General features: G+C 40.3%; 1 pseudogene; it reads right to left on the bottom strand.

The window, feature by feature from the left end:
- Positions 1–753: 753 nt before the first annotated feature.
- On the bottom strand, positions 754–43,022 carry LOC101598421 (annotated as a pseudogene).
- Positions 43,023–60,948: the final 17,926 nt, after the last annotated feature.

The raw sequence follows: 60,948 nt of genomic DNA, 5'->3' as shown, positions 1-60,948 counted from the left end.
CGTGCTATTGTATTCTTATTGCTATTTTCATTCTCTCATATCTCATACATCATATGATATTTGATTTTTTTTGTTTGCTTTTTTGAGATAGGGTCTCACTGTAGCTCAGGCTGACCTGGAATTCACTATATAGTCTCAGTATGACCTCAAACTCATGGCAATCCTCCTACCTCTGCCTCCTGAGTGCTGGGATTAAAGGCATGTGCCCCCATGCCCAGCTGATATTGATTTTTATGGTCAATATTCATTTATATTCACTCATATTTTTATAATTTTTATTGCTTTTATTTCTACCAACCTTCTGCCCTTCTAGGATCACTTTCCATAGCTTGAAGAATACTGCAAAGTATATGATCACCCACTGCTGCTTACTCTGTTGATCCCAAAGTCTTCTTCAGGTAACACCAGCATTTATGGGGAGTTTTGTCTCTTCAAGCATCATTGTATCTAGGCAGGCTAATGATGGAGGAGAACATCCCCCTTTCCAGATGGAAGTTGCCCTAGGGTCCAGATTTGGTTCCATTCTGTAGTTCTGTTGAGCTTTGAGGATGCTTCTTCTATGGCTTAGAGCATAAACAGGCAGCTGGGTGTGGACAGTGATGATTTTGGGGATCTATGAATGGGCACCTGGTATGGAGAGTGATGGTCTTGGTATTTATGAATGGGAAGCTGGGTGTGGAGTGTGATGATCTTGGGACCTATGAATGGGCACTGGGTGTGGAGGATGATGGTCTTGGGATTTATGAATGGACACTAGGTGTGGAGAGTGATGATCTTGGGATTTGTGAATAGGCACTGGGTATAGAGGGTGATGGTCTTGGGATCTGTGAGTGGGCACTGGGTATGGAGGGTGATGGTCTTGGGATCTGTGAATGGGCACTGGGTGTGGAGGGTGATGGTCTTGCGATCTATGAATGGGCACTGGGTGTGGAGGGTGATGATCTTGGGATTTGTAAATAGGCACTGAGTATAGAGGGTGATGGTCTTGGGATCTATGAATGGGCACTGGGTGTGGAGGGTGATGGTCTTGGGATCTATGAATGGGCACTGGATGTGGAGGCTGATGATCTTGCGATCTGTGAGTGGGCACTTGGTATAGAGGGTGATGGTCTTGGGATCTGTGAATGGGAAGCTGGGCATGGAGGGTGATGGTCTGGGGTCTATGAATGGGCTGCTGGGTGTGGAGAGTGATAGTCTTGGTGATCTGTGAATGTGCAGCTGAGCATAGATAGTTATGGACTTTGGATATACTTCAACCTGTTTTCAGGAGAGCCCTGTGTCTGTTTAGTGGTTGCTCTCCTAATGTTGTATAGCACAGGGCTGAGGAGAGCAGTTCTATGCATGAGAACCATATGTAACTTGAGCCCATGATGAGTGGTCCAGAGACTCCAGAAGGCTTGAAAAAAGATTCCTAACATTTTTATTTATTTTTTATTATTTTTTATTTTTTTTTATTTTTGGTTTTTTGAGGTAGGGTCTCACTCTGGCTCAGGCTGACCTGGAATTCACTATGTAGTCTCAGGGTGGCCTTGAACTCACGGCGATCCTCCTACCTCTGCCTCCCTAGTGCTGGGATTAAAGGCGTGCGCCACCACGCCCGGCGATTCCTAACATTTTTATAGTGAAGAAATTTCTGGGATTATAGGCACAGAATTTTTTTTATTACAATCCAGATTAATTCTGGAGCTGTTGGTTGGACATAGATTATTTAAAATTGGCTACATTGCAAGTCATAGCAAAAATGGGCTTTCTTAATATCTGTATATGAGGACTATTTTGCCTCCAGAACTGAAAAATGTACTGTGTATTGGTCACTGCTTCTAGACATGTACAGTGTGGTGTATTTTTTTTTCCAGAAATTTCATCATTATCAAGAGCTTACACTTTGTGTGGGACAAGGCTTGCCCCTTTTTTGAGCTTTTGTGAGTGTGTGTACATTCCACATGCAGACTGCTAATTAATCTCCTGGATGAGGATGTAATCCATGTAATGTCACACTTCTGATCTTACAGAGAACTTGGTGTAGTTAAGATCTGACATGCCAGGCTGAGGGGATGGCTTAGTGTTAAAGGAGCTTGCTTGAAAAGCCTGCCTGCTCAGGCTTGAGTCCCTAGTACCCATGTAAAGCCAAATGAAAAAAACAGAGTAACATATGCTTCTGGTGGTCATTTGTAATTGTAGGAGGGCTTGGTGTACACACACACACACACACACACACACACACACACACACATGCAAATAAACAACATTTTTAAAGGTCTTACATGCAAACAGGCCATGCTTAGCTACATACTGAGTTCCAGGCTAGCCTGGGCTACATGAAACCCTGCCTCAAAAACAATAAATAAATAAACAAATTGGCCTTCACTTCTACTCTGTTGTCCTGCTCCAGCACTAGATGTCAGCAAATAAGAAAAATATCCCAGTTTGGTGTGGTGGCACGTGCCTTTAATCTCAGCACTCAGGACACAGAAGTAGGAGGATATCTGTGAGTTTGAGGCCAGCCTGAGTGAATTCCAGGTTAGCCTGGGCTAGAGTGAGACCCTAGCCTCAAAAAACAAAAAAAAAAACAACAACAACAAAAAAAAAACCCACCTGTTGTATTTACCTTATTGTTGCTAGGATAAACGCCAGACCAAAAATAGCCAATGGGAGGAAAATTTTCACTTTGCCTTACAGGTTTTAGGGGAAGCCCTGTGATGACAGAGGAAAGGATGACATGAGCAGAGTAGGCTGGGCGTCACCTCTGCCAGAGCAGGTAGAATACTGCAACATGAGAGTGAGCTGAACACTGCCAAGGGGAAGCTGCTCATAGCACCCATATGCCCACCCCCAACATTCCTCCTTCAGCAAGTCCCCGATTCCCAAATTGCCACCAGCCAGGAATCTAGCATTCAGAACACATGAGTTTATTGGAGGGGGGATATCTGGTTTAAACCAGTACAGGCAAAGAATGATTGGCAGGCAAAGACTGATCATTCATACTGCTAAAGATGGCATTGCAGGGCTGGAGAGATGGCTTAGTGGTTAAGCACTTGCCTGTGAAGCCTAAGGACCCCAGTTCGAGGCTCGGTTCCCCAGGTCCCACGTTAGCCAGATGCACAAGGGGGCGCACGCGTCTGGAGTTCGTTTGCAGTGGCTGAAAGCCCTGGCGCGCCCATTCTCTCTCTCTCCCTCTATCTGTCTTTCTCTCTGTGTCTGTCACTCTCAAATAAATAAAAAATGAACAAAAAATATTAAAAAAAAAAGATGGCATTGCAAAGAAAGATTGAACCAATCCAAGATTACAAGCGGCAAATATCAAATCCTGTAGCTCTATATCCATTTGAGACCCACAATGAAGTATGTGTGGTTCCAGTTTTGCCCCTCCAGCTGTACTTTCCAGAGTCTTGGGAAGAATCCATCCTGATCCAGCAGCTGTCTTTGGCAGCTGTTTTTTCTTTTTGGCATATAAAAAATCCTGGGGTCTCCACTATGGGTTTTACATTCAGGGACTCCACAATATCCCTGCCTTACAGCACCCAGTGGCCATCTTCAAAAGAATCATGTTGCAAATCAAAATGGCTTCCTCTTTTCTGAATTTGTTATACTTTTAAAGCCAGCACCAGGGGGCTTTACTACCAAATTGTTGATCCAATGGAGAATAAAGCTGATTTGAAGAACAGTAAAATGCCTTTAGCGTTTTACCTTTAGGCTCCTACTTTCAAAAGAATCAGCATTCTTCCTGCTATCCCAGTGAAGAACAGCTGGCCCAATCTCAGTGGTGGTAATCTCAATTTCAGCTAAAGCAGGCTGCTGTCTTCTGGCCCAAACTTTCATTTATTTCTGTACCATATCTTTTGTTCACAACAGTCCATGTGTTCTAAATTTAACCCTGCTCAATTTCTTAAGACACAGACAGAATGTGCTAGCTTCTCACATAAACTGCCTCTAGCCCAGTCCCAACAAAGTTATCTTCCCCTAATAAACCAATCCTCACAGTCCACAGTTCTTACTGCATTCAGGTCTTTCAACTCTGATCAGAGTGGTCCATCGAACTGTGTTTACAGCTCTGCAAGTCTTCTCTAGGCCAAGATTTCATATCCTTCCTCCCACAAACCAATTCCAAAAGGCCAAAAACTTCACAGTCAGAACTAGGAGTAACCTCACTTCAAGTACCAATTTTCTGTTGTAGTTACCGTTGTATTGCTTGAATAAAGCACCTGACCAAAAGCAGCTGATGGAAGGAAAGTTTATATTTTGGCTTACAGTCTCAAAGGGAAGCTTCGTGATGTCAGGGGAAAACATGGCATGAGCAGAGTCTGGACATCATGATCTTCTACAAGAAGGCAAGACCCAAATCAACTGTAAGCATCTATATGGCACCCCAATGGAGTGAATGCCTGTTTGAGACAAACCTTCTGCCTCAAGTCTCCTAAATACTAGGATTATTTGTATGCTCTCATGTCAAGTGCTCCTTAATCTTTTTTTACAAAATTATTTATTTATTTATTTATTCATTCATTTGACAGAGAAAGGGGGTGGGAGAGAATGGGCACACCAGGGCCTCCAGCCACTGCAAACATGCACCTCTTTGTGCATCTGGCTAAAGTGGGTCCCGGAGAATTGAACCTGGGTCCTTTGGCTTTGCAGGCAAACATCTTAACCGCAAAGCCATCCCTTAAGCCCCTCTTTAATCTTTTTGTGAATGAATTCTTTTAGTACAGGTTGGAGTTGGGCCAAACTGCTGATTCAAAAAAAGATGTTTATATCTCCTATTGTCTAGATTCTGTCTCCCCTCCCCCTTCCTCTCTACCTGTTCCTCTTTTCTTTCTTCCTTCTTCCCTTCCTCTCCCTCTCTCTCTTTACTGTTAGAATCAAGAAATCTATTTCTTCTGGATACCTCCTCCCTATAGGTGTACCCAGGACCAGATAGTCCCTATCTACTATTAAGGAAATGGACTAAACCTTTCTGACCTAGGGCTATAGCCCTCAATGGGTATGTGACAATCCAAACCTTATTTCCCTGAAGAAGTTTCTGAAGGTATTCCAAAGACTAATAAGTGGCTATAACATCCAAACCAAGACAATAATGTTCGTGTTTTCATGGCCCCTCCATCTTAATTGCAGTTTTTCCCCCTCCTCACCCTGAAAGCCCTTAAAATCTCTCTCCTTATTCCTGGTTCAGAAGCTTCTTTCCTTTTTGATTCTGACTCTGCCAGTCTCTTGTGGCATTAAACAAACTTTAAGCCCAAGAAACTGTCTATCTTGACCCTCTGTTTTGAACTCCAAGCCTGACAGTGATTGGATATTTCAAGATTGGGGTTCAGTCTTCTAACCCGGTCATGTTTAGGAATTGCATTCTCCAGAGAGCCTCAGATCAGCATCATCAAGCTAAGGGACCTCGATCATGACAATGTGTGTGGGTGTTTTCTTCCTAAGTGGTGTTCAAGGACCACAGGCTGAGAGGATCAAATTTGCTCCAGTTTATAAGCTAGGCCTAAATTTCAGTTTCCTGGAGAGGCAGGCAAGATTTCTGTGAAAACTATGAACAAAGGGCTATTAATCACCAGTGACCCTGATATGTGGCTGGGGAAGATAGCTTCCCAGGGGCCTGAGCCAGTTCCTGCAATGCCTCTAAAATAATAATGGTTATCCCATTTCTCTGGTGCTGTTTGTTACCCACCATTGTGGTTAACATTCACAATGAGCTGTTGATCAGAAAGACCTGCAAGGTTTCCCAAAAGAAGACAGATTTCTGTCAGATCACTTGATGACCCACCAAAGATCAGTGCTAAGACCATACTGCCAAAGACACCATATGTTGTTGGTATGGAACATGGAGTGACCTGGATGGAATCTGGAAGAATCAGTCCCCAAACAGTTAACTTGTCTAGTGCCAGAAGGTGCTACATGAGCAACTGGGGAAAAACCAACATCTGTCCAAGCAACTCATGGTCTAAGCTACTCAGCATCAAACAATCTGATGTGATGCTCACCCAAGTGCAATAGTGGCACAAGCCATAGTGGGTAACCAGCTGCTCTTGATTTGGCTAACTGATCCACTCAATGGAATGGAACCCATAGCTGGAGCTGGGAAACAAGTCAGAACCATATCCAAAAAATGAGCCCACTCTCCATTATCAAGTTCCCACCAATCGTGGGCTACAAAAGGGTCTCCACCTAGTATATTCTCTCTAAAATAATAATGGTTATCCCTTTTCTCTGGTGCTGACTTCACTCTCCATTGGAGAATTTGCTTCTCTCTTTCAGATGGATGCATATTCTGAGAAGAAAATCATCCCATCACACCTCACCAGGGCCCCAGCTGAAACCACAAGTAATTGGGGAAATAAGCAAGAGTGCTGCTTTTTGGTGAACCTGGTACTAGCACAAGGGTGAAGAAGATAGACACAGAGAACACTCAACTCCTACCAAACCAGATATCCAGAGATACAGAAGCTCCCAAGACCTCATCACTGAAGTAGACTTGAAATGAACCCAACATGGCTCAGGGAAATTCATGGAAGAGGGGGTGGAAAGATCATTAGAGTCACATGTTGGGACATTATGCACAGAGACATTCCCTCTTACCCATAACTGATGGCTAACCACACAATGCACAACCCACATTACCCAAAAAGGAGGGTCCCTGTAGAGGTGGGAAGACAGGGAGGAGGCTAACGATGGTAGCAACATGGCTGTATACATAACTAATAAAAAAGCACTCGTACACAGCCATGGTGGGAAACCAACTGCTCTTGATTCAGCTAACTGATCCCCTCAGTGGCACGGGACCCAAAGCTGGAGCTGGGAAACAAGTCAGAATCATATCCAAACATAAGCCTGCTCTCCATCATCAAACTACCACCAATCATGGGCTACAAGAGGGCCTACACCAACTAAATTCTCTATAAAAAAAAGTAAGGGTTATCTCATTTGTCTGGTGCTAAGTTACTCTCTGTTGGAGAATGTGCTTTTCTTTTTCAGATAGTTGTAGATCCTAATGACAGAGCTACCCCATCATATCTCAAAAGGACCTCTGCTGCTGAAACTAAGAAAAATTGACAAAACAAGCAAGGGTACTGTTTTCTTGGTGTACTGGGTACCAGTACAAGGTTGAAGGAGATCAACACAGAGAAAAATCAACTCCTACCAAATCAGATATCCAGAGACCCAGAGGCCCCCAACACCTCATCACTAAAGCAGACCAGAAATGAACCCAACATGGCTCAGGGAAATTTTGCGGAAGAGGGGCTGGAAAGAATGTCAGAGCCACATGTTGGGTCATGATATGCAGAGACATTTGTCCTACCCATAACTGTGGGATAACTCCAAAATGCATGACCCATATAGCTCAACAAGGAGGGGCCAAGGGGAGGGGGCAGGTCATCGATGAGCCTAATAATGGTACCAACTTGACTGTATTCACTGAGTACAAAACTAATTAATTAAAAACAAAGCACTGGTGAGCTATTTACTCTGCATTCTATATTATGTCCATTCCTTTCCTCTTTATCTGTCTCTCTCTGACTTGAGTGTCTTTCATGAACTCCTGTCTTCTACATGGTGTACTTTATTAGGTACAGTGCCTGCTAATATACTAGCAGGCAAAAGGCATGAACCTTCTCCAGAGCTTCACATAGCCTAACAAGATTCTGAGAAATTTGTGCTGAGACACATGAATGGGGACCATTTTATCAAGGGTCTCAATTCTGTATTCCTATGCCTAGTACTGAATAGCAACATTTCTGACCTAGGTCACTAAATCTATAACAGGCACTGGCTAGGCCTTGCTGCATGCCACACTCTAGAACACAGCTCAGTGTACAAGTGCATCAGCAAGGCTACATGCAGTATTTTGTACCCATGGTGTATGGAAAAAGCTAAAGCAGATATAGGCCCAGGGGTCAGCTCAATGTCTATATAAATATGCTCATTGAACTAACTTTTGTGATTAGTCTGTTAATACAGGTTAGATACCCACTCACCTCAAATTAGATTTTGGTGTCAAGACTGCTAATGCCAAACACACACACACACACACACACACACACACACACACACACACACACACGGAAAGATTAATTGTATGAGTTATGTAAATAATGAAACTTTTTGATACAAGCAGGGCTTTCTTTTTTTTTCATAACTTCCATAATTATAGACACTAACCATGGTAATTTTTTCTTCATAACTCCACTCTCCATCATATCCCCTTGTCAGGCACTGCCAGGCACAGGCTGTAGCCTTCAGGAGAGGGGCCTGAACTTCCAGGCATGGCTAAGAACCCCAGGCTACAGGAGGCCACACTCCCTCTCCAAGCCCAGCACACATGAACCTAGGCTCTGCCAATAGCCCTGTAACCTTTGGCCAGCTGCCTAGGAAAGTCCTTATCAGGCTTCACACAGCCCATCCTCCTGAGATCCTAGATCACCTGATTTCCCCCCCCTACCCCATTGCCTATGTGCCGGAATGAATGTCCCCATATGCTAATTAGGCATCAGAAATGAACTTGGTACATCCAATCCCCTTAGCACCCTTCCCCCCACCTTCAGATGCTTATAAACCTATTTCACTGACAATAAACAGAGAGCTGTTCACTTTTTCCCAGGAGTGTTTCTCTGGTCACATGCTCACCATCTCCCGGTTGCCTGGATGCCTTGTGTGAGGGGGGACCGTGGCTGCCCCCAGAGCAAGAATCCAGGGATCCACATCCCCTCTCCCTCTCAATCTACGTCTTATTTTGGTGTCATCATCTTTTGCTCCTATTGTGAGGGTTGTATGTAGGTAGTGTCAGGCACTGTGAGGTCATGGATATGCAGGCATTTTATATCTGGAAGATTGCATTGTAAGGAGTCCCACCCTTTTAGCTTTTACATTTTTTCTGCAACCTCTTCTGCAATGCAACCTGAACCTTGGAAGGTGTAATAGAGATGTTTCAGTACCGATCACTCCTCTGTCACTTCTTCTCAGCACTATGGTGCATTTTGAGTCATCTCAGAGGTCTCACAGAAGTTTCTCTAACCAAAAGTGAGAGTAACATTAATATATGGGTATGAACATTAAAAGAAGTGCTTACCAGGCAGTTTAGTGAGCATAATATATACATTTAGCCATACACAAAGCAGACATTACTCCCTTAGGGCTCATGACTTCCCCTGTCATAGATTTTAAGTATCAGGCATGTATCCCCTCCTGTGAAGCAGTCCAATTAGAGAGCAGCTGGTTTCTTACATAGCCGACATGGCACTATTGTACCTGTTGGGTTCATTTAGCCTGGCTGGCCAAATTTAAGGCTTGCAATGTTCGCAGTTGTTTATCTCTACTGGTGACTCCTCTCTCTCCCATGGAGCTGCATGCAATGTAATTTGTTCCAGATTCTGTCAACTGGTCTACACAGAAGAGGTTTTCAGCTCAGTTCCAGCAGAATCTTTCAGCAACCTTGCAATCCAAGCATGTGGAGTCTTCAGCAACAAGGTCTTACCATCTATTTCTGGTGGGAAACCAGGATCCTCAGCAATGGCCTATAATGTTTGGGGGGCATTAGGGACCTCACTGGCTACCAACTCTCACTGGAAGATATCCTATTCCTGGCACTGAAAATTTTCTAGTAATAATCAATGGCTTTTGGATATGACATTGTCCAAAAAAGTAGGTTTCAATATCACTTACTCATACCCTCTTAGATTTTAACTAACCCTCCCTCCACCTTTCCTTTACTAAATCTTCTCCTGACCTCACTTAGGCCTTTCCACACCCAGTAATGTGTTCTGCTACTTACACATATACAATATCATTCCCTGAATTCCCCACCTCTCCTCCCTTCCTTATATTCCCTTTCTAGCTTACTGGCCTCTGCTACTGAGTTTTATTCCAACTCACATACAAGTCCAAATATTTATAGCTAGGATCCACATATGAGAGAGAACATGCCATGCTTGGCTTTCTGGGCCTGTGTTACCTCACTAAGTATAATACTTTCCAGGTCCTTGCATTTCCCTGCAAATTTCATAATCTCATTTTTTTGTTGCCATTGAATAGAACTCCATTGTATAAATGTACTACATCTTCATTATCCACTCATCAGTAGAGGGACATCTAGGCTGGTTCCATTTCCTAGCTATTGTAAGTAGAGCAGCAATAAACATGATTGTGCAAGTATCTCTAAAGTAGTGTGATGAGTCCTTAGGTTATATACCTAGGAGAGGTAAAGCTGGGTTATATGGTAAACCTATTTTTAACTGTCTCAGAAACTCCACACTGATTTACAGTGGTTGTACCAGATTACATTCCCATCAACAGTATAGAAGTGTTCTTCTTTTTCCATATCATTGCCAGCATTTATTGTCATTTTTTTTCCTTGATGATAGCCATTCTGACAGGAGTGAAATGAAATCTCAAAGAAGTTTTAATTTGTATTTCCCTGATGGCTATGGATGTAGAAATGTTTAAAGACATTTATGTGCCATCTGTATTTCTCCTTTTGAGAACTCTCTATTTAGTTCATAGCCCATTTTTTAGTTGGGCTGTTTGATTTCTTTCTATTTAGTTTTTTGAGTTCTTTGTATATCCTGGATATTAATCCTCTGTCAGATGTATAGCTTGCAAAGATTTTATGATATTCTGTAGGTTGCCTATCTCCTCTATTCATAGTGTCCTTTACTATACAAAGCTTTGTAATTTCATAAGATCCCAAGGGTTGATTAGTGGTTTTATTTCCTGAGCAATTGGGATTACATTCAGAAAATCATTGCCTATGCCAGTATGTTGAAGGGTTTTCCCTACTGTTTAGCACTTTCAGAGTTTGCAGTCTGATAATGAAGTGTTTGATCTCTTTGTACTTAATTCTTGTGCAGAGAGAGATAAGTATCTATTTTCATCCTTCTACATATAGATATCCAGTTTTCACAGCACCATTTGTTGAAGAGGCTGTCTTTACTTCGATGACTATTCTTGGCATTTTTTTGAATATCATGTGGCTGTAGATGCCTGGACTTACATCTGGGTTCTCTGTTCTGTTCCAATGGTCTATGCATCTGTTTTTGTGCCAGTACCATGCTGTTTTTGTTACTATGTCTCTGTAATATAGGTTAAAATTAAAATAGCACCAGCCATATTTTTGTTGCTCAAAATTGTTTTAGATATTTAAAGTTTTTTTGTGCTTCTAAGTGAATTTTAAGATTTTTTTTTCTATGAAGAATGCTATTGAAATTTTGATGTGGATTGCATTAGATGTATACATTGCTTTTGGCAAGATTGATATTTTCACAATAATGATGCTTCCAATTCAAGAACATGGGATGTCTTTACATTTCCTTGTGTCTTCTGCAATTTATGTCTTGAGTGTTTAAAAGTTTTCATTGTCTACATTTTTCAATTCCTTGTTTAGGTTTATTCCAAGGTATTTTTTAAAGGCAATTGTGAATGGGAGTGATTCCACGATTTCATCCTCAGTATGTTTGTTGTTAGTATATAGGAAGGCTACTGATTTTTATGTATTTATTTTGTATCCTGCTACATTGCTAAAAGTGTTTATTCACTTTAACAGTTTGTTGGTAGAGTCTTAGGGTCCTTTATGTATAGAATCATATCACCTGCAAATAATGATAGTTGATCTTTTCCTTTACAATCTATATCCCTTTTATGATTGTCTCTTGACTTATTGCTATAGCTAAGACTTCTGGTACTATATTAAATAAAAGTGAGGACAGTGGACACCCTTGTCTTGTTCCTGATTTTAGTGAAAAAGTTTCAAGATTTACTCATTTAGTATTATGTTGGCTGTAGGGTTGTCATAAATAGCCTTTATTATGTTGAGATATGTTCCTTCTATTCCCAAGTTCTATAGGACTTTTATTACGAAGTGATGTTGGATTTTGTCAAATATCTTTTCTGCAGCTACTGAAATTATCATCTGATTTTCGTCCTTTAGTCCAGTTATATAGTGTATTATATTACATAGTGTATTACATATTGATTTTCATATGTTGAAACCTCCCTGCATCTCTGGGTTAAAGCCTACTCTGTTGGGGTGAATGATCTTTTTGATATGTTCTTGTATTCTGTTTTACAATATCTTGTTGAGAATTTTTGCATCTATGTTTATGAGGGAGATTTTCTTTCTTTTTTTGTTTTTGTTCTGTCTTTGTCTGGTTTTGGTATCAGGGTGATGATGCTGGTTTCACAAAAGGAGTTTGGTAGAATTCCTTCTTTTTCAACTTTATGGGAAAGTTTGAGAAGCATTGGTGATAGTTCTTATGTGAAGGTCTGGTAAAATTGACTAGTGAATCCATCTGGGCCTTGACTATTTTTAGTTCAAAGATTTTATTTTATTTTATTGTTTTGGTTTTCTGAGGTAGGGTGTCACTCTAGCTCAGGCTGATCTGGAATTCACTGTGTAGTCTCAGGTGTCCTCAAACTCACAATAATCCTCCTACCTTTGCCTCCCAAATGCTGGGATTAAAAGCATGCACCACCATTCCTGGCAGTTGGGAGACTGTATGTATATATGTATACACACACACACACACACACACACACACACACAAACACACATATGTATGACTGTTTGGATCTCTGTACTTGTTATAGATCTATTTACATGTTTAGTCTCATCTTGATTTAATTTTGGTAGGTCATATGAATCAAAGAAATCATCCATTTCTTTCAGATTTTCAAACTTAGTGGCATACATGTTCTTAAAGTATGTCCCTATGGTTTTCTGAATTTGTTTGTCATCTTTTGTAATGGTGCCTTTCTTATCTCTAATTTTATTAATTTGTGTCTCTTTTCTCTTTCTTCTGGTCAGATTTGCTAAGCATTTATCAATCCTGTTTATCCTTTACAAGGAGCCAACTATTTTTTCATTGATTCTTTATATTGTTTTTTGGGGTTTCCATTCCATTAATTTCTGCCCTAATCTTTATTTCTTCCTTTTTAATGAATTTTGGTTTGCCTTGTTCTTTTTTCCATGTTCTTAAGGTGAAGCATTAAGTTATTTATTTGCAATCTTTCTAATTTTTTAACATAGGCATGTAAAGCTATAAATTTCCCTCTTAGAACTGCCTTCATTGTGTACCAAAGGTTTGGTATGTTGTGTTCTCATTATCATTTGACTCCATGAATTTTTAAATTTCCTTCTTGACTATTTCATTGACTCATTCATCACAGAAGTGTATTGTTTAGTTTCCATGATTTTGTGTATACTGTATAGCCTGTCTTGCTATCAATTTGTAGTTTAATCCCATTGTGATCAGATAGAGTACAAAGAATTATTTCAGTTTTCCTGTATTTGTTAAAATTTACTTTTTGTCCTAATATATGGTCTGTTTTAGAGAATTACCATGTGCTGCTGAAAAGAACATGCATTCTTCAGTATTTGGATGAAATATTCTATAGATACCTGTTAGGTCCATTTGTTCTGTGACCTCATTTAATCCATATACTTTTCTGTTTATTTTTTGCCAGGATGACCTTTCAAGTGATGAGAGTGGAGTGTTGAAGTCACCTACTACAATTATATTTTGTGTTATCTGTGACCTTAATTCTAATAGTGTTTGTTTGATGAAATTGAAAGCCTCCATATTAGGTGCTTATATGTTTAGGATTGAAATGTCTTCCTGTTGGAGTGTTCCTTTAATAATATAAAGTGGGGCTGGAGAGTTGGCTTAGCAGTTAAGTGCTTGCCTTTGAAGCGTGAGAACCCTGGTTTGAGGCTCGGTTCCCCAGGACCCACATTAGCCAGATGCACAAGAGGGTGCACGCATCTGGAGTTCGTTTGCAGTGGCTGGAGGCCCTGGTGCACCCATTCTCTCTCTCTCTCTCTATCTGCCTCTTTCTCTGTCTGTTGCTCTCAAATAAATTAAAAAAAAATAAAAATAAAAAAAAATAATATAAAGTGACCTTCTTTATCTTTCCTAAGTAATGTTGGATTGAAGTCTATCCTGTTAGCTACACCTGCTTGTTTCTTATACCCATTTGCTTGAAACATTGTTTTCCAGCCTTTCACCCTAAGATAGTGTATGTCTTCTATGTAAAGATTGATTTCTTGGAGGCAATAAATAGAAGGATTTTACTTTTTCACCCAGTCCAAGCAGGGTTTTCTTATCTCTCACATTTCCATGATCCTTGCATCCCAGTAACTTTTTTGGTTGTTTGCCCTAAGTGATCAAGTTGCTGAGTGTGACTTGCATGCCACCTAGAAATGGAGACCCTAAGAATCTATTTCTCTAGTCAGGGAGCTGTACGTGATGGGAAGGCAAACACATGTTCATTCTGCATGTGCAGTCACTGGGGATGATGGCAAAGGGCCAATACCACATCCATGTTGTGGTTCTGTACCCATATATTCAACTGTTGGATCAGAGCTCTGTATGTCAGTGACTGGTTGAAGTGTGTCCTCTATATCTTACAGGACAGGACTGTTATCTGTGAGAATACCATCCCTGACTTGGTACCTCAGCTTGCTTTTAATAAAATGTTCCACCATGTGCATTGGATGAGTGTAAGCTATACAAGTTAGCTGAGGAAACCAAGAGGAAAGTTGTTAATTGGATATCACAAGGACCTGCATATTGGTCCTGTGAAGATATTGTTAAGTGTAGCACTTTCTAGAATTTGAAGGGCCTTGCCCTACCTGGCACCCCAAATTATTTTTGTTTATAAGGATAGGTATTATGAGATAAATCATAAGCTGAAACCAAGTAACATGAATGCCAAATTAGTTGGACTTACTTTTCAGAAGAAAGGAAAAACTGATTTAATTTGAAGCCTTCCCCCATATCCTCTTTCAAAAAGTCCTCATGGTTGGGATTTGTCATAAGTACACAGACCAGAACACCTGATCATTTATATAAATCTGAAGGAGCCTATGGATTTTTTAAAGAGTTCACTATGTAGCTGTTTCACTAAAAAAAAGCTCCACAATGCTATTTTCTCAACTTTCGAATAACTAATACATGCTTAACACAGCATCTGTTATGGTGGAAAAACTCCTCACACCCCTTGTGCTCCTTGCTGAGCATTATGGTGGCTGAGAGGTTGCACAAAGGGCAGAAAAGACAGCAATGCAAAGGTTGAGTAGAATGTGAAGTGCCCAGAAGAAACAGTTGGATGCATTTGGAATTGTATGACCAAAAATCACTCCACCTTCCATTCTTCTTGATGGTCTGAGAATTTCTGATTATCTTGAAGAACTAACTTTATTTTTTAAAAATTCTTACATCATTCAGTGCTCCCAATCTACCATTTAAGTACTAATCAGATCCGACCTTGCTTAACTTCCAAGAGCAGAAGAAATTGAGCATGTATGGAGTGGTATGACCGAAGACTAATTTCACTTTTTTTTTTTTTTGGTTTTTCGAGGTAGGGTCTCACTCTAGCTCAGGCTGACCTGGAATTTACTCTGTATTCTCAGGGTGGCCTTGAACTCAAGGTGATCCTCCTACCTCTGCCTCCCGAGTGCTGGGATTAAAGGCATGCGCCACCACACCCGGCTTCACTTCCTTTTTTAAAATTTATTTATTTATTTAAAGATTTTTATTTATTTATTTGATTATTTGAGAGTGACAGAGAGAGAAAGAGGCAGATAGAGAGTGAGAGAGAGAATGGCGCGCCAGGGCTTCCAGCCACTGCAAAGGAACTCCAGACGCAAGCACCCCCTTGTGCATCTGGCTAATGTGGGACCTGGGGAACCGAGCCTCGAACCGGGATCCATAGGCTTCACAGGCAAGCACTTAACTGCTATGACATCTCTCCAGCCCTAAAATTTTTTTATTTTTTGTTTTTGGTTTTTCGAGGTAGGGTCTCACTCTGGTCCAGGCTGACTGGGAATTAACTCTGTAGTCTCAGGGTGGCCTTGAACTCACGGCGATCCTCCTACCCCTGCCTCCCGAGTGCTGGTATTAAAGGCGTGTGCCACCATGCCAGGCAACTATTTTTTTTTTTTTTTTTTTGAGGTAGGGCCTCACTGTATCCCAGGCTGACCTGAAATTCACTATGTAGTTTCAGGGTGGCCTTGAACTCACTGTGATCCTCCTACCTCTGCCTCTGGAGTTCTGGGATTAAAAGCATGTATTGCCATGCCTGGCTCTAATAATTTCACTTTTGGGGGGGGATGGGGATGGCGTTGGGAGGGTTCAAGGCAAGGTCTTCCTCTAGCCCAGGTTGACCGGGAATTGGTGGCTTTGAACTTTGGCAATCTTCCTACCTCTACCTCCCCAGTGAAGGGATTAAAGGCGTGCACCACCATGCCCTGCTGTAATTTCACTTTTTGATTTATATATTGACCATTGATATGAGGTACAATGTGAAGCTTTGATTCATAAATACTCTAGATAATGAGCAGCTTAGGGTAATTAGCATATTTATCACCTTAAGCGTTTGTCATTTCCTTAGGGAGTACATTCAAAACCTTAGCTCAGCCGGGCGTGGTGGTGCACGCCTTTAATCCCAGCACTCGGGAGGCAGAGGTAGGAGGATCGCCAAGAGTTCAAGGCCATCCTGAGACTACATAGTGAATTCCAGGTCAGCCTGAGCCAGAGTGAGACCCTACCTCAAAAAAAAAAAAACAAAAAAAAAACAAAAAACAAAACAAAACAAAAAAACCTCAGCTCTTTTGACGTACCCAGTATGTTATTAACTACATTTACCATGTTGTGCCACGGAACCTCAGATTTAATTCCTCCTGTTTAACTATAACCTTAGACCTGTTGACTATCTTTTTCCTATCTCCTTTCCCCCTACTCCCTATTCTCTAGTAGCCACTATTCTACCTTCAACTTCTGCGCGATGAACTATTAAATGTATATGAACCGATGGTTAGATTGAAAGTAAGATACAGACACACAACAGAATACTACTCAACCTTGAAAGCATGAAATTCGGTCATTTGTGACAATATGGATGAACTTGAAATAATTATGCTAAGTGAAATAAGTCAGGCACAGAAAGTCAAAAAGCACATGATAACTGGGCATGGTGGCCCATGCCCTTAGTCCCAGTACTTGGGAGGCAGAGGTAGAAGGATTGCCATGATTTCAAGGGCAGCCTGAGATTACATAGGGAATTCCAGGTTGCCTAGAGTGAGACCCTTTCTCAAAAAACCAAACCAACCAAACAACAACAACAACAACAACAACAAAAAACCCATGATCAGACTTCTGGCCAAGATGGCAACAGCCTAACTGTGCCGCACATCCCTGGGGAAGAAAGGCAAGGCATTAAGGTTTCACTGGGTCTTTTAGGGGAGAGAAATATCTAATAGGTTGTTGGTGGGAGGGCACAGAGGGGGGAAAAAAAGGGAATCCTGAGTCCCTCAATCATGGGTAGCCCACCAGTCCCCCAATCCCCCCAAGTAGCCACCATACTCACAGCCCTAGCTTCAGGATATCCCTGCACTTAAGGTAAGAAAGGGAACCCAGCCCAACATAGTTCTACTTGCCTCACTGTACAGGGGTTATCGCCATGCTACTGCTGCCCACACGTGACCTTGGGCAGGCTCCGCCCAAAGGCCTGCTGGAGCTCAGGCTCCAGTGGTCCATTTGCCCACCACACATGCACCCTTGATCCCGGCTTGTGCAAGCTTAGCCTGCTCTGCCCATTTGCCCATTTACTGCTCCAGCTGCTGCCTGTTCACACGTGAGCTCAGGCCCATTCCACCTGCCCATGTGAGCTCAGGCTCACTCTGCCTGTCCTCCTGCGCCAGCTCAGGTGCAAGTCCCTGCTTGTCTGCCACACCAGCTGACCACCAGTGTCTTGTTGCAGTGAGCTCAGACTGCCTCTGTGTCCCAGTGTTCTGTCACACACAAATTTAGGCTGCTTTGGTGCTTGGTGGTTTAGTGCCCTCCAAGCATGAGCACGGGCAGCTTTGGTGCATCACCATGTGAGAGCTGAGGCAACTTTGGCACCCTTGCCACACAGGAGCTCAGGCTGCTTTGGCATTGTGCCAAGTGAGAGCTCAGACTGCTTCAGCATCAGGCTTAAGGCTGCTTCAACTTCCCACTGTGCCTGAGTTCAGGCTGATCCACCCACCCACATGTTAGCTCAAGACTATTCAGCCCATCAGCTTACCTGCCAGCTAGCCCAGGCTAGCTCCCCCAAGAGACATCATGTCCCCTGCCCATTGAGACCACAGTCCTAATCTCTCTGCCCATATACTGTGATGGGCAGACCATAGCACAAAAGGAATGACATGAAAAATCAAATGCAAGTACAACCAGTTAGATCACCCAGTCCTACAATGAACATCTCTAATCAAAACATAGAAGAGACATTAGGATCAGAACACCAAAATGAAGTTATGAGCAATGCAACCCTGACCAAGCTATTGGTAGAACTTGCAGAAAAACAACAAAGGACCGATAACTGTGTTGATGCTGCTATCACTAGACTAGACCTAATAGACAAGAAAATGAAAGGAATTCAAAGACAGTTAAGAGAAATGAAGGAGAGTGAAAAAAAAGAAGACCTCAAAAATCAGCTGGCAATGCTAAATGAAGACAAAAAGAAATGCAAGGATGAATTCCAAGAAGCATCAAAAAAATCAGAAAATCATGTGAAAAGGGAGCTTGACAGAGGGATAGAAACTATACATAGAAAAGTAGTAGAAAATGCAAACCCAGTTGAACAAGTACAAAACCCTCTAGAAGCTCTCAAGAATAGAGTCAGCCATGTGGAGGATAGAAACTCTGACCTGGAAAATAAGATGGAAGAAACAGTTCGAGAGTCCAAAAGTTTCAATAAGTTCAAAAATTTCTGTGAACAGAACATGAGGAAACTGTGGAATACCCTTAAAATCCTAATATCCGGATCATTGGAATACCAGAAGGAGAAGAAATTCAGACCAAAGGCATGGAGAACATATTTAACAAAAGAATCAAAGAAAACTTTTCCAATCTCTCAAAAGAAAGTCCCATCAAGATAAAAGAACTTAACAGAACTCCAAACAGATTGGACCAAAGGAGAAACTCTCCAAGACATATATTGTCATCAAGACACTAATCATTGGCACCAAAGAGAAAATCCTAAAAGTAGCTAGGCAAAACCAGCACATCACTTTTAAAGGTAACCCCATCAGAATTACTTCAGACTTCTTTTTTTCCTTTTTATTTTATGTTATTTTAATTTTTATTAGCAATTTCCATGATTATAAAAAAAATCCCACAGTAATTCCCTCTCCCCCCCCCCACACATTCCCCTTTGAAATTCCATTCTTCATCGTATTACCTCCCCATCTCAATCATTGTACTTACCTATATACAATATCAGCTTATTAAGTACCCTCCTCCCTTCCTTTTTCTTCCCTTTATGTCTCTTTTTTAACTTTCTGGCATCTGCTACTAAGTGTTTTCATTCTCACGCAGTAGCCCAATCATCTGTAGCTAGGATCCATATATGAGAGAGAACATGTGGTGCTTGGCTTTCTGGGCCTGGGTTACATCACTTAGCATAATCCTTTCCAGGTCCATCCATTTTTCTGCAAATTTCATTACTGCATTTTTCTTTACCGCTGAGTAGAACTCCATTGTATAAATGTGCCACATCTTCATTATCCACTCATCAGTTGAGGGACATCTAGGCTGGTTCCATTTCCCAGCTATTATAAATTGAGAAGCAATAAACATGGTTGAGCATGTACTTGTAAGGAAATGAGATGAGTCCTTCGGATATATGCCTAGGAGTGCTATCACTGGATCATATGGTAGATCAATCTTTAGCTGTTTTAGGAACCTCCAAACTGATTTCCACAATGGTTGGACCAGATTGCATTCCCACCAGCAGTGTAGAAGGGTTCCTCTTTTTCCACATCCCCGCCAACATTTATGATCATTTGTTTTCATGATGGTGGCCAATCTGACAGGAGTGAGATGGAATCTCAATGTAGTTTTAATCTGCATTTCCCTGATGGCTAGTGATGAACATTTTTTTAGATGCTTATATGCCATTCGTATTTCTTCCTTTGAGAATGCTCTATTTAGCTCCCTAGCCCATTTTTGATTGGCTTGTTTGATTCCTTATTATTTAAGTTTTTGAGTTCTTTGTATATCCTAGATATTAATCCTCTATCAGATATGTAGCTGGCGAAGACTTTTCCCATTCTGTAGGTTGCCTCTTTGCTTTTTTCACTGTGTCCTTTGCAGTGCAAAATGTTTGTAATTTCATGAGGTCCCAGTGATTAATCTGTGGTTTTATTGCCTGAGCAATTGGGGTTGTATTGAGAAAGTCTTTGCCAAGACCAATATGTTGGAAGGTTTTCCCTACTTTTTCCTCTAGCAGTTTCAGAGTTTCACGTCTGATGTTAAGGTCTTTAATCCATTTGGACTTAATTCTTGTGCATGGTGAGAGAAGAATCTATTTTCATCCCTCTGCAGATATATATCCAGTTTTCCCAACACCATTTGCTGAAGAGGCTGTCTTTTCTCCAATGAGTATTTTGGGCATTTTTATCGAATATCAGGTGGCTATAGCTACTTGGGCTTACATCAGAGTCCTCTATTCTGCTCCACTGATCTACATGTCTGTTTTTGTGCCAGTACCATGCTGTTTTTGTTTCTATGGCTCTGTAGTATAGGTTAAAATCAGGTATGGTGATACCACCAGCCTTATTTTTGTTGCCCAGTATTATTTTAGATATTCAAGGTTTTTGGTGATTCCAAATTAATTTTTGAATTGTTTTTTCTATTTCCATGAAGAATGCTTTTGGAATTTTGATAGGGATTACATTAAATGTGTAGATTGCTTTTGGTAAGATTGCCATTTTCACAATATTGATTCTTCCAATCCAGGAACAGGGGATTTTTCTCCACTTACTAGTGTCTTCTGCAATTTCTCACTTGAGTGTTTTAAAGTTCTCATTGTAGAGATTCTTTACTTCCTTGGTTAGGTTTATTCCAAGGTACTTTTTTTTTTTTATGCAATTGTGAATGGGAGCGATTCTCTGATTTCGTCCTCTGTGTGTTTGTTGTTAGCATATATGAAGGCTACTTATTTCTGTGTATTTATTTTGTATCCTGATACATGGCTGTAGGTTTTGATCAGCTCTAACAGTTTGTTAGTACAGTTTTTAGGGTCCTTTATGTATAGAATCATGTCATCTGCAAATAATGATAACTTGATTTCTTCCTTTCCAATTTGTATCCCTTTTATGTGTGTCTCTTGCCTTATTGCTATGGCTAAGACTTCCAAAACTATATTAAATAACAGTGGGGACAGTGGACACCCTTGTCTTGTTCCTGATTTTAGTGGAAAAGCTTCCAGTTTTTCCCTATTTAGTAATATGTTGGCTGTAGGCTTGTCATAAATAGCTTTTATTATATTGATATATGTTCCTTCTGTTCCCAGTCTCTGTAGGACTTTTATCATGAAGGGATGTTGGATTTTGTCAAATGCTTTCTCTGCGTCTAATGAGATGATCATGTGATTTTTGTCCTTCAACCTGTTTATATAATGTATTACATTTATAGATTTGTGTATATTGAACCATCCCTGCATCTCTTTGATAAAGCCTACTTGGTCAGGGTGAATGATCTTTTTGATATACTCTTGTATTCTGTTTGCCAATATTTTGTTGAGAATTTTTGCATCTATGTTCATGAGGGAGATTGGTCTGTAATTTTCTTTTTTTGTTCTATTTTTGCCTGGTTTTGGTATCAGGGTGATGCTGGCCTCATAGAAGGAGTTTGGTAGAATTCCTTCTTTTTCTATTTCCTGGAAAAGCTTAAGAAGCAATGGTGTTATTTTTTCCTTAAATGTCTGGTAAAATTCATCAGTGAATCCATCTGGGCCTGAGCTTTTTTTAGTTGGGAGATTATTGATAACTGTTCAGATCTCCATGTTTGTTATAGGTCTATTTAAGTGATTAATCTCATTTTGATTTAATTTAGGTAGGTCATATAAATCAAGGAAATCATCCATTTCTTTCAGATTTTCATACTTTGAGAAATATATGCTTGTATAGTATGTCCCTATGATTTTTTGAATTTCTCTGGAATCTGTTGTAATGTTACCTTTTACAAATGATTTTATTAATTCGTGTCTCTTCTCTCTTTCTTTTGGTCAGATTTGCTAAGGGTTTATCAATCTTGTTTATCCTTTCAAAGAACCAACTGTTTGTTTCAATAATTCTTTGGATTGTTTTTTTGTTTGTTTGTTTATATTTCATTAATTTCTGCCCTAATCTTTATTATTTCTTCCTGCCTACTGATTTTTGGTTTGCCTTGTTCTTCTTTTTCCAAGGCTTTAAGGTGAAGCATTAGGTCGTTTACTTGCGACCTTTCTAATTTCTTAATATAGGCACCTAAGGCTATAAATTTACCTCTTAGAACTGCCTTCATTGTGTCCCAGAAATCTTGATATGTTGTGTTCTCATTATCGTTTGACTCTATAAATTTTTTAGTTCCTTCTTGATTTCTTCATTTACCCATTCATCATTTAGTAGTTTATTGTTTAGTCTCCATGATTTTGTGTATGCTCTATAGCCTTTTTCCTACTGATTTGTAGTTTAATTCCATTGTGGTCAGATAGAATGCAAGGAATTATTTCAATTTTCCCGAATTTGTTAAGATTTGCTTTGTGTCCTAATATATGGTCTATTTTAGAGAATGTTCCATGTGCTGCTGAAAAGAATGTATATTCTGCAGCCTTTGGATGAAATGTCCTGTATATATCTGTTGGGTCCATTCCTTCTATGACCTCATTTAGTCCAGATGCCTCTCTGTTTATTTTTTCCCAGTGTGACCTGTCAATTGATGAGAGTGTGGTGTTAAAGTCAACCACCACCACTGTGTTTGGTGTTATCTGTTACCTTAGTTCTAATAGTGTTTGTTTGATGAATTTGGGAGCTTCCATGTTAGGTGCATATATGTTTAGGATTGTAATGTCCTCCTGTTGGAGTGTGCCCTTAATCAATATAAAGTGACCTTCCTTATCTTTATTGACTAACGTTGGATTGAAGTCTACCTTGTCAGATATTAGGATAGCAACCCCTGCTTGTTTTCTATACCCATTTGCTTGAAACACCGTCTTCCAACCTTGCACCCTTTGTAGAAAGGTGAGTTTCTTGGAGTGAACAAATTGTAAGATCCTGTTTTTTAACCCAGTCCGCAAACCCATGTCTTTTCGTTGGGGCATTGAGGCCGTTACTTCAGACTTCTTAATGGAAACCCTGAAAGCCAGAAGGGCGTGGAATGAAACACTGCAAAGTCTAAGAACCTTTGGCTTCCAGCCCAAACTACTCTACCCAGCAAAATTATCCCTTATAATAGGTGGTGAAAGAAAAACTTTCCATGACAAAATTCAGCTTTCCAATTATGTGAACACAAAACCATACCTACAGAGAGTATTTCAGGAAATTCTCCACAGAGAAGAATCAAATACTCAAACTCAAATGCCTACAAGAAGCATATCACAATAACCAAACTCAGAGAAGGCACAATAGACTTCAAAGTCCATGAAAACACCAAACTACATATACCATTACAATATGGCAGGGAGCAAATCAAATCTCAGTCATTACTCTAAATAGCGATGGCCTTAGTTCACCCATCAAGAGACATAAGCTAACAGGATGGATCAAAAAATTAGACCCCTCAATCTATTGTCTTCAAGAAATCAATCTCACCACTAAAGACAGACACCTGTACAGGGTGAAAAACAATATTCCAAGCAAGCAGGAATATTAAACAAGCAGGTGTAGCTATATTAATATTGTATAAAATAGACTTCAAACCAAAAATAATCAAAAAAGACAAAGAAATCCACTTCCTACTTATCAAGGGAATGATCCATCAAGAGGATATTACAATCATAAAATTGTATGAACCAAACACGTGGGCACCACAGTTCATAAAGCAAAACCTACTAGACAATAAAACAGAAATAGCCACCAACACCATCATAGTTGAAGACTTCAATGCACCATTATCAGTAATAGACAGATCACCAAACAGAAACTCAACAGGGAAGTAAGAGAGTCAAAAAAACCATAGGTCACTTAGATCTAATGGACATCTACAGAACTTTACATCCCGAATCCACAGACTACGCGTTCTTCTCAGCAGCCCATGGAACATTCTCTAAAATAGACCATATACTGGGTCACAAAGCCTGCCTCCATATATTTAGGAAGATTGACATAATTCCCTGCATGATATCAGATCACAATGCTATATTGCTGGAAATCAACCACAAGAGACCCACCAAGAATCCCATCAGTGCCTGGAAACTGAACAACACACTTTTAAACAATAAATGGATAGTTGACAAAATAAAGGAAACTGCAAATTTCTTGAAATGAATGGTGATGAGAACACATCATACTGAAACTTATGGAACACAATGAAAGCAGTCTTCAGGGGAAAATTCATAGCACTAAATGCCTTCATAACAAAGACAGAGAGATCTCAAATCAATAACCTAACCATCCACTTAAAGGCACTGGAAAAGCAAGAAAAATCCAACCCAAAAATCTCCAGAAGAAAAGAATTAATATCAGAGAATAAATTAATGAATTGGAAACTATGAAAACATTTAAGCAAATTGACAAAACAGAGCTGGTTCTTTGACAAATAAACAAGATTGATAAACCCCTGGCCAATTTGATCACACAAAGAAAAGAGATGCTTCAAATTAAAAAATCAAAATGAAAAAGGAGAGATCACAACAGACATAAGTGAAATTGGGAGAATCATCAGGACTTATTTCAAAAACCTCTATTCCACATACTGGATAATGTGGTGGAGAAAGATAAATTCCTGCACACATACCATCTATCAAAGCTAAACTCAGAGCAGAATAATCTCCTAAACAAACCTATCACACTCATGGAGATTGAAAAAGTAATATAAAATTCTCCCCCAAAAGTAGAGTCCAGGACCAGATGGCTTCTCTGCTGAATTCTATCAAACCTTCATGGAAGAACTCAAATCAATCTTGCTCAAATTGTGCCATACAATTGGAGAACAGGGTAAGCTACCCAACTCCTTTTATGAAGCTAGTATTGCCATATTTCCAAAACCAGGCAGAGATGCCACAAGAAAAGAAAACTACCAGCCTATTTCCCTCATGAACTTAGATGCAAAGATCCTGAACAAAATTCTCACAAATCGAATCCAAAAACACATCAAAAGCATTGTCCACCTTGATCAAGTGGGATTCATTATAGGAACACAGGGGTGGTTCAACATACAGAAATCTTTCAATTTAGTACACCATATAAACAAGGTTAAACACTTAAGCCACATGGTCATTTCAATACATGCAGAAAAGACCTTTGACAAAATACAACATCACTTCATGATCAAAACATTGGAGAAAATTGGCATGGTTGGTTCATATCTTAACATGATAAAGGCGAGATACAAAGCTCCTATGGCCCAAATATTACTTAATGGAGAGAGACTGGAGGAATTCCCATTGAGATCAGGAACAAGACAGGGTTGTCCACACTCACCTCTGCTCTTCAATACAGTACTGGAAGTCCTAGCTCAAGCAATAAGACAGGAGAAAGAAATAAAAGGATACATTTTGGAAAGGAAGAAGTTAAGTTAGCTCTATTCACTGATGACATGATTATATATGTAATAGACCTAGGAGACTCCATCCCAAAACACTTGAAGGTGATTCATCCCTATGGCAAAGTAGCAGGATACAAAGTCAATGCACAAAAATCAGTAGCCTTTCTATATGCAAATGACAAAGATAAAGAGAAAGAAATAAGGGACACAGTCTCATTTTCAATAGCAAAAAACAAAATAATACAAAACAATAACCTTGGAATAATGTTAACCAAGGAAGTGAAAGATCTATATAACAAAAACCTAAAACATAAAAAAGAAATTGAGGAGTACTTGAGAAAATGGAAAGACATCCCATGCTTCTGGATAGGCAAAATTAACATTGTGAAGATGGCAATCTTACCAAAGGCAATATACAGATTTAATGCAACTCCAATTAAAATCCCTACAGTGTTCTTCACAGAGATAGAAAAAATGATCTCAAATTTCACATGGAAAGGCAGAAGGCCTCGCATATCCAAACATATCCTCAGCAAAAGAAATATCTCTGGTGGCATCACCATACCTGATCTAAAGCTATATTACAGAGCCATAGTAATAAAAACAGCATGGTACAGGCATAAAAACAGGAGTATAGACCAATGGAATAGACTTGAGGACCTGGACTTTGGGTCAAGAAACTTTAGCTACTTGATACTTGACAAAGGCCCTAACAATATAGGCTGGAAAAAAGGGCAGCATCTTCAACAAATGGTGCTGGACAAACTGGATAACCATATGCAGGAAATTGAAACTTGATCCACACATCTTGCCATGCACAACACTCAAGTCCAAATGGATCAAAGACCTAAATATAAGACCAGAAACTCAGCTATTACTGGAAGAAAATGTAGGAGGAACTTTCCATGATATAGGAATGGAAAAAGACTTCCTGAATCCAGTAGCACTGGATCTTAAACAATCACTCAACCAATGGGATCACATGAAACTGAAGTGTTTCTTCATAGACAAACATATAATAAGCAAAGCCAATAGATTACCAATGGAATGGGAGAGAATATTTGCTGACTATCCAACTGACAAAGGCCTATTCTCTAGAATCTACAAAGAACTCAAAAACCTAAATAATAAGTAAAACAACCCACTCTCAAGATGGGACAGAGAGCTGGACAGGTATTTCACAGAAGAAGAAATACAAAAGACAAACACACACCTAAGGAAATGTTCATCATCTCTAATAATCAGGGAAATGCAAATTAAAACAACTATGAGATTCCACCTTACCCCAGTAAGGATAGCAAACATCAAAAAATCAAATGAAAGTAAATGCTGGTGAGAATGTGGAGAATTAGGAACCCTCATCCACTGTTGGTGGGAATGTAAGATGGTACAACCACTTTGGAAAGCAATATGGAAACTCCTGTAAAAGTTGACCACAGAGTTACCGACAGACCCAGTTATTCCTTTACTGGGCATCTACCCTAAAACCTTCAAACCACAGGCAAGAGAGATTTGCTCAACCATGTTTATAGCAGCTCAATTCCTAATAGGTAAGAGCTGGAATCAACCCAGATGTCCATCACCAGAAGAATGGATAACTAAGATGTGGTATATATACAAAATGGAATTCTACACAGCAGTAAGAAAAAATGACAGAATGAAATTTGAGGAAAAATGGTTGAACATGGAACAGATCATTCTCAGTGAACTTACCCAATCACAGAAAGATAATTGCTGCATAGTCTCACTTATGTACAGTACCTATCCTGAATCTCCCAAAGATGCTGACGTACCCAGCAAGCATCTCAAGGATTAGACAATAGGGTGGGTGTGAAGGGAGGGGATGGCAAAGGAGGGGGTGGGAGACACAAACCTAGACCCAAACAGCAATGGTACTATAAAATTCTACATCCTATAAGTCAGACCAAATGGTTGAACCTCCACCAAGCCCTTAGAGGGAATACCTGAGGAACAAGGCACTGGAGAGGATACGATGAAGACTGACCTTAATCTTCTACAGCCCTTCTCTCTCTTTCTCCCTCCTCCTCCTCCTCCTCCTCCTCCTCCTCCTCCTCCTCCTCCTCCTCCTCCTCCTCCTTCTTCTCTCTCTCTCTCTCTCTCTCTCTCTCTCTCTCTCTCTCTCTCTCTTCTCTCTAACTCTTTTATATCAGTTATCTTTTTCTTTCTTCTCTTAGTGGGTACTGACCTGTAACTCCCAGTACCAGCATTTGAGCTTTTGATCAGAGAGACCTACAAGGTTTCCTAAAAGAAAAACAGGTTTCTGTCAGAGAACTTGATGATCCACCAAAGGTTAGTGGTAAGACTCTACTGCTGAAGAAACCATATGCGGTTGATAAGTAAAATGGAATGACATGGCTGGAAGCTGGAAGAGAGTCAGTCCCAGACAGTTAGCACATCTTAGTGCCAGAAGGTGCTACATGGGCGACTGGGGGAAAATGACCAATATCTTTCCAAGTGACTTATGGCCTAACCTGCTTAGCAGCAAATAACCTGTTGTGATGCTCACATAAGTGCAACAGTGGCACACAGCCATGGTGGGATACTAACTGCTCTTGATTTGGCTAACTGATCCCCTCAGTGCAACGGGACCCATAGCTGGAGCTGGGAAACAAGTCAGAACCATATCTGAACATGAGCCTGCTCTCCATTATCAAGCTACCACCAAGCGTGGGCTACACCTATTAAGTTCTATATAAAAAAATAAGGGTTATCCCATTTGTCTGGTGCTAACTTACTCTCCATTGGAAAATCTGCTTCTCTCTTTCAGATATATGTAGATCCTAATGACAGAGCCACCCCATCATACCTCAAAAGAGCCCTGGATGACACTAAGAATAATTGGCAAAACAAGCAAGGGTACTGTTTTCTTGGTGAACAGGGTACCAGCACAAGGGTGAAGGAGATCAACACAGAGAAAAATCAACTCCTACCAAATCAGATATCCAGAGACCCAGAGGCCCCCAACACCTCATCACTGAAGCAGACCAAAACTGAACACAACATGGCTCAGGGAAATTTTGTGGAAGAGGGGGCAGAAAGAATGTCAGAGCCACATGTTGGGTCAGGATATGCAGAGATATTTGTCCTACCCATAACTGTGGGTTAACTCCACAATGCATGACCTATATAGCTCAACAAGGAGGGGCCAAGCGGAGGGGGTAGGATATGGATGAGCCTCATAATGGTACCCACTTGACTGCATTCACTGAGTACAAAACTAATTCATAATTTTTTTTTAAAAACCTCATGATCTCACTCATGGACATGAGAACATGAGAGTTACAAAAGGAAATTGAGGTATAGGGCATTTAGGAGATTTTGAGGCCCAGAATTTTTTTGTTTATTTTTATTTATTTATTTGAGAGTGACAGACAGAGAGAAAGAGGCAGAGAGATAGAGAGAGAGAATGAGCACGCCAGGGCCACCAGCCACTGCAATAGAACTCCAGATGCATGCGCCCCCCTTGTGCATTTGGCTAACGTGGGTCCTGGGGAATCAAGCCTTGAACCAGTGTCCTTAGGCTTCACAGGCAAGTGCTTAACCACTAAGCCACCTCTCCAGCCCAGAATTTTTTTTTAAAAAAATTTTAATGTATTTGAGAGAGGCAGAAAGAAAGAGAGTGAGAAGGAACACTAGGATCACTGTAAACTAACTCCAGATGCATGTGCCACTTTTTGTATCTGGCTTTACTAAGGAATCAAACCCAGGCCATTAGGCATTTGGGCTTTGCAAACAAGAGTCTTTAATGGCTCTCCAGTCAGAAATTCATTTTTTTAATTAAAGATTTATTTATTTATTTTGATTCATTTATTACACACACAGAGAGAGACACACACACACAGAGAGAATGTGCACACTAAGGCCTCCAACCACTGCAAAAGAACTCCAGACACATGTGCCACCATGTGCATCTGGCTTACATGGGACCTGGAGAATCAAATCTGGGTACTTAGGCTTTGCAGGCCTGCACCTTAATTACTAAGCCATCTCTCCAGCCCCAGAAATTTTTTCAAAAGTTTTAAAACTTCTTATTGACAACCTCCATTCATATACACAATGAAAACTTATCCTAAGAACTTCTTATTACTCTCCTTTGTCCCCCCCATACATCCTCCACTGAACTTTTTCTTTCCAACTAGTCCCTCTTATGTTTTGTTGTGAATTTTTTTTTTTTGCCCTCATATTATGCAGCTGTTTTGTAGGGTGGCATCAGTTACTGTGAGGTCATGAATGCAATGACCACTTTGTGTCTAGAAGGTAGCATTCCAAAACACTCCTCCTCTTCCGTTGACTCTCACATTCTTTCCACTACCTTTTCCAAAATAGTCCTTGAGCCTTTGAGGGTGTTATAAAGCTATCTCACTTAGTGCTGAATGCTCCACGGTTCCTTCTTAGCCCTTTGATAAGTTTTGAGACTCCCCAGTAGTGACAGCCATCTGAATGTGGCTGCAAACAAAAGTCAGAGTAGCATAAATATATACACATAAAAATAAGAATCTAGAGGCCAGCCGGGCGTGGTGGCGCACGCCTTTAATCCCAGCACTCGGGAGGCAGAGGTAGGAGGATCGCCATGAGTTCGAGGCCACCCTGAGACTCCATAGTGAATTCCAGGTCAGCCTGGGCTAGAGTGAGACCCTACCTCGAAAAATCAAAAAAAAAAAAAAAAAAAAAAAGAATCTAGAGGCCAATTTGGTGGGCATACTATATCCACTTATTCAAACAATGGTAGTAACTTCCTCCTAGTGCTTATGACCTTCCTAGACATAGCCTTAAAATTATTTTTCAGACATCACCTTTTTAAAAAAAATTATTATGTTTTAAAAAATATTTTTAGAGAGACTGAGTGAGAGAGACAAAGAGAGAGAGAATTGGCATGACAGGGCCTCAGCCACGGCAATCAAACTCCAGATGCTTGCAACACCTAGTGAGTATATGTGACCTTGCATTTGCTTCACCATTGTGTGTCTGGGTCATGTGTGATCTGGACAGTAAAACATTGGTCCTTAGGCTTTTTTAGGCAAGTGCATTAACTGCTAAGCCATCTCTTCAGCCCTTATTTATTTTTTTTTAATGACACAGAAAGAGAGAGAGAGAGAGAGAGAGAGAGAGAGAGAGAGAGTGTGTGTGTGTGTGTGTGTGTGTATGAGAGAGTGAGATTGAGAGCTAGAGAGCTAGAGAGAGAAAGCCAGGACCTCCAGCCATTGCAGTTGAACTTCAGACATGTGTGCCACCTTGTGTGCATGTGCAACCTTATGCATGCGTCACTTTGTGCTTTTGGCTTACAGGGGGATCTTGGAAGTCAAACATAGTTCCTTAGCCTTCTCAGGCAAGTGCCTTAACCACTAGGCAATCTGTCCAGTCCCCAGATACTTTATTCATTTGAAAAAGAGGAAAAAGCAGAGAGAGAAATAGAATGGCATACTAGGGCCTCTAACCACTGCAAACAAACTCCAGATGCATATGCCACTTTGTGCATTTGGTTTGATGTGGGTATTGGGGAATTGAACCTGGGTTGTTAGGCTTTGTAGGCCAATGCCTTAATTGCTGAGCCATCTCTCCAGCTCCTACAAATAGTAGTTTCAAATGTAAAGATTTTTTTAATTTTTAGGTTTTTATATACAGGATCTTATTTTGTAGTTCAAGCTGGCCTTAAAATCCTGCTACGTCCACCTCTTCAGTGCTGGGATTACTGGCATGGGTCATGTGTCTAGCTAAAAATGAGTTAAAACTGGTCCAATTAGCTACTTGTTTTTTTTTTTTTTTTTTAGGTAGGGTCTCACTCTAGCCCAAGCTGACCTGGAATTCACTAAGGAGTCTCAGGGTGGCCTTGAACTCACGGCAATCCTCCTACCTCTGCCTCCCGAGTGCTGGGATTAAAGGCGTGTGCCACCACGCCTGCTTGCTATTTGTTATTTTTATTCCTGTTTAGGTATTAGGAATTGTTTGAAAATATTCTAAAATTTTATGTATTTCCTGTCTTATCTAAATTATGCTTGCGTATTTTGTAGGTTTTTCAGTGTTGTAGTATGCAGACATGCTGTTGAGCCTCTAGATGGCAGTTGAGCACTGTCACAGGAGTCACCGCTTTTTCCTGGTCCTGGAATGCCAAGTGCAGGTACTTCTGCTTCTACAAAGACCTTCATTTGCAGATAACCGTGCCTCCTGCTTCTCTATTTCTTTCTTTTTAAATATATACACATATATATTTTAATTATTTTATTTATTTATTTTCAAGAGAGAGAGAAGAGATAGAGACAGGGAATGGACACATCAGGGTCTCCAGTCACTGCAAAGGAACTCCAGACACATGCACCACCTTGTATGTCTGGCTTCGGTGGGTCCTGGGGAGTCAAACTTAGGTCCTTTGGCTTTGCAGGAAAGCTCCTTAACTGCTAAACCATCTCTCCAGCCCCCTCTTTGACTAATTGTTGAAACATCCAATGACTGACATTAAAGTCAAATTTGTAAAACAACAAGGTAACTTCAAGGTGCTGGATCTGGTCTTCTGTATAGCAATTAAACTTGGTATTTTTAATGATAATGACAATAAAAATGGGCTAGCATATTAGTAACTCTTGGTCACAGGTTGAGACAATATTAGGGCACTTAGGACAGAAAACAAGTGCAGAATAGCATTGAAAATTAGCACAGTTGAGATAAGCACAACCCACAGGAAGTATTTTTGTAATTTCTTAATTAACATAGATTTTGACTTGCCCTGAGCACTGTGGCATTTTGCTGTGATTGGCAGGTTCATTTTGGAGACAGCTCCATCCCTGGCCAGTTTGCCATCCCTTTCTTCTGTGAAGCCATGTAAGTCTCCTGACATGAACACAGACCCTTACCTCTGGTACCACTTTGGATTCCTTATGAGCTAGTTAATTTTGCTTTTGTGTATGACTTAAGCCTGGACCCTTAACACCAGACAGCATCTTTGAAAATGCATTGCCTTAGCCTGGAGTGGTATAACAAGTGGGAATTTGTATTCTCAATGCAAATCCTTCATCACTAGTGAACTGTCAACTCCAAACCTCGCCAGCCAGCAATGCTTCACTGCTGTGATTGAGTGATTGATGGACTGCAGGCCCAAAGGTTATAGATCAGCACCTAAATTGGTGTGTTTCTTCACATTTCCTTGCCCCAGCCCCAGTTCATGCAGGGATCGCCACACACTTCCCAGCACCTTCCTTCTTGTCTTTAGCCTTGCACTATTTGGTGTTACTTTGTAACTTACATTGACCATTGGGTCCCCACTCCTGAATGAACAGCCTAAATTCTTTACCATTCACCATGTGGTCCCACAACATTTTTACAGTGCCCTAAAAATGTGTTTGTGTGTAGCCAGTGATTCTTAGTCTGTTAGGCTGCCTTTATTGTTATGATCATAAAAATGCCACAAGCTCTGTGAAATATTGCAGCCCCTAGAAAACTGACCTGACTACTTTGTTCCCCAGAGAGCTGTTAATGCTTTTCAGGCTCTGTGCTTTTACTCACCCTGCTTCCTGCCTCTGTAATACATGTTCCCTCCACTTCCATTTCAGACTATTGAAGTCTTACCAGGTCTTCAGAACCTGGCTGAAGTTCAAGCCACTTAATAAATGTTCATCTGTCCTCTGTGCTGGAAGTGATTCTCCCTTTCTAGTTTTCACTGTGATGTTTTGTTTTTGTAACTTTAATGCCATTTGCAATGTATCTTATTATTATAGTTTCATTTTAACATATTTTATCTTTCTTGCTGGATGTCAGTCCTTTAAGATACAGGGATTTTATCATGTTCATATATTTATTTCTCTCAATAGCAAGGACATAACAAGATAGCGATACATTCTGCTTGTTAATATATATACTTGACTCCATTTTTATAAAAGTGTATGCATATAGTTTATGCTAAATAAGATTTTTCTTATAATAATATGGAATTCTGGATAAATCCTCAAAGCTGAAGATAGGGATAATAAGTGCCTGTCATTTGCAAACAATGTGCTGGCATCCCAGAGGATTTGCTATGAGATCTTGGACTTGCCTGGCCCCATAGTCACTCCCATCAGCAACCTGCATAAAGGTGAGGACTGATACTCAGTTGTCCTGACCTTCACATGCAAGCATGTGGTATGCCTGCACTTATGCACATGAACACACACACACACACACACACACACACACACACACACACACACAGAGTTTAGAGAGCAAGTGAAAAAGGGATAGGAGCAGCATCCTTGGCTCAAGGCTGGTCATAGTTATTAAATTAGATTCTGTTGAATAGCAAAGCCTATGGTAATGGCAAGAGCTTCTTCCAGGGGAGAGTTATCTCAGAGGCTTGGTCAGTTTGGAATCCCCTTCAGTCCTTGCATCCACTGGCTGCATTAACACTGAATAGCACCAAAGGCCATATGGGCCTAAAGAGCTTAGAATGTGGCAGACAGAATGCTCTAAGAGCCTTAAGTGGTTCAGTGGAATGCATCAGAAAATACTTTGTAAAAATATTTCCTGTGATAAGGAAAAATTATGTTCATTATTTAATAGGGTAGAGTTGGAAAATGATACATTCCTCACAGTGTGTGGTTTGTGCAGTATTTTCACTAATAATTTATTTCAGAATGACTTCTCATGACAGAAATGGGCAAGAGCTGCTGTTAGTTGTTTCCATGGCTGAGGTAACTGAGGTATACATTTATATATTTTTCATTGCCCAAGGTTACATGACTACTAAATGACCATCCAGTTTTGAACCTAGGTCTTAGTTCTTCCAGAACTAGTGCTTTTGTCATGACCCTTGGTATCTTGGGTGAAGGCTATAAAAATCACTAGGACCTGACTTATTATCCTCAAGAATAATACTACCAAACAGATAATCCTTGGACAGTTACATGCACTGACTACACAGAATTTAGTGTGTTTCACCTGCAACTGACAGCAGTATTCCTCAGTATTTTACACAATTTATAACAGAATTATTGAAATCCATGAAATTAGAACATTTTTGTAATCTTATTATTGTTAAACAGCTTGCAAGAGGAAGGACACCAGGTGGCTAGTTTATTAATCCCAAATTTGAACTCTTCCTTCATTCTCATTGTTTATTTTAGGAACTGGGTGATATATTTTCAAGTACTAAAAATGAATTCCAAAGATATTCTGAGATATTGAGGATGTTTATGGGAATTATAATGAAGGTATTAGAATATTTAAAAATAAGTTTTAGCAGATTTATGCAACTCAAATAGTATTTCATAGATGACTTGTTTAAATAATCTTGTTTCCCAAACATTTTCTGCATGTAACTGTTAAATTTGAAGTGGATCCCAGCAGCATCTTGGACATAGAGGCATGCTGGTGTATCTGGGGCAGATTAGTAGTTTATTCATGCTTGTGAAGTGATGGTTTAGGGGAGCAGTAGTTCCTGTCCTGAACATTTAGGGAAGTGCTCTAGTCTTATTTATAATCTCTCTCTGTCTCTGTCTTATTTCACACAAGGCCTCATGTCTCATGTATCCCAATCTAGTCTCTAACTCGTTAAGGATGACCTTGACCTCCAGCCTTTACCTCCCAAATGTTGGGGTCACAGCATACCCCACCAGGCTCAATTTTATGTGGTTCTGGGGATGTGACCCAGGGTTTCATGTGTGCTCAGCAAGCTCTTTACCAACTGAGCTGTATCTCTTAGTAACTGTTATAGTTCTATTATTGATTAAAGATGTACTAGAAATGACCATCAGCACAGGTTTTATGAAATCTGGGGCAACTACTTCAATAGTAAGTCATCAACAACAGAACACATGACTTCCCAACGCTCTCTTACAAGGGTGACCTATATATCTCATTGCTTGGATCTGATGAACATTCCAGTAACTCAGGGAATCTACAGAAGGGCAAAGTATGAAATATCCATAGAGCTCACATTTTTAAAATTTTGCAAAGAATATTCTCTCAAGTTAAAGATATAAATCCATAGAATCAATTAACTGTGACACCATAAGATTTGGCTAAGAAATGGAATATAACAATCTGACTTGAAACCTCATGAGGAAGAAATTGTGTAAGTTGAAAATTGAGTACAAACATCTGCCTGGACATAAAATTACAATAACTGAAACTTTAGTTGATCTAATGATTGATTATACATGATTATATCTTAGGGAAACTGGGTGGAAAATAGTCTACTTAGGGCATCCTAAGAAGAGATTGTGTTGCCTCTTTTGACAGAAACATTCTTAAAAAGGAGAAGGAATTTCAATTTCAGTTCCTATCATTTTGTGGACATTATAATGAGTAAGAATATTTGCTGATATTCCCTTCTTATTTCTCCTCCTTCATTTTCTTTCTTGCAGTGAGGGGATTAAACCTAGGACTTCATGTATGCCAAGTCTTCTACCACTGATTTATATTACCAGACCTTTTCTACCTTTCCTTGTGAGACAAAGTTGCACCAGGTTACCCAGGCTGGCTTGAATTTGTGATCTTCAGCCTCAGCCTCCTAGATAGCTGAGATTATAAGCCTGTGCCATCAGGACCAGTCCCACGAGCTTTCTTTTTATTCTACCTTTGAATTTTAACTTGATTCCCTGAATACACTTAATATTCTAAGAAATGTTTGAAATACATCTCATTGAAAACTAATATATTGGCATATCAAGTTAAGAGTAATGTTAGTGAGTCTGATATCTAAGAGGCATAATAGATCTTACAGATTTGGTACTTTTGGGTGATAGGATAAGTTGACTTTTTTAAAAAAATAAATCCTATTTTACTGTTTTTATTTATTTATTTTAGAGAGGGAGAGAGAGAATTATGGAGAGAAAGAGAGAGAGAGAGAGAGAGAGAGAGAGAGAGAGAGAGAGAGAGAGAGAGAGGAGGAGGGAGGGAGGGAGGGAGAGGGAATATGAGAAAATAAGAATGGATGCGTCAGGGCCTCCTAGCCACTGAAAACGAACTCTAGACCCATGTGCCACCTTGTGCATCTGGCACATGTGGGTATTGGGGAATCAAACCTGGGTCCTTTGTCTTTGACAGCAAGAGCCTTAACTGCTAAGACATCTCTCCTGCCCCTAACCTGAGTTTATTAGCTTGTAATGCAAAGAATAAATTCCAATCTTGCCAAGTTGTACATGTCTCCTTTTCTCTCTCCCTCCCTCTCTCTCTCTCTCTTTTTTCTTTTACTATTTTAGAGATATTTATCTATTCAGTTGCATTTTTTTAAAATTTATTTTTTGTTATGGACATACTTAGTATGGATACACCATGTGTTGGTGCCATCTTTTCCCTTGTCTCTGCCCCATTCCTCTGGCAGCCCAACTCTGTGGGGTTGCTGGCATTCTCCATGGGGTTGTGGGTTATGAGTTGTGGGAGTAGCAGTCAGATTGGTATGCGTTGGGGGGGGCAATGCCTCCGGGTATGACTGAAGAGTTAATAGTCTTCCCTGAAAACTAAAGGGAACTTGAGAGTTAATAATTATCCATAAAGCTCGTGGGCAATAAAAGAAACAACAGAGGCATTTGGCTTGGATCCTTTCCCTGATTGATGTACTCCCCTTAGGCTAGATGGCCTTGAAGGACCAGAGATCATCTGAGTATCCTCCCTTAGATATTCCTTGCTGAAGAAGCCTATTCTGAACAAGGACACAAACAGCTACAATTTTCTTATCAACTGCACCTGGTACAGTCTGTTTTTCTTAGGATCCTCCTCATAAACTTGCACCCTAGCCTGGCTCAGTGCTTCAGCCTTCATCCTGCAAGAGAGCTGTGTTGCCCTTTGCTGTTTTCTCTAAATAAAACAGTCTGTTGGTAGAGATCAAGTCTGGTGTTCTCTTTAACTTTTCTTTTACACTTTTGTTACATTTCTGGTGCCATGACTCAGATACACCTCCGGGGATCTCCAGCTGCATGCCCCCACCCCATTCCTCTCTCCTTCTCCCTACCTCCCTGCCAGTGTTTATCATTTTCCTGGGAACACAGGCACTTGCAGAGCTCACTATTTGGACTAAATGGTCACCAGTCTGACCTGACACCTCTGGTCTTTTGTGACCTTTGTCTACATGAGTGGTGCAAGTTCTGTTCAGCCTTGCAGCTCAGGGAGTCTTATTGGTACTCTGTGTAAACCTAGCTTGACACCAGGAAGCTTTCTCCTTCTCTTCTCCCTCTTACTCTGACCCTCAGATTGCATGAGCTCCGCAGCTTCTTTGTGGAGACTGAGGAGTTCTGGCCAGGGCTACTCCCTGGTGAATATCCAAAAATCTCTCTCTGAGCTCAACCAAGTCTCTGACAGCCCTTTGGATAATTCACTGGGTCATATTTCTCTTACTCTCTCCCTCTCTTCTCCCCTCAGACTTTTGAATTCCAGATAAAAGGCCTTTCACCATGTGATCTGCTGCATCCACACCCTCATCAAATTGCTTCAGGGCAAGGTATTTGCCCTCTGTATGTGGTGGAGCTGCCCCATCCCAGGTCTCGGAAACTCTGGCAGTTTCTCACTTTTTGGTCTGTGGACGATTGGAGACACCAGGAGTCCCCCACATGTCATTCCACCAGACAAGCATTATGACCATAGGGATGCTCCCTCCTAATTCTTGGGTTTTGTTTGCCCTTCCTAAACCTGAGCGACATCCCTGGTGGCAGGATTGGCCACTCTAGTCCTTGTCATCCAAAATGGGCTCTAAGTTATCTGTTTCAAAAGACTCCATTGGCATGTCTTAAGGCCAATTTAAAAAAAACACGAACTTTCTAAACTCCTGCCTGCCAAATTACTCCGGCTCTCTGTTCAGATTTGGGCACAATATTCCTTAGATAATGGTCACCACTGGCCTGAATTTGGTACTTTGGATTAGAATATTTTTTTAAGTATTTTTTTTTTTTTTACTTATTTGCCAATAGGAAGAGAGAGAACAGACAGAATAGGTGGGCCAGGGCCTTCAGCCACTGCAAACAAACTCCAGGCGCATGTGCCACCATGTGCATCTGCCTTATGTGGGCTCTGGGGAGTGGAACCTGGGTCCTTAGGCTTTGCAGATAAGCACCTGTACTACTGAGTCATCTCTCCAGCCCCTGGATTTGAATATTCTTATTGATCTTGATAACTTCCTCAGAAAACATGGTGAATGGTCTGAGGTTCCTTACCTACAGGGCTTCTTTGCCCTCCTTTCCCTCCCTTCCCTTTGTACTTCTTGTTCTGCTTACCAAATTCACCAAAACCCCTCTAAAATCCTGTCACTTCTAAAACTCTATTTCTCACACACAGTTCTGCCATTGGACTATGCCTTTCCAGGGTCTCTCTTTCTCAGTCCAAACTCAAGCCATCTCACTAAATCAAATACAAACTCTACCCTCTTAGAGAAACTCCTGTCTTTTGGGGGCCTCTTTAACTTCTTTTTTTTCTTTTTTTGGTTTCTCAAGGTAGGGTCTTGCCCTAGCCAAGGCTGACCTGAAATTCACTATGTAGTCTCAGGGTGGTCTTGAACTCACAGCGTTCCTCCTATCTCTGCTTCCTGAGTGCTGGGATTAAAGGTGTGCACCAGCACACCCAGCTCTCTTTAACTTCTTCTACATATGGATATCTAATTTTTCTCTCCTTGCTAGAAGTTAATCACTATACACCTTCTAGGATTTTTTCCTTTCTTTTCCCTTTCCTCCTTCTTTTCATTATAAACTACCAAATAAATAAATAAAATAAAATGTCAGGTTGCTCTGTTAAGATTAAGTCCTCATCAATTTAAAATATAACTAAAATCTTAAAAGGATGTCTCTCCATGTTTCATATTGTCATGTATAATGTTTGCCAACTATGTAATGTCATGTGTTCTGTGTTTTATGTAATCTGTCCTTATATATGACTAAATTTATGGTTATTAATTATTCTAGTACTTATGGTCATTAAGTGTTATGATGCTCATATATTTTAAAATAATGTTAAGTTATTAAAACCAGGTTTACAATATATTTAAAATAATTAACATCTATGTTTTTGACAATGTACTTGTTGCTTACTACAATAATAGACATATTTGTATAACAAATCTTAATCTTGCTTCTATAGCAAGAGATGTGTTTTTGGATCAAAAAAGATTTTATAAGGTAAAAGGTTGTTGTAAGGTATGTTATTAGAAAATATAAAAATGATATGAAAAGGTTATAGGATTTAAACTAAAGAAGGTTTAGATTGCCTGTGGTAAAATGGGTTAACTTAAAAGTTTTCATTTTTCACACCTTAATTGTTCATATAGTTCAGACATTATTCCTTGTAATAAGTTGATAAATTTATTTACATTGTCATGTTTCAAATCAAACTTAAATTGAGCTATACCTGTATTTCCTACTGTTAAAACTCTACTAAAAAAAAAAAAAAAAAAGCTAAATGTTAGCCAGGTGTGGTGGTGCATGCCTTAAATTTCAGCACTTCGGAGGCAGATGTAGGAGAATCATTGTGAGTTCAAGGCCACCCTGAGACTACATAATGAATTGTAGGTCAGCCTAGGCTAGAGAGAGAGAGACCCTACCTTGAAAAAACAAAACAAACAAACAAACTAAATACCTAAATGTTTAACAAAATCAAGATTCATTTTTTTTAAGATTCATTTTTAATGAAAACTATAAAATTAATATAACTGACCTTCTAAATACTAAAAAATAAAATAAAAGAGAGAAGCCTAGGAAAGCCTGCTGACCCAGGAAAATGGGAAGACAGACCATCAGAATCCAGTCTATTTATAATTAACCATAGGGACAAAAAACCATACAAGCAGAAATTAGAAAAATAAACAAAACTTAAATGGTCATCTTAAAAGTCTTATAGTAAGAAAGTTTTTGTTGGTAGTTATGAAATGACATGACTAAGGAAGATAAACTGAAGAGGAAATTTTAAATGTTGGTAAGGGTTATAAAGATTTTACAGAGTTGTTACATAGATTGTAAGATAAAAGTGTGTAGATAAAGGTATGAGTAAAGTATGTAAGTGGAGGTATGAGTCAGCTTAAACAGAAAGTTAAAGACAAAGTTGATTTTGTCTTAAAGTACTTGATGAGATTACAGACTCCTTGAGATATATAAGATGACTATTAACCTACAGCTTATATCAGACTAACAAAAGATGGTCCTGGCTTGTAGCAGGATGCTATGACATTCAGACAGTAAACTTAAAAGAAAAACTTATTTATATTAATCTGGCCATGATGGCTGTAAAAGACTGACCTTAAAGTTCTCAAGCAAGTTTGCTATGTTTCTCTATTTGTCAATCTTTTACTATATATTAAGATTATTGTATCTAAGACAAACAAACAATAAGAGAAACTGTAATGCTAAGATGGGTCCTGTCTTGTTTATGCTGTTTTACTGGATGATTATCACTGAGATTATTGTCTAAGTCTTATAAAAAGCAATTTAGTCATTGTAACTTTGTTCTTAAAAAAACAGAGAAAACTCCTCCTGTCCTAAGAAAGCCTGCAATATACAATGTTAATATAGTTTGTCTAGGCTTCATATATCCTACCATTCATAAAGATTGTCTTATGTTAAACTTTAAAAATGGTTCAATGATTAAAGGTAGCTGAGGAAGAAATCACTATCTATCATTCTATCTATCATAATGTCTTTATGTATGTTAAAATCAGACTAATTTAGCTCAACAATGACCAGGTTTGGCTTTATTCTTAAACTATGTATACTCAGTCTCAATCAAGGTTTTACTTAACTAATTGTCTCATTTCCTGTATCTCAAATTTATTGCTCATTGATATATTGATACTTAAGACATGGTGGTCCCTGCTCTAGAAAAATGATCTTAGTGCTGCTGTTCTCCTTCCAGTTTTTGTGGGGTAATTGGTACCCACACAGGTGTGTAAACTAATCAGAAATGTTGGGATGGAGAGGTGGCATAGTGGTTAAGGCACATGACTGTGAAGCTTAAGGAACCAGGTTTGATTCTCCAAGTCTCACGTAAGCCAGATGCACATGGTGGCACATGCATCTAAAGTTCGTTTGCAGTGGCTAGAGGCCCTGGCATGCCCATTATCACTCTCTGTCTCTTTCCCTCTCTGTGTCTCTAATAAATAAATTAAAAAAAAATAAAAATGTTACCAAATACAAATGCCAAAACTTTATGCTGTCTTACTTGACTTGTTCTGCCTGTACTTATAATCATTACACATTTAAAGAATAAGATGTGCCTACCTTCTAAAAAGCTGTTTCTCTGTATTTCTCTTGCCTTAATTTTTTACATAGTTCAAACAGTTCTCTATAATAAGGTGATAAATTTATTTATGGTGTCATACCTCATATTATAATAAAAGAATAGTTAAAGACCTCTGGCCCAAGCTATGTCTTGTACTATCATAAACTTTTATGCTAATTATGTCACATACTACATAGTCTTTTGTACTGACACTGTCTGTAGTTTTTGTACCTTTTTAAGGCCATAATTTGTATTACAGCTTCTGGCCAGCACAGGGAACCTTTTCTTAACTCCATCCCATAGTCCTCAACAAGCGTGGTCCAGCGCATTAACTCCATTGTGGTAAAAAGATTCAAGAGATCCTTGTACTTGGGATTTCTTCTAACTTCTTGTCACCACTTATCCAGTGAACCAAATCTGAATGTTCGTTGTCAAAAGGAGCCAGGGTAACATAGAGAACAACACTTTTCAAAGCCTATTGCCTCTTTTCACTTTATGCCTGTATACAGGGAGTATCATATATTGCTCTGTAGTGCTTACAAATAGACAGATAGGATCCCTCATGCTGGTCCAGCTGAATCATTAAATTATAGTATTTCAACTTTAATGTCTCTGTATTTTCTTCTTGGAAAAATTTGGTGTTGATCTTCTTGCTGATGATCTGTGTGTGAATGTAGTCCTTCACAGCGCCTCATGTGCTCCAAAATAAACTCTACTCTCTCCTTCTTCATTGACCCACAGGTTTCCACCTGCAACTCTTGTAACATGGAAGCTGCCTCTTTCACATCTCCACTTTGCTCCTTTATGGTTGCTAACGTTTTTGTCAGTCGAGCCCGCTCAATTTCAACGTAAATCTTTCCTTCTGTAACCATTTGTAGAGTATCAATTAATCAGAGTTTGATTGGGAGGTCTGTGATCTCTTCAACATAAGTGCAGCACTGCTGAACCATTTTTGAAACAGCCTCAGTTAGCATGTGCTGGAAAGTCAGTGTATGCGACTGGAGTTCACTGGTAGTAGCAAAAGGCCCAGGGACACACATTCTCCTTCCCTCTTTGTTTTAATTGACTTCGCCTTTTTGACAAAAGCATAATATTTTCATTAAGTAAATCCCATTCTTTAGCCTCATAGCACATCTTCACTACTGCAACCAAGATGCGGGAGGTAGACACCATATCTGAGGCAGTGCGGGTCTGTTTTTCTAAAGAGAGAAGAGTTTCAATGACTTCTTGAAGTCTTCCTTCCTTAGCCAGCTTCTCGCATTCAGGCAGGCGCTGGTCCACCATGGCGCTGTAGAACACCTCCATCTTCACTATGCGCCCATCAGCCAGCTCCGAGCCGCCCTCTGCCATCGCTAATCTGAGAGTCCACTCAACAATAGGTTTCTTAAATGTTATACTCTTATGTTTTCCTGTTGGGTAAGACTTATTTATTGGCTATAAACTTATTCTAATAACTAAAACTGGGTCTAATTACATAAAATATATTTCATTGTATTATATAACCAGTATAATTCTATAAAATACAATTTCATTATGTTTATAAAATAAACAACTGTTAATAACAAATTATCAAAACTAATCAAAGTTTTAGCCTTTCAGCCTAACATACTTTCATTTGTTCTCCTAAAAATAAGACTACTGTCTTTAGATCAAGTATGTAAAGTCCTTATCTATTAAAGACTTACAAAAAACCCTGTAAACCTAAACTTTATAATTAGTTAACTTCTTAATATTCACATTTAAAACAATGTATTTAAAATATTGCTTCAATACTAATCTCTTGTACTTCCTACCTTACCTAAACTAAGTCTTTATATTTCCACTAATTTCAATTAACTTCCCATCCAAGTTAACAATTCCTTTTTCCTTACTTATCATCTATATTATTATTATTTTTCAACCTTAAATATAATGTTCATGTCACCTATAAATGTCATGTCACATACCAAAAATACTCATACATGGATAATAACAAAACCATAATGACTAATAAATTTGACATGATGTAGGCATTTCTTTCCTAATGGCTCTAATAACTATTACTCTCCTGAAGAACTGCCTCCTTGCCTATTCATAAAATTGACATGGGATAGTGTACACAAAGTACAAAATAAAGTTTGAGAAATGGAAAACTAAAACCAAAAACTCCCAAAAGCCAAGCCTGTGTGAGTATAAACTATTATTGTGGAGAGGTAAATGCTACCAATCCAGAGCCGATAATATTTTGGGCTGTATTAGCCTTTTTGATGACCAGTAATATTATTTCTCTACATGTGACCTGACATCTCTCTGTGACCAACTAAGATATCTATTGCTATAAGATAAAAAAACCCCACAACTCTACTCCCTTCAAGTTAAACCTATCCTGTCTTTGACATGTACTTTTTTCCCCCTGATTATGATAATGTTCACCCTCTCTTTGTGGTCCTTACATATTCAGATGCCTCACTAAATTCCTCCTGGACAAAATACATGCCTTCACAGCAAGTCACTAAATTCTTCATGGTTACTGAATGTCAGCCCTTAAACATCCAACTTCCACAGGTCTGCGTGGGACACCTTGAGAGATCTACTGCACCCCATAGCAGGAAGCAGTATAAGAGTTCACTATTCCTGTTCCAGCTCATGCAGTCCTCCAAAAAATGTCCCACTCACCCCCAGTTTTCCCCAATTTCTTTTATCCTTCTACTATCTGTACTGAAGGGTTAATAGCCTTCTCTGAAAACTAAAGGTTACTAGACTTAATAACTATCCCTAAAGCTCACAGGCAATAAAATAAACTGCAGAGGCATTTGGCTTGGTACCTTTCCCTGATTGATGTACTGTCCTTATCCTAGGTGGCCTTGAAGGATCAGAGACCGCCTGAGTACCCTCCCTTACACATTTCTGGCTGAAGAAGCCTATTCTGAACAAGAACACGAACAGCTACAATTTCCTTATCAACTGCACCTGGTACAGTCTGCTTTTCTTAGGATCCTCCTTATAAACTTAGCCCTAGCCTGGCTTAGTACTTCAGCCTTCATCCTGTGGGAAAGCTGTTACCCTTCGCTGTTTACTCTAAATAAAATAACCTGTCTGTAGAGATCAAGTCCAGTGTTCTCTTTTACTTTTCTCTTACACTTTTCTTACAATGACACCCAATGTATAGGCTTAAAATTAATTTTTCAGTCCCCTCTTCCACAAAATTCCCTGAGCCATAGTGGGTGAGTTTTAAGTCATTTCAGTGAGGAACTCTTTGGAGCCTCTGGATCTGTGCTTCAGTATGTGTTGAGTATCCTCAGCACTTGTTTCCATCACCTTGGTGCTGATACATGTCTCCTTTTTAAACAGCTATTTTTGAGGTTGAGAAGGCTAGCATAATAGATATTTGTTTTGGGCATTAAACCCTTCCAGGGCAGATGCAAGCAGATGTTTATTCATCCCAATTGGGGCATCAACTATAGATCAAGAAATAATTATGTGGTAGAAAAGAAACTAAAAGTTGAACTTATTCACTGAGATAGGCTGTAAGAGTTAATTGCTGTGATGTTAAAACTTATCTTTGTCAGCAGATGGAAAAATCCCAAAGAAGGAACTGTCCAGAAAGAGCCCAAAGGGGTGATAAGAAGGAAAGACAGTTTAGGCTAAAACAAAGTAAAATGGAGTTCATTGTTAGGGTGGCTTGACTACAGAAATGATTGATATGCAAATTGCCACATCTTGTTTGTTCACTTACCCCTACCCTTGGCTATGAAAACTATAAAATAGAATTAAAATCTCAGCTCAGGGCCAAAGCTTTTTTAGAGGGATACTTCAAGCTCTTTGTCCCCTGGCTAATAAACTCCTCTACTTTCACTCATAGTGGCATTGGAGTGATCTTTCCAGAGTATTTCTACATCACTACCAAAGTCTAGCTTAGTAAAGCAGCGAATTTACTTGGGTTACTTATAGGAGTATGGGTGAAAGGTAACTTACAGGAGCATGGATGATTCAAAGGCAGCTACCTCCCCTAAAAGACCACCTCAGCATAGGTAATGATTTGTAGAACCTCATGCCTGGAGCTCATTGCAATACTTTTTGACAGTTTGGTTGGTAAGAGAGTGTAGTGGTTTGATTCAGGTGTCCCTCATAAACTTAGGTGTTCTGAATGCTAAGTTCCCAGCTTATGGATATTTGGGAATTAATGCCTCCTGGAGGGAGTGTATTGTTGGGGGCGAGCTTAAGGGCTTTATAGCCAGTTTCCCCATGCCAGTGTTTGGCACACCCTCCTGTTGCTGTGGTCTATCGTATGTTGGCCAGGGAGTGATGTCCACCTTCTGCTCATGCCATCATTTTCCTCTGCCATCGTGAAGCATCCCCTTGAGCCTGTAAGCCAAAATAAATCTCTTTTTCCCAGAAGCTACTCTTGGTTGGGTGATTTCTACCAGCAATACGAACCAGACTGCAACAGTAAAGTGGTACCAGTAGTGGGGTTGCTGCTAGACATCTGACTCTGTGGCTTTGGCCTTTTGGAGTTGATTTTCAAGACGAAAGTGGAAGGAGTTGAAACCTTGGCCTAAGAGATGCCTTGCAGTGCTGTAAGTACAGCTTGATGGACTATTCTGGTCTGAGTTGCAAGACCTGGATGCAGTAAGAACTATGGACTGTGAGGTTTGGCTTATGAGGGTGAGAAAGAGCTGTGCTCGGACTGGGCTAGCAGTTTGTGTGAGAAGCTTGCTCTTATGCCCATGTCCTGAGACGTTGTGCAGGGTTGCTTTGCGTAGAAATGAACTGGTGTGAGCAGAGGGATATGGCACAGAAAGAAAAACCTTTGGGTGAACTGTTGCCCGTTCAGCTGCAACTGAGAGATTACAACCTTTGAGACTGGGCTAGCTGACCTGCGCTGGGGCAACAAGAAGAATGTAGACTCTTTTGAAGGGGCCCCAGTGCTCAAGGAGTGTCCTGTTCTTCAAAGTCTGCTTTATTCCCCCCTGGATTAACAAATTGGCACCCTATCTGGTATCGTGGAGTATAAGAAATGCTGGAAAGAGGGTCATTGAGTTTGCAACATGGTCTTGTGTTTTGGAAATGGCCATGGGCAGTGTGAAGCAAGTTTGCTGGTTGCCTGCATAGAGACCCCATGGGGCCATGAGGATAACCGTGGCTTGCAGTGGAGACCCAGTGGAGGTGCCGGGACCATGAGATGGCTGCCGAGGAGCTGCCGGCCCCGATGAAGTTTCCCAGGACTGTGAGTAGCCTAGCTGGAGGGGCGGAATTGGAATGCCAGAGACTTGTTGCTGGTTAGAATTATCGGACTTGGAGATTTGTCACTGGTTAGAGTTGCTGGACTTGAAGCTACAGAGTTTGATATTTGCCCTGGTTGTTTTAAATCTTGTATTGGTTGAATGTTTCTTTGCTATGCCCAATGCCATCTTTTGCAGTGTGAATACTTATTCTGTGCCATTATGGGTTTTTTGAGGTTATTTTTTGGTATTATGGCTCAGTTAAAAGATCTTGGACTATGGGGATGTATGAACATCATTGGAATTGATTAAAAACTATGGGGACTTTTAAAATGACTGAATGCATTGTATTTTACATCATGTATGGATATCAGTTTATGGGGGCCAGGGGCAGAATGTGGTGGTTTGATTCAGGGGTCCCTCATAAACTTAGGTGTTCTGAATGCTAGGTTCCCAGCTGATGGATATTTGGGAATTAATGCCTCCTGGAGGGAGTGTATTGTTGGGGGCAGGCTTAAGGGCTTTATAGCCAGTTTCCCCATGCCAGTGTTTGGCACACCCTCCTGTTGCTGTGGTCCATCTTATGTTGGCCAGGTGGTGATGTCCACCTTCTGCTCATGCCATCGTTTTCCTCTGTCATCGTGAAGCGTCCCCTTGAGCCTGTAAGCCAAAATAAATCTCTTTTTTTCCAGAAGCTACTCTTGGTTGGGTGATTTCTACCAGCAATAGGAACCGGACTGCAATAGAGAGCCTCTTAACCCCAGTATTTACTCCTTATGTAACCTTATGGAGGGGCCTCCTGGATCTTGTTTCAGGAACTTCCTGAGACTTGTGAGGTCCCAGCCTTATTTACTTCTGAGCCTTGGTGAGCTAGAGCTCCCTGAGTCTTAAACTTCTTGTCAGGATGAAATGTTTCAATATGGAAGAAATTGCTATACAATAGTTCACCCCTTCCTCCATATCTTTCTTTCTTTCCAGTGTCCTCTTCCATAATGTTCCTGGAGCACTGAAGAAGTTGATACAGATATTTGGCTATTATGCCACACTAACAGTCCAATGGCTTGTTTGCACCAGTCCATCAGGGACTGATTTCACAGATATTGCCTGTGTTTATGTTGCAGCCTTTGTCTTAAGCAGGAATGAATAGTTTCATTACCCAGGTTTTAGCTTTCATAGCATTCGGACTATTCCCATCTGCACTAAAATCCCATAGCCTCACAAGCCAGGCAGTGGAGGTTCTTTCATGTCTTGCCTCACCGTCTTTCCCAACTAAAGCAGTTCAGAAAGGGAATATTCCCTGACTATCATGGTTGTTTGAACTAGGCCACTATTAAGACCTCTGTATACATACTCAATAATGTATTTTCCCTTCCTCTTTATTAAGGTCATATTTGAGAAGTATCTTCTATTTGTTTTATCTCATTTTCTTTATCTTTACCATCTGACTCCTTTTACAGGTTCCAAGTTTTTGGATCCCAGGAAGGGCTTTTTAGCACAGGTGTAACTTGTACTCTTGTTTCTCTTGTGTCCCACAAATGGAAAGCCAATACCTCAATTCTTTCTTTTATCCAATTTATATTCCAAATCAGAAGTTAAGATAAAGAATGTGAGCCATTTTTGTTGCTGTTGTGGTTTTAATTCTTGGTGTAATCCCTCTATACAGAAAAGGTCCCTGTGAGTTTCCAACTCAGCCCCAGCTGCATATCTTATTATCCACAGCCTTAGTGATGTGCCTTATTTTACAATACAACAACCATGTAATCATTCCTCTCAAACTTATCTTCCATTCTGCCATGCCCCATATTGGGCATCAAGTGTTACCCACAACCTTTTCCCCTGGGGATACACAAACACATGTCTAGCCACCACAGATAGAGCACCAACAACGATCAAAGCGTGACTGCACCAAAATCCAATCTTAGTGAACCAATATGTTTACTGGGATTATTTACAGAGCACAAGTGAGGGGTTACTCACAGGGCTGTGAGTGACCTAAGGCAGTTGCAGCACTCAAAAGACCACCTTAGCATAGGTCATGACTCATAGAAGCTGCATTCCTGGAGATCATTGTGCAACCTGCAGGCAGCTCATCTGGTAGGAAAATTGCTTCTCTCAATCAGTTCTTAGTCCTTATATAACCTTAGGGATGGGCCTTGTGGATCTTATTTCAGGAACTTTCTGAGACTTGTGAGGTCCTAGCCTTATTTACTTCTGAGACTTGAGGAGCTGGAGCTTCCTGAATCATAACCAGCTTCTCTCCAGGATGAAATGTTTCAATTTAGAGGAAATTGATATACAACAATATTGTGTAGCAGATGTAATTTTTTTTACATTTTGTTCTGGTATTTAAAAAAATTTTAATATGCATATTTTTATTGACAACTTCTATACTTATAGACAACAAACCATAGTATTTCCCTCCTCTCCTCTCCCCTCTCCCACTTTCTCCTTCATAACTCTGCTCTCCATCATATCCCCTCCCTCTGTCCATTAGTCTCTCCTTTAATTTGATGTCATAATCTTTTTCTCCTGTAATGAAGGTTTTGTGTAGGTACTTCTAGGCATTGTGAATCAAGGCCAATTTCTGTCCAGACAGTTGTATGTTAGGAGTGGTACCCTTCCTTTGGTTCTTACATTCTTTCTTTTTCTTTTTTTGGTTTTTCGAGGTAGGGTCTCACTGGCTCAGACTGACCTGGAATTAGCTATGTAGTCTCAGGGTGGCCTTGAACTCATGGTGATCCTCCTACCTCTGTCTCCCAAGTGCTGGGATTAAAGGTGTGCACCACCACACCCATCATTGGCTCTTACATTCTTTCTACCACCTATTCTGCAATGGACTCTGAGCCTTGGAGGGTGTGAGATGTTTGTGCTGGACACTCCTCTGTCCCTTCTTCTCAGCGCTATGTTGCCTTTTGGGCCATCCCAGTGGTCACTGCCATCTGAAAAGAGAAGCATCTTTAACCAGAAGTAGCATTAATATATGAGTATGAACATTAAGTGTAGTGATTTCAGGGCAATTTGGTGAGAGTAATATATGTATTTATCCAGACAAGAGCAGGCTTTATACCCCTAAAGCTCATGACCTCTCCTGCCATAGGCTTTTGATTAGGTTTTCAGTATCAGACATGTATTCCCTCCCATAGAGTGAGCCTTCAGTCCAATTAAAGAGCAGTTTATTTCCCTCAGGGCAGATATGCCACTATTGCACTTGTTCAGATATTTGGCCTGTCTGGCCAAACTTGAGGTTTCCAGTGCCCACTGTTTTCACTACTGATGACTTATGTCTCCCATAAGACTGCAGCATTTTCCAGCTTTCAGTTGGCTGGTGTACAGGGAGAAGGTTTTCTGCTCACAAATTTAATTTTTTTTAAAAATTTTTTTTGGTTTATTTTTATTTCCTTATTTGAGAGCGACAGACAGAGAAAGAGTCAGAGAGAGAGAGAGAGAGAGAGAGAGAGAGAGAATGGGTGTGCCAGGGCCTCCAGCCACTGCAGACAAATTCCAGATGCGTGTGCCCCCTTGTGCATCTGGCTAACGTGGGACCTGGGGAATGGAGCCTCGAACCGGGGTCCTTAGGCTTCACAGGCAAGCGTTTAACCGCTAAGCCATCTCTCCAGCCCAAAAATTTAATTTTGAACAAAAGTTATTTAATCCAGTTTCTGTGAGTCACAATTCAGAAGCCATGACTCTAGCTTGAGGTCCTCCATGAGTTTGAAATTAAACTGTATGCAAGGGCTAGGGTCATCTACATGCTTGGAGGGACTGTAGGATTTGTTTACATAGAGATGTCTTCATGTGGTGAGCAAATTGGTCTTGGACATGTATGGGGGGCAGTGTTAATTTTTCCACACTTGGCCCTCCCAACAGGCTGTTTGAGTGTCTTCATGACATTCTCTCAGAGGTAGGATCCAAGTCACAGCAAGGCAGAAGTGGTGATGTATTTTACTTCTGTAGTATGCAGCCACCCAAAATGATGTTTTGGTAGTTCTTTAAATCCCTAAATCAGAATAACTTCTAAAATCAACCACTACTTCTTTTGTATTAATGATCCTTTTCTTGCCCTTCAGCTATGGGCTGAGCAAATTTTAGGTATAAAGAGAATTATAATTTCTCATCTTAAACACCTTATGATGATACAATGTATTTAAGTTTGCTTAAATGTCTCTTACATAAATGAAATTGGGAGAATTGTCAGGACTTATTTAAAAAACCACGACTCCACAAAACTGGATAACATGGAGGAAATGGATGAATTTCTGGACACATACCAAAGCTAAACTCAGAGAAGATTAATCTCCTAAACAAACTTATCACACCCATCAAGATTGAAAAGATAATTGTTGCAGTCAGGTTCACATTGCTGGTAGAAATCACCCAACCAAGAGCAGCTTGTGGGAAAAAGAGGTATATTTTGGCTTACAGGCTAGAGGGGAAGCTCCACGATGGCAGGGAAAATGATGGCATGAGCAGAGGGTGGACATCACCCACTGGTCCACATAAGTGGACAACAGGAACAAGAGTGTGCCAAACACTGGCATGAGGAAACTGACTATAATACCCATAAGCTCACCACCAACAATACACTGCCTCCTGGAGGCATTAATTCCCAAATCTCCATCAGCTAGGAACCTAGCATTCAGAACACCTAAGTTTATGGGGGAAGCCTGAATCAAACCACAACAGTAATCAAAAACCTCCCTCCCAGAAGAATCCAGGACCAGATAGCTTCTCAGCCAAATTCTATCAAATCTTTGTGGAGGAAATGAAACCAATTTTTCTCAAACTGTGCCTTAAATGCTAAGCCATCTCTCCAGCCCATCCATCTCTCCAGCCCTCCAATTTTCTTTCTTTTTTTTTTTCTTTTTCAAAAACATATTTTATTCATTGATTGATTTGAGAGAGAGAAGATATATATATAGAGAGAGAGAGAGAGGAAGAGAGAATGGGTGCCCCAGGGCCTCTATTTGCTGCAAACGAACTCCAGATACATGCACCACCTCATCTGGCTTTATGTGGGCCCTGGGGAATGGAACCTAAGTTGTTAGGCTTTGCAGGCAAGCACCTTAGTAGCTGAGCCATCTCTCCAGCCCTGAATTTGTTGTTTGTGTTCACCTCCTCATCCCTCAGTGCTACGTCCACGGCGACCTCGCCTGTGTAGCAAGCAGAAATGCTTCTGCACTGGAAGAGAGCTGAGGACAGAGGGCCAGCACTCCTCGGAGGGATGCCCCCGGTGACCCCTTGGCAGTCAGTTACTGTAAAGGTTCCTGCTGCCCATGAAGTCACGACGACCTAATTGCTGGCGCCAATGCTGTTTCTTTCCTGCTTTCTTCTAGCTGTTTGTCTAAGAACAGCTAATTCAACACTTATTAGTAATCATGCACGCAATCAGAGTACAAGAAACAATCTAAGTATTGAATGTGCCCCTCCTATGATTAGGGCAATGGAGAGAATGTATAACTCTACTAGGAATAAAAAATTAACTCTAGAACAGTTTTTAGATGGTGTAAAGTAAAAACAGCTTATGATGTTTGAGAACGATACTGAGCCTGAGAATATGAAAGTAGAAATGTTGATCGGTAGTGTTCATAAGAAACATGACAGTTCTGCAGAAAAGGAGTTACAAAACTTAGGCATTCCCACCAGGAAACTTCCTGGGGGATATGTTCAGTACTTGATCAAGGGCAGATGGTGGACTCCTAGAGCTGGAATCTACTTAGTTCCACTCCCCTATGAGGGAGGATATGATGAATTCGGTAATAGATGGGTGAATTATGAAGTAAAAAGGAGGCTATGGCATTCTCTTCCATTTACGGGAACGCTTAACAAGGAAGCGTAAGCCTTGGTGTTTATACAGTCCTTGGGGTATAAGAAATAAGTAACCTGTTATTCACCTTACACCTAGTTTCTGTTTGTATAATGTTGTGGTCAATGATACAAGACGCCCTTCTTAAAAAATGGGTACAGTTCCTGCCTGATCAACATTACATGTATGCTTACAATAGAACAATACTCAAGATTGTTTAGATTAATGATTTCTGAGATCACTTGTTGGCTTGCTAAGTTTCTCTGTTCAATCTGTATAAAATCTTCATGAAACCTTCAGTAAATTGCAGCAGCATATTCAACTTGAGTGTGTCTGTCTGTCATTTCCTCGCCGAATCCCGAGTTCTCCCTGAGCCTTCGCCCTTGTTCTCCCTCGGTCCTGATCTCCCCGAGAGTCAGTCCGCGGCACCTCAGGAAGTAGGAGACAGGAGAGGAAAACAGGCTCCAGACTAGCCAGAATCTGGTAACTAGTAGGCACAAGGTCACAAATGTGGCAGTTGACATTCCCAGCTTGGTGTTGGGTACATACAGAACTTACTTTTTTTTTTTTTTTTTTTTTTTTTACTGCCTCATTTTATATTTTTTTTGTTTTTATTTTTTTAAATTTTTATTAGCATTTTCCATGATTATAAAAAAAATCCTATGGTAATTGCCTCCCTCCCTCCCACCCCCACTTTCCTCTTTGAAACTCCATCCTCCATCATAATACCTCCCCATCTCAATCATTGTACTTACATATATACAATATCAACCTATTAAGTACCCTCCTTCCTTCCTTTCTCTTCCCTTTATGTCTCCTTTTTAACTTACTGGCCTCTGCTACTAAGTATTTTCCTTCTCAGGCAGAAGCCAAATCATCTGTAGCTAGGATCCACATATGAGAGAGAACATGTGGCGCTTGGCTTTCTGGGCCTGGGTTACCTCACTTAGTATAATCCTTTCCAGGTCCATACATTTTTCTGCAAATTTCATAACTTCATTTTTCTTTACCGCTGAGTAGAACTCCATTGTATAAATGCGCCACATCTTCATTATCCACTCATCAGTTGAGGGATATCTAGGCTGGTTCCATTTCCCAGCTATTATAAATTGAGAAGCAATAAACATGGTTGAGCACATACTTCTAAGGAAATGAGATGATGCCTTCGGATATATGCCTAGGAGTGCTATAGCTGGGTCATATGGTAGATTAATCTTTAGCTGTTTTAGGAACCTCCACACTGATTTCCACAATGGCAGGACCAGATTGCATTCCCACCAGCAGTGTAGAAGGGTTCCCCTTTTTCCACATCCCCGCCAACATTTATGATCATTTGTTTTCATGATGGTGGCCAATCTGACAGGAGTGAGATGGAATCTCAATGTAGTTTTAATCTGCATTTCCCTGATGGCTAGTGACGAACATTTTTTTAGATGCTTATATGCCATTTGTATTTCTTCCTGTGAGAATCCTCTATTTAGCTTGATAGCCCATTTTTTGATTGGCTTGTTTGATTCCTTATTATTTAACTTTTTGAGTTCTTTGTATATCCTAGATATTAATCCTCTATCAGATATATAGCTGGCGAAGACTTTTTCCCATTCTGTAGGTTGCCTCTTTGCTTTTTTCACTGTGTCCTTTGCAGTGCAAAATCTTTGTAATTTCATGAGGTCCCAGTGATTAACCTGTGGTTTTATTGTCTGAGCAACTGGGGTTGTATTCAGAAAGTCTTTGCCAAGACCAATATGTTGGAAGGTTTCCCCTACTTTTTCCTCTAGCAGTTTCAGAGTTTCAGGTTTGATGTTAAGGTCTTTAATCCATTTGGACTTTATTCTTGTGCATGGCAAGAGAGAAGAATCTATTTTCATCCTTCTGCAGATATATATCCAGTTTTCCCAACACCATTTGCTGAAGAGGCTGTCTTTTCTCCAATGAGTATTTTGGGCATTTTAATCGAATATCAGGTGGCTATAGCTACTTGGGCTTGCATCTGGGTCCTCTATTCTGCTCCACTGATCTACATGTCTGTTTTTGTGCCAGTACCATGCTGTTTTTGGTACTATGGCTCTGTAGTATAGGTTAAAATCAGGTATGGTGATACCACCAGCCTTATTTTTGTTGCTCAGTATTATTTTAGATATTGGAGGTTCTTTTGTGATTCCAAATGAATTTTTGAATTGTTTTTTCTATTTACATGAAGAATACCTTTGGAATTTTGATAGGGATTGCATTAAATGTGTATATTGCTTTAGATAAGATTGCCATTTTCACAATATTGATTCTTCCAATCCAGAACCAAGGGATGTTTCTCCACTTTATGGTGTCTTCTGCAATTTCTTGCTTGAGTGTTTTAAAGTTCTCATTGTACAGATTCTTTACTTCTCTGGTTAGGTTTATTCCAAGGCACTTTATTTTATTTTATTTTTTTGATGCAATTGTGAATGGGAGTGATTCTCTGATTTCATCCTCTGTGTGTTTGTTGTTAGCATATATGAAGGCTACTGATTTCTGTGTATTTATTTTGTATACTGCTACATGGCTGTAGGTTTTTATCTGCTCTAACAGTTTGCTAGTAGAGTCTTTAGGGTCTTTTTTGTTTTTTTTTTTTTGAGGTAGGGTCTCACTCTGGTCCAGGCTGACCTGGAATTAACTCTGTAGTCTCAGGGTGGCCTTGAAGTCACAGTGATCCTCCTACCTCTGCCTCCCGAGTGCTGGGATTAAAGGCGTGCGCCACCACGCCCGGCTTTAGGGTCTTTTATGTATAGAATCATGTCATCTGCAAACAATGATAACTTGATTTCTTCCTTTCCAATTTGTATCCCTTTTATGTGTGTCTCTTGCCTTATTGCTATGGCTAAGACTTCCAAACTATATTAAATAACAGTGGGGACAGTGGACACCCTTGTCTTGTTCCTGATTTTAGTGGAAAAGCTTCCAGTTTTTCCCCATTTAGTAATATGTTGGCTGTAGGCTTGTCATAAATAGCTTTTATTATATTGATATATGTTCCTTCTGTTCCCAGTCTCTGTAGGACTTTTATCATGAAGGGATGTTGGATTTTTGCCGCTACTGGGTCTGCCACTGCTGCCACTACTGGATCTGCTGCTGCTGGGGCCACTGTTACCGGTGCCAGAGCCACTGATGTTGCTGCTGGACTCTGCTCCTGCTTGGGTCCCATTGTCAGCTCAAGTTGGCATGGTCGGGTCCCAGGACCGCTGTTCTGTTCTCTGGAGTTGGGCTGAGGTGGTGGGGTAGGGGAGGGAGCTGTAGCTGCTCTAGTTCTCTCACTGTTGCACATGTTCTTCTACCTTATGGTCTGCTCCTCTGTTGCTCACTTCCGCTCAGCCTTCACATTTCTTGAGTTGCGGAGAGCTCTGGTGTGAGTGGAAGCGCCCCATACTTGGTTTTTCCTGAGGCTCGAGCCGAGCCTGGCGGCTTTCTGGTGCGCCGCCACCGCTGTGGTTGACGGAGCTGCCGGGGCCACTTTTGCTGGCCTGGGCGGGTTCTGGATGCTCTGGATCTCTTCTACTTCTCTGCTCCTGCTTCAATTTCCTATACACCTCACTTATAGTAAAAGTGTGTATTTTGCTGAGTTTTTTTCGTCTTTATCCCCCCTACGCTGCTTTGGTGTGGTCCTATGCCACCATCTTAACTGGAAGTCCAGAACTTAATTTTTCTCCAATTTTCAATAGCAAGAAAATAAATAAAATACCTTGGAATAACATCAACCATGGATGTGAAAGACCTATACAATGAAAACATAAAGATATTCAAAAAAGAAATTGAGGAGGACCTGAGAAAATGGAAAGAACTCCCATGATTCTGGATAGGCAGAATTAACATTGTGAAAATGGCAGTCTTACCAAAGGCTATATACAGATTTAACGTAATACCAATAAAAGTTCAAACATTTTTCTTTACAGTGATAGAATAAATGATCTCAAAATTCACATGAAATGGCAGAAGGCCTCATATATCTAAGCACATCTTCAGCCAAAGAAACACCTGTAGAGGTATCACCACACCTGATCTAAAGCTATATTACAAAGCCATAGTAATAAAAACAGGATTATAGATCAATGGAACAGAATGAAGGACCCGGACTTTGGGTCAATTAACTATAGTTACTGTTTGACAAAGGTCCTAACAACGTAGGCTGCAAAAAAGTCAGCATCTTCAATAAATGGTGCTGGACAAACTGGATAACCATATGCAGGATATTGAAACTCGATCCCCACATCTGGCCATGCACAAAAATCCAGTCCAAATGGATCAAAGACTTCATATAAGACGAGAAACTCTGCTAGTACTGGAAATAAAAATAGGAACTTTCCATGATATAGGAATGGGAAAAGACTTTCTGAACAAAGCCCCAGTAGCTCAGGAATTTAATCATTGAACCATTGGGATCTCACGAAACTGAAAATATTTTTCACAGACAAACATAGAAGAAGCTGAGCCAATAGATTACCCATAGAGTGGGAGAAAATTTTTGCAGGCTATACAACTGGCAGAGGCCTAAAAGAAATAAAAAACCTAAACAATAAAAAGTCAAACAACCCACTCAAAAATTGGAGCAAAGAACCAGACTGGGAGTTCTCAGAGGAAGAAATACAAATGGCAAACACACATATAAGAAAATTTTCATCCCCCCTAATCATCAGGGAAGTGCAAATTAAAACAATTATGAGATTCTACCTTACACCAGTAAGGATAGCAAACATTAAAAAATCTAATGAAAACAAATGCTGGCAAGGATGTGGAGTAATAGGAACTGTCATTTACTGTTGGTGGGAATGTAAGCTGGTACAACCACTGTGGAGAACAATATGGAGACTCCTAAAAAGGTTGCCTATAGAGTTACCAACAGACTCAGTTATACCTAATAAACATCTCAAGCACTGATCAGTAGGGAGGGTGGGGCAGGAGGGGATACCTTCATCAGGTCCTTAGAGGGAACCCCTGAATCACAGGGCCTTGGAGTAGGTATGATGAAGATTAAGCTTAATCCTCCTGTTTATTTTTTTTCTCTCTCTCCCTCTTCTCTCTTTCTCTTTTATATTACTTATCCTTTTCTTCTTTCTTTTCCCTTGGTGCTGCCTGAAACTCCCAATACCAGCATGTGGTTAACATTCACTATGAGCTGTTGATCAGAGAGACCTACAAAGTTTCCCAAAAGAAGTCAGATTTCTGTCAGAGTACTTGATGACCTACCAAAAGTTAATTGTAAGACTCTGCTGCCAAAGACACCATATGCTATTGGTATGGAACATGGAGTGACCTGGATGGAATCTGGAAGAGTGTCAGTCCCCAGGCAGTTAGCTCCTCTAGTGACAGAAGGTGCTACATGAGCAACTGGGGAAAAATGAACATCTGTCCAAGTAACTTGTGGTCTAAGCTACACAGCAGCAAACAACCTGACGTGATGCTCACCCAAGTGCAATAGTGGCACACAACCATGGGGGGTAACCAACTGCTCTTGATTTGGCTAACTGATCACTTAGTCACATGAAACCTATAGCTGGAAGGGGAAAACAAGTCAGAACCATATTCAAAAACCAAGCCCACTCTCCAATTATGGGGTACAAGAGGGCCTACACCTATTAAATTCTCTCTAAAATAATAATAATAATGCTTATCCATTTATTTGGTGCTGACTTCACTCTTGATTGGGGAATTTGCTTCTCTCTTTCAGATTGACTCAGAATCTGAGGAGAGAAATAGCCCATTGCACCTCTCCAGGGGCCCAGCTGAAACAATAGAGTAATTGGGGAAATGAACAAGAGTGCTGCTTTCTTGGTGAACCTGGTACCAGCACAAACCTGAAGGAGATAGACACAGAGAACACTGAACTCCTACCAAACCAGATATCCAAAGGCACAGAAGCTCCCAAAACCTCATCACTGAAGTAGACCAACATGGCACAGGGAACTTCATGGAGGAGGGGTAGAAAGATTGTTCAAGCCATAAATTGGGACATTATGCACAGAGATATTGCCTTTTCCCCATAACTGATGGCTAACCCCACAATGCAAGCCCCACATTTCCCAATGACGAAGGCCCCTTTAGAGGAGGGAAGACAGGAAGGAGGCTAACGATTGCATCAACACAGCTGTCTACACACTGTGTACCTAACTAATAAAAAAATAAGTCACTGTTTATCTTGTCCTCCTTTTTTTATTTTATTCTTCCTTTGATTAAACAGTGAGACTACATGGATTTCAAACATCAAAAGGTTCATATCCAGGTCTTCAGGTATTATAATTTCTAAATATATAAGTAAGTACAATTTATGTTTATGCATATTTTCTCAAGTTTTAAGAGTATTTATGTAGTGTTATTTCTACTCTCCCAAATGAATTACAGAAATTATCATTGAAGATTCATTGTTTTCCTTTCAGTAATATCTTTTCCACATCATTTTTTGAGGGAATTTTTTTTTCAAGGTAGGGTTTCACTGTGGCCCAAGCTGACCTGGAATTAAGTATGTAGTCTCAGGGTGGCCTTGAACTCACGGTGATCCTCCTACCTCTGCCTCCCAAGTGCTGGGATTAAAGGCGTGTACCACCATGCCCAGCCTGAGGAAATTTCTTGACAGAAATATTTGTACCTATGTCTGAAAATATTAATATAATTCAATCCTGAGGATCTCAAAAGAAGAGGTGCTGTGATAAAAATTAAACGTTTTACATGTATATGTGTGTGTGTATCTTTGTTCATGTGTGAAAGAGTACTGATTTGTGGAAGATAGAGGAAAACTTTCAAGTCAGTACTCACCTTCCCGCCTCATTTGAGGCAAGATTTCTCTCCCTGGATCTCACTCTGCTGTAGTTGTTCTATGCTTTACCTGCAGCAAGTTTCTGGGAAATTCTACAATCTACACCTCTCATCTTGCCATCAGTGTGCTGGGATTATAGGATTATAGAAGCTCACTAAGGCTTCTCACTTTAAAAAAAAAATTTATTTATTTGAAAGTGTGTGTGTGTGTGTGTGTGTGTGTGTGTGTGTGTGTGTGTGAGAGAGAGAGAGAGAGAGAGAGAGAGGGAGGGAGGGAGGGAGGGGGGGAGGGAGGGAGAATGGGCTTGCCAAGGCCTCCAGCCACTGCAAAAGAACTCCAGGTGTGTGCTCTTCCTTGTGCATCTGGCTAACGTGGGTCCTAGGGAATCAAGCCTCAAACCAGGGTCCTTAGGCTTCACAGGCAAGCGCTTAACCACTAAGCCATTACTCCAGCTCAGACTTCTCACTTTTTATTTCTTTTTTTTTGGGGGGGGTAGGGTTTCACTCTAGTCCAGGCTGACCTGGATGGAATTCAGTATGTAGTCTCAGGGTGTCCTTGAACTCACTGTGATCTTCCTATCTCTGCCTCCCAAGTGCTGGAATTAAAGGCGTCCTCCAACATGCCCAGCTGTCTTCTGACTTTTTAAAATGAAATTAACTAATTAATTTTAAGTTTTATTAACAACTTCCTTATATATACATCAATAAATTGTAATTATAATCCCCCTGCAACCACTCTCCATTCTTCTCTTCACAAATCTTCCATCCATTGAATCTCTTCTTTCCAACTAGTCAGTCTTCTGTTTTGATGTCATCATTCTTTTTTCCTTCTTATATTCAGGTCTCATGTAGGTAATGCCATCAACTGTGAGGTTGGATTCTGGATTTTTAAGTTGGAACTGAAGATTGAACTCAGGTACAGACTTGAGTGGTGAGCACTTTATCCATCAAGCCATCTGCATAGCCCTGATAAAATTTTTTGAAACAAGTATTTCATATTTCTTTAAAATTTTTTTTATTGGTTGATTGTTTTATAAAATGGTTGTACTCTTAGACCCTCCCTCTCCCACACCCACATTCTACTGAGAGTCGTCTTCAGTGGGGTTACTGGTATTCACTGTGGAGACCAAGTCTTTGCAGGGGGTGAGGAGACACAGTGCATCAGGCTATTACCATGCAGCTGAGGCTTTAAAAATTTTTCTGACCCCTCTTCTGAAATGGGCCATGAACCTTGAGGGGCAAGATAGAGATCTGACTTAGTGTTACTTTCTCTATAGCCCTTGGATTTCTGCTTTATTGAGGTTTAAGTGACCATAGTGTCTGTCATCATCTTCCTCGAACTCATTTTTAGGCTAGCAATGAGAACAGTATTTATGTCACTGTTTCCCTGTAGTGACTTCTGGGTCCAGGCAGATAAGATGGAGGTGACCCATCTCATTGTAGAAAGTTGACTTTCTCTTCTTAATATACGGATGTATCCCTGTTCTCCCTAGTA

This window comes from Jaculus jaculus, chromosome 7 (genome assembly GCF_020740685.1).
Source record: "Jaculus jaculus isolate mJacJac1 chromosome 7, mJacJac1.mat.Y.cur, whole genome shotgun sequence".
NCBI lineage: Eukaryota > Metazoa > Chordata > Mammalia > Rodentia > Dipodidae > Jaculus > Jaculus jaculus.
Note: the sequence above shows the minus strand (reverse complement) of the source record. Positions and strands in the feature narration are given on the sequence as shown.